At 44.4% G+C, this 71,502-nt stretch overlaps 3 protein-coding genes across 9 annotated transcripts; 2 read left to right on the forward strand and 1 right to left on the reverse strand.

Annotated features, from left to right (window-relative positions):
• Positions 1-3,670: 3,670 nt before the first annotated feature.
• On the reverse strand, positions 3,671-8,691 carry kbtbd4 (kelch repeat and BTB domain containing 4). 2 transcript variants are annotated; one of them, XM_021578896.3, is made up of 7 exons: positions 8,614-8,691; positions 8,033-8,207; positions 7,601-7,755; positions 7,298-7,469; positions 6,918-7,059; positions 6,674-6,780; positions 3,671-6,440 (listed from the first exon to the last, which is right to left on the reverse strand). In XM_021578896.3, the coding sequence occupies exons 2-7, from the start codon at positions 8,183-8,185 to the stop codon at positions 5,580-5,582; spliced, it is 1,590 nt and encodes a 529-aa protein (XP_021434571.1). In that variant the 5' UTR covers positions 8,186-8,207; positions 8,614-8,691; the 3' UTR covers positions 3,671-5,579. The 2 variants fall into 2 exon arrangements, with proteins under 2 accessions (XP_021434571.1, XP_036817287.1); XM_036961392.2 differs by having other exon boundaries at positions 8,503-8,670.
• Positions 8,692-8,732: 41 nt separating this feature from the next.
• On the forward strand, positions 8,733-13,926 carry LOC110501379 (protein FAM180A). Its single transcript, XM_021578910.3, has 3 exons — positions 8,733-9,226; positions 9,459-9,538; positions 11,676-13,926. The coding sequence occupies exons 1-3, from the start codon at positions 9,118-9,120 to the stop codon at positions 12,027-12,029; spliced, it is 543 nt and encodes a 180-aa protein (XP_021434585.3). The 5' UTR covers positions 8,733-9,117; the 3' UTR covers positions 12,030-13,926.
• A 2,013-nt stretch (positions 13,927-15,939) lies between these two features.
• On the forward strand, positions 15,940-55,949 carry LOC110501386 (kinesin-like protein KIF23). Of its 6 annotated transcripts, XR_016490335.1 has the most exons (24): positions 16,237-16,359; positions 16,573-16,639; positions 17,289-17,417; positions 18,414-18,519; positions 19,925-20,061; positions 20,230-20,342; positions 22,608-22,778; positions 25,009-25,056; positions 25,415-25,527; positions 26,429-26,550; positions 28,273-28,375; positions 28,639-28,718; positions 31,300-31,419; positions 32,043-32,202; positions 34,323-34,487; positions 34,965-35,131; positions 37,439-37,612; positions 43,838-44,038; positions 45,733-45,969; positions 48,530-48,618; positions 50,567-50,648; positions 51,888-51,958; positions 55,233-55,302; positions 55,347-55,479. XR_016490335.1 is itself a non-coding variant. In XM_090214651.1 (23 exons), exons 1-23 carry the CDS (start codon positions 16,346-16,348, stop codon positions 55,246-55,248), a joined length of 2,685 nt encoding a protein of 894 aa, XP_090070777.1. In that variant the 5' UTR covers positions 15,940-16,345; the 3' UTR covers positions 55,249-55,949. The 6 variants fall into 6 exon arrangements, 5 of the variants coding, with proteins under 5 accessions (XP_090070777.1, XP_090070781.1, XP_090070782.1 ...); XM_090214651.1 differs by having other exon boundaries at positions 15,940-16,359; positions 55,233-55,949; XM_090214655.1 differs by lacking the exon at positions 25,009-25,056 and having other exon boundaries at positions 55,233-55,926.
• The last annotated feature ends 15,553 nt before the right edge of the window (positions 55,950-71,502 follow it).

Consider the following 71,502-nt stretch of genomic DNA (forward strand, 5'->3'; position numbering starts at 1 on the left):
TGAAATAATACCATGCTATTGTTTGAGGAGAGTGCACAGTTATGAACTTGAAAAGTTATTAATAAACCAATTAGGCATATTTGGGCAGTCTTGATACGGGGCGGGGCGGCAGGGTAGCCTAGTGGTTAGAGCGTTGGACTAGTAACCGGAAGGTTGCAAGTTCAACAAACCCCCGAGCTGACAAGGTACAAATCTGTCGTTCTGCCCCTGAACAGGCAGTTAACCCACTGTTCCTAGGCTGTCACTGACTTGCCTAGTCAAATAAAGGTTAAATAAAATAAAATACAACATTTTGGTTCTTTGGATCAGTGTAAAAATTTGCACATACACTGCTGTCATCTAGTGACCAAAATCGCACCTGGGCTGGAATAATACTTTATGGCCTTTCTCTTGCATTTCAAAGATGATTGAACAATTTTATTTTTTTTAAACCCATGTTTTTTTCTTGGTATTATCTTTTTACCAGATCTAATGTGTTATATTCTCCTACATTCATTTCACATTTCCACAAACCTCAAAGTGTTTCCTTTCAAATGGTATCAAGAATATGCATATCCTTGCTTCAGGTCTTGAGTTACAGGCAGTTAGATTCGGGGATGTCATTTTAGGTGAACATTTTGAAAAAAAGGGTCCGATCCTTAAGAGCTTGTAAGAAAGCAAAGTCTACCTGTTGTATTCAGCATTTCACGGTAAGGTCTGCCTGTTGTATTCAGCATTTCACAGTAAGGTCTACCTGTTGTAATCAGCATTTCACGGTAAGGTCTACCTGTTGTATTCAGCATTTCACGGTAAGGTCTACCTGTTGTATTCAGCATTTCACGGTAAGGTCTACCTGTTGTAATCAGCATTTCACAGTAAGGTCTACCTGTTGTATTCAGCATTTCACGGTAAGGTCTGCCTGTTGTATTCAGCATTTCACAGTAAGGTCTACCTGTTGTATTCAGCATTTCACGGTAAGGTCTGCCTGTTGTATTCAGCATTTCACAGTAAGGTCGACCTGTTGTAATCAGCATTTCACGGTAAGGTCTGCCTGTTGTATTCAGCATTTCACAGTAAGGTCTACCTGTTGTATTCAGCATTTCATGGTAAGGTCTACCTGTTGTATTCAGCATTTCACAGTAAGGTCTGCCTGTTGTATTCAGCATTTCACAGTAAGGTCTACCTGTTGTAATCAGCATTTCACGGTAAGGTCTACCTGTTGTATTCAGCATTTCACGGTAAGGTCTACCTGTTGTATTCAGCATTTCACGGTAAGGTCTACCTGTTGTAATCAGCATTTCACAGTAAGGTCTACCTGTTGTATTCAGCATTTCACGGTAAGGTCTGCCTGTTGTATTCAGCATTTCACAGTAAGGTCTACCTGTTGTATTCAGCATTTCACGGTAAGGTCTGCCTGTTGTATTCAGCATTTCACAGTAAGGTCGACCTGTTGTAATCAGCATTTCACGGTAAGGTCTGCCTGTTGTATTCAGCATTTCACAGTAAGGTCTACCTGTTGTATTCAGCATTTCATGGAAAGGTCTACCTGTTGTAATCAGCATTTCACAGTAAGGTCTACCTGTTGTATTCAGCATTTCACGGTAAGGTCTGCCTGTTTTATTCAGCATTTCACAGTAAGGTCTACCTGTTGTAATCAGCATTTCACAGTAAGGTCTACCTGTTGTATTCAGCATTTCACGGTAAGGTCTACCTGTTGTATTCAGCATTTCACAGTAAGGTCTACCTGTTGTATTCAGCATTTCACAGTAAGGTCTGCCTGTTGTATTCAGCATTTCACAGTAAGGTCTGCCTGTTGTATTCAGCATTTCACAGTAAGGTCTGCCTGTTGTATTCAGCATTTCACAGTAAGGTCTACCTGTTGTATTCAGCATTTCACAGTAAGGTCTACCTGTTGTATTCAGCATTTCACAGTAAGGTCTGCCTGTTGTATTCAGCATTTCACAGTAAGGTCTACCTGTTGTAGTCAGCATTTCACAGTAAGGTCTACCTGTTGTAATCAGCATTTCACAGTAAGGTCTACCTGTTGTATTCAGCATTTCACGGTAAGGTCTACCTGTTGTATTCAGCATTTCACAGTAAGGTCTACCTGTTGTATTCAGCATTTCACAGTAAGGTCTACCTGTTGTATTCAGCATTTCACAGTAAGGTCTACCTGTTGTATTCAGCATTTCACGGTAAGGTCTACCTGTTGTATTCAGCATTTCACAGTAAGGTCTACCTGTTGTATTCAGCATTTCACAGTAAGGTCTACCTGTTGTATTCAGCATTTCACAGTAAGGTCTACCTGTTGTATTCAGCATTTCACGGTAAGGTCTACCTGTTGTATTCAGCATTTCACAGTAAGGTCTACCTGTTGTATTCAGCATTTCACAGTAAGGTCTACCTGTTGTATTCAGCATTTCACAGTAAGGTCTGCCTGTTGTATTCAGCATTTCACAGTAAGGTCTACCTGTTGTATTCAGCATTTCACAGTAAGGTCTACCTGTTGTATTCAGCATTTCACAGTAAGGTCTACCTGTTGTATTCAGCATTTCACGGTAAGGTCTACCTGTTGTATTCAGCATTTCACGGTAAGGTCTACCTGTTGTATTCAGCATTTCACAGTAAGGTCTACCTGTTGTATTCAGCATTTCACAGTAAGGTCTACCTGTTGTATTCAGCATTTCACAGTAAGGTCTACCTGTTGTATTCAGCATTTCACGGTAAGGTCTACCTGTTGTATTCAGCATTTCACGGTAAGGTCTACCTGTTGTATTCAGCATTTCACGGTAAGGTCTACCTGTTGTATTCAGCATTTCACAGTAAGGTCTACCTGTTGTATTCAGCAGACATAAGGAAGCAATTTGTGAGTGTTTTTGTTACTTGGTGTAATGCTGCTAAAGGCATTTGAAGGCTGAATGTGACATTCCAGTAGTTGTTGGTTTGTTACTGTATCTACTTCACCCCACGTTGACTGTAGTGAGTTCTCGTAAACCATTTCTCTGACGTCAGAACACTCAAGAGACAAAGCACAGACCCAAAACATTGGGAGTGGCACCGGCCCAAAACATTAGGAGTGGAACAGGCCCAAAACATTAGGAGTGGAACAGGCCCAAAACATTGGGAGTGGAACAGGCCCAAAACATTGGGAGTGGAACAGGCCCAAAACATTAGGAGTGGCACAGGCCCAAAATATTGGGAGTGGAACAGGCCCAAAACATTGGGGTTAGAACAAGGCCCAAAACATTAGGAGTGGCACAGGCCCAAAACATTAGGAGTGGAACAGGCCCAAAACATGGGAGTGGCACAGGCCCAAAACATTAGGAGTGGAACAGGCCCAAAACATGGGAGTGGCACAGGCCCAAAACATGGGAGTGGCACAGGCCCAAAACATTAGGAGTGGCACAGGCCCAAAACATGGGAGTGGCACAGGCCCAAAACATTAGGAGTGGCACAGGCCCAAAACATGGGAGTGGCACAGGCCCAAAACATTAGGAGTGGAACAGGCCCAAAACATGGGAGTGGCACAGGCCCAAAACATTAGGAGTGGAACAGGCCCAAAACATGGGAGTGGCACAGGCCCAAAACATTGGAGTGGCACAGGCCCAAAACATTAGGAGTGGCTAACAAGCTGTTGGTTTGAAAGCCAGGCATTGCTTGCAGGTCATCCAACATGGAACAGAAAAACAGCTGGATTTCTAACATTTTTATTAGATAATATTAACATTTCTCACCACCACACAAGGCGGAACAGAGTGCTTTGTGCTGCAAAAATATCACATATTCAAAAAGATTAGCTGGCTAGCCAGATCAACAAGTCATGATTTTAAAACTAAGCGGTGCTTCATAATTGACACATTGCTGAATAAACTAGTTCATTTAACTTTGTCTAAACAGCTGACGAGATTGCCTAGTGCGTTGCATGCCCCAATGATTGAATTGAACATTCATATGAAAAGTCATTTGGTTAACATTTGAACATTTAATAAATAAAACGTTATACTCACATTTCATGAGGTTGTCATTTATCTAGCTAGAAAGTATTCTCCCAGGAAATGGCGAATGAGAATGCGGTGACCTCATAACGCTACGCGCCTCAAAGATAATCCCAATGAATGGAGATAGTCGACTCATCTGAAGTCACATTCGCTGACTGTAATACTTCGACAGGCATAACTTGCTAAAAATTATTTTAAGCACAGAATACAGATCCACAAGCACTTTTTTCTGAATACGGAAATCCACGTTCCACAGTTGTAAATGTTAGGGATGTCTGAACAGCCTGTTTGTTCACATTGTAGTTTTATTTGTGAGCTTTGTTGAATATATTTACAGATAATGGGATGTATTGGTGACATTGGCAAGAAAATATGATCTCTGAATTCTCCGATCGTGTGGTTTCATCCCATCACTTATTGCTGTACAATGAACATGATTTACAGCTGTGAGGATGACTGCATCAGAGACCATAAGAGACAGAAAGATCAGCTTATGTAATGTAACACCTTACAGAGTATTCAGACCCCTTGACTTTTTACACATTTTCTTACGTTACAACCTTATTTTAAAATAGATTTTTTTTTCAAAACGGGAAAAAAAAATCCATATCAATCTACGCACAATACCCAATAATGACATCACAATACCCAATAATGACATCACAATACCCAATAATGACATCACAATACCCAATAATGACATCACAATACCCAATCATGACAAAGCTAAAAAAAAATAATATTTTTTTGCAAATTTATTACAAATAATACAAACGGAAATATCACATTTACATAAGTATTCAGACCCTTCACTCAGTACTTTGGCAGCGATTACAGCCTTGAGTCTTCTTGGGTATGACGCCACAAGCTTGGCACACCTGTATTTGGGGAGTTTCTCCCATTCATCTCTGCAGATCCTCTCAAGCTCTGTCAGGTTGGGTGAGGAGTGTCGCTGCACAGCTATTTCCAGGTCTCTCCAGCGATGTTTGATCAGGTTCTGGCTGACCAAGACCCTTCTCCCCCGATTTCTCAGTTTGGTCGGGCGTCCAGCTCTAGGAAGAGTATTGATGGTTCCAAACTTCTTCCATTTAAGAATAATGGAGGCCACTGTGTTCTTGGGGACCTTCAATGCTGCAGACATTTTTTGGTACCCTTCCCCAGATCTCTGCCTCGACACAATCCTGTCTCGGAGCTCTATGGACAATTATTTAGATGGTTTGGTTTTTGCTCTGACATGCACCTGTCAACTGTGGGACCTTATATAGACAGGTGTGTGCCTTTCCAAATCATGTTCAATCAATTTGAATTTACCACAGGTGAACTCCAATCAAGTTGTAGAAACATTTCAAAGATGATCAATGGAAACAGGATGCACCTGAGCTCAATTTAGAGTCTCATAGCAAAGGTTCTTATATAAATAAGATAGGGGGGGGTTCTATAAATTTGCTAAAATATCGAAAAACCTGCTTTTGCTTGGTCATTATGGGGTTTGGTGTGTAGATTGAGAGAATAAGACTTTAACGGTCAAAGTAAAAAGGATCTGAATATTTTTCATTCTATATTCTCAAATACCTCATGCCCTCACCGTAGTGAGTTTAAACTTTAGGCTAGGACAAACTGCCAGTTGGTCAGCAGTATCTTAATCCCCTTGATAACAGTCACGGCTGACGTAGCGGGGTTAAACTTCAACGTGTGAGCGTCTCCTTTTGTACACCTCTCTCTGAACACGTAGACGGAGCCGTTACAGCTGGCCACCTTCCAGAAGGACGGCACACAGCTCCACACCTCTGGGAAGCGTAGCCTGGTGAAGCTCTCCAACAGTGGGTTGTAACACACCAGGGAGTCCCCCTCTGCTACGATGAACAGCAGATCCATGTGGGCGGCGGCGTGCATCACTCCCGCCAACGGCAGAACGTAAGGCTTCAATTGGCACTTCTGAGTCTTCGTGTCGAAGCACTGGATGAGTCGTGACGGCTTGGTGAAGAAGTCCATGTCATTCTCTTCCCCCCCCAGTATGTAGATGGTTCCTCCCAGGTTAACCCCCGCCGCCCCGGACACCGCCGTATCCAGCTGGCTAGTCTCCGTCCACACGTTGTCCTTCACCGTGTAGTAAATCACGGCGTTGGACAGTGTGTCCTGGAGCGTCTTACCTCCCAGACTATAGACGGCATCCTGGAGCGAGACTGAGACCATGGTGTGGCTGAGACGATCTCGGGGCAGCGGGGCACAGCGCTCCCAGTCCATGGTCTGCATGTTACACTTCCACATGCGGCGAGGGATGGACCCCCCTACCACGTAGAGGTCCGGCCCGTGTTTACAGGCTGCTGTGATCTGGTGACACAGGCTGTTCTGGCCGCTGACGCTGATGGCATCGTCCTCGTCACAGTGCAGGGAAATGGCCAGGGAGTGGGTCCTCGTCTCCTCCTTACCTATCAGGTAGATGTGCACCTTCTCACCGATCTCCTGCAAAGACACAGTGAGGGAATCAATAGTCACTACATGTATAACTAGAATGATATATACTAAAATTGTAGGGGAAAAAAAACAAACATTTGTGTCGGTGAACATGTTTTAGCTACGACCTCCGTAAAACTGGGTGCATCTCAAAAAAACTCCCCCCAAAAAGTCCCCCTAATCTGATAGAAATATTACAGACGTGCAGTGGAGTTCAGGGTTCTAGAATGAGAACACTGTACCTTGAGGTTCTCCTGGAGAACAGTGGAGAACTCTTCTCTCTCCACCTTGTTGTGGTTGATCCAGGATTGGATGGCGACCGTGGGGTTCTGAGAGGTTGGAACACCGTCTGGACAACAGAAACACGGGTAAGGGCCTGACAAAATGGCCGCCGTGGCATTACCCAGGTGGGTGATGAATATGGTGGTGGGGTAAGTTTCCCCCCATTACTATGTAAATCAAATCAAACAAGAAATCCATAAGTACCTTTGATAATGTCCATGAGGAGACAGAGTGGCAGGTTGAGGAACTCATCAGTCTGGTGAAGTTGGACCAGGTGGATCTTAGCACAATGTTTGGCTGCAGTATACAACTCCTGGTCACTGTGCCTGTCTGCCAGCCACATCACCTACAGCAGGAAGAAGTCAATCAACTGACAGTACTTCAAAAAGCTACCGTGTGGAACAAGATGACAAGATGGTCAGATTGACAGCAGCTACACAGATCCAGTACCTTGACGAATACAATTCACATTTCTATCTGAGTCCTTCCTATCTACAAACGGAACACACATGTGCTCATTAATTCAGACACCAATGATTGGCTGTATCAGGTCCAGGAAATAGAAACGCAGCCAATCAGCTCACCTGTAGGCAATTCTTGACATCTACGGTGCGTGACAGGAAGCGGGAGCATTCTTCAAACAGAGCAGTCAGCTGGTACATGTCAGCCATCTCATAGGTGTCCTGCAGCTCCTCCACTGTCAGCTTCACTGTCCCGTGGTAGATGTAGTCAACCAGCAGCTGGAAGACTGATGCGCTGTATAGAAAATAGACTTCATTGTCCAATTGGTGAGAAACAACTCATTGAGCAGTTTATGGGTCAAGTGCCATGTGCAAAGGGCACAACGGCAGGCGATGGCACCAGGGATTAGAGACCAGCAGCCCTACCTGACGTCCTTCAGTTGGATGCTACGTGTGTGAGCCTCTCTCAGGTTGGATGTGAACATGGATCTAAAGAAGCTGCTCTGGGCTGACAGTACCAGGCGGTGCAGGTTAAAATCCCTCCCTTCCACCTTCACCGTCACGTCAGCGAACAGGCCGTCCTGAAGACACAGGGATATAAGATGGAGGAACCGTCAATGTCATCATACCTCCGAAACTAATGCTGCACTGGGAGACAGACTTCAAATGAATGGAGCATATATGATTCCTTGGTCCTTTCTCAATTAATCTTTCCTTGATTACTCACATCCTCTCTCCTTGCCTCCTCTTCAAACCCCATTGGAGATGAATGCCTGAGGGGAGGGAACCTTCACCTCTTATAAGTTTTGAGGAGATAGGATGCGAGGAATCAGAGAAAGTTGAATTGAGATTCCTTACCTGCAGACATAGGTCCATGATGCTCTGCACCACACGGCTGGAGTGGGAGCGGTCTGTAAAGGTGTAACCTAGAAAGTAGTTCTCCTCTGCCACCAAGGAGCCTGCTCCTACACTCTGTCCCCCGAACCTGGCCCTGTCCCCACTGGACTCCATCTCACCAGCTAGCAGGGTTAGGCTACATGAGAACCATCGAGAAACACAATAGTTAGTGTGTATAGTTAAAAACACTGCCGGTTAAGACAACTACAAATTAACTAAAAAGCAGACTATAGACTACGAATGTGCAGAGATTTAAAAACCTGCTGGTTCGTGTTTCTATGCGAACTGAAATCACACTGGTTTTAACTGGACTAACGTTATGTATTATTTCGGTTTACGAAACCAGAAAAATAGATAATGCTCATTCATTGGCTGTCAGTAAAAGTTAGTTACTGTAGCAAGCGAAGCAACCAAACGGTACAAATCCTTACCGCGCCACTATTCTGACACCAAACACGCCGAGTTGTTTAACTAACAGTTTAATCAATATCAGATTCTGGTTTAAGATATCATTTATTGGCTAGTAAACCTTTTCAGCCTACCTTTGCTCCACTATCTGATCTATTTCATCATACGGAAGACGGCGTAATATTCACCGGAAGTAAACAAACCTTTTTCCTGGCCAGCTCAGCTGATGCTGATGCCAGAGATAGGTGCTGCCACTGTGTGGTGGAGATATGTTACAACAGTCTACTTCATTTTTTGTGTGTGTAAATCGCAGGTCTCCAATCCTGGTCCTGGGGCACACAGGGTGTACCGAACTTTGTTTAACTACTACACATTCAGTCATAGGCTTTAGTGATGACCGTAGTTGAATCGTTGAATTGGGTGTGTAGGCCTACTAACGTGATGGAACATAAGCCTGCACACCCAGTAGGTCCCTTAGGACCAGGAAGGAACAACTATGCTGTAAACGTATGAGCCAACTGGCCCTCATGCCTTTTTCCTAGGTGGAAGAATGTATGGCATTCTAGCCTAGACTCGTGGCTATCGGACTGAGTTTTATTGAAGAGTAGCAAAGGATAGAAGGAGACAGTGAAATCATCATGCAATCAGAGGTATACAGTCATAAAAGAGAGATGGTGGCAAAACCTCGACCAAGAGTTCTCATATGGGTCACCGTAGCGATGGTGTGGTGTCAAGATCTTTTAGAAGGTGAGTTATAATTGTTTTTAAACTATCTTTGAATGAAAGATATGTTGTGTTTTGAATGCAATGCATTCATAAATGGATATAAAATAGATGGATTGAATATCAAGATTTACATTCGCATGTAATTGAATACCGCAACAGGTTCTAAGTGGAAGTTGAGTTAAATTAAGTCCTACATTTCTGAGAGTAACATTATTCATTTTTATCATGAAAAGACCAACTTTCTCTCTCTCAGATGTGTCTGGTGCCGTACATGGCGGTCTTCCTTCCCAGGGCTTGGGCCAATCCATCACCGATTCAAACCTGATGTTTGAGGTTGGAGTTACACTTCTATTAGCCTGGTCCCAGATCAGTTAGTCAGTCTGGTCTTGTTGACAACTACCATCAAAGTCAGCAAGAAAGAACAAACAGATCTGGGAACAGGCTTAATTTATATGAGCATATTGTATTTTCTCTTTTGTAGTTTCTGTTTTGCCCCACCATCTGTTTCCTCAACTTCTTTCTTGTACATATGTTATTACACTACCTGACCAAAAGTATGTGGACACCTGCTCATCTACACTACCTGACCAAAAGTATGTGGACACCTGCTCATCTACACTACCTGATCAAAAGTATGTGGACACCTGCTCATCTACACTACCTGACCAAAAGTATGTGGACACCTGCTCATCTACACTACCTGACCAAAGGTATGTGGACACCTGCTCATCTACACTACATGACCAAAAGTATGTGGACACCTGCTCATCTACACTACCTGATCAAAAGTATGTGGACACCTGCTCATCTACACTACATGACCAAAAGTATGTGGACACCTGCTCATCTACACTACCTGACCAAAAGTATGTGGACACCTGCTCATCTACACTACATGACCAAAAGTATGTGGACACCTGCTCATCTACACTACCTGATCAAAAGTATATGGACACCTGCTCATCCATTAATATGAAGTTGGTCCCCCCTTTGCTTCTATAACAGCCTCCACTCTTCTGGGAAGGCTTTCCACTAGATGTTGGAACATTGCTGCAGGGACTTGCTTCCATTCAGCAAGAAGAGCATTAGTTGGGCACTGATGTTGGGCGATGAGGCCTGGCTCGCAGTCGGCGTTCCAATTTATCCCAAAGGTGTTCGGTGGGGTTGAGGTCAGGGCTCTGCACTGGCCAGTCAAGTTCTTCCACACCGATCTTGACAAACCATTTTTGTGTGGACTTCGCTTTGTGCATAGGGGCATTGTCATGCAGAGAGAGGAAAGGGCCTTCCCCAAACTGTTGCCACAAAGTTGGAAGCACAGAATCATCTAGAATGTAATTGTATGCTGTCGCGTTATGATTTCCCTTCACTGGAACTAAGAGGCCGGAACTATGAAAAACAGCCCCAGACCATTATTCCTCATCCACCAAACTTTACAGTTGGCACTATGCATTGGGGTAGGTAGTGTTCCCCGGCATCCACAAACCCAGATTCGTCCGTCGGACTGTCAGATGGTGAAGCGTGATACATCACTCCAGACAACGCATTTCCACTGCTCTAGAGTCCAATGGCGGCGAGCTTTACACCACTCCAGCTGACGATTGGCATTGCGCATGGTGATCTTAGGCTTGTGCGTGGCTGCTCAGCCATGGAAACCCATTTCATGAAGCTCCCGACGAACAGTTATTGTGCTGACGTTGCTTCCAGAGGCAGTTTGGAACTCGGTAGTGAGTGTTGCAACCGAGGAAAGGCGATTTTACGCGCTTCAGTACTCAGCGTTCCCGTTCTGTGAGCTTGTGTTGCCTACCACTTCGCGGCTGAGCCGTTGTTGCTCCTAGACGTTTCCACTTCACAATAACAATACTTACAGTTGACCGGGGCAGCTCTAGCAGGCCAGAAATTTGACAAACTAACTTGTTGTAAAGGTGGCATCATATAACGGTGCCACGTTGAAAGTCGCTGAACTCTTCAGTAAGGCCATTCTACTACCAATGTTTGTCTATGGAGATTGCATGGCGGTGTACTCGATTTTGTACACCTGTCCGTAACGGATTTGGCTGAAAAAGCCGAATCCACTAATTTGAAGGGGTGTCCACATACTTTTGTATATATTGTGTATCAAATCAAATGTATTTATATAGCCCTTCTTACATCAGCTGATATCTCAAGGTGCTGTACAGAAACCCAGCCTAAAACCCCAAACAGCAAGCAATGCAGGTGTAGAAGCACGGTGGCTAGGACAAACTCCCTAGAAAGGCCAAAACCTAGGAAGAAACCTAGAGAGGAACCAGGCTATGAGGGGTGGCCAGTCCTCTTCTGGTTGTGCCGGGTGGAGATTATAACAGAACATGGTCAAGATGTTCAAATGTTCATAAATGACCAGCATGGTAAAATAATAATAATCACAGTAGTTGTCGAGGGTGCAGCAAATCATGTGTATCTTCCCACATTTGATTCTTACCTCTCCATACAGTTCTTGTTGGGTGGAGTAGAGATCGACAAAGACAACAACATCGCTCTGCTGGACCTGGAGATGGCATCTATGAGGCAGGGACGAGCTTTCCTGGCTCACATCAACGACAACATCCCCAAGACGCTCTCTTCTATGGAGCAGATGGTGAAGGACCTGGAGGACAAGAGAGGGCCTCTCCCTCTCGCCCAACCCCGCTTTGAGAGCCTCATCCTGGGCATGGTCTACTCTGCTCACCAGGCCAAGCTCCAGGAGAGAGAGAAGGACCAGGAGAAATGGGGAGAGGTGCTGATACGTCTGGCTAATATTACAGTCAACGAGCTGCGTAGACTGGAGACCATCACAATATTCACTTAGATTAAGATACAGACTGTTCATTAGCCTGGTCCCAAGCTTGTAATTATCTTTTTTAATACAGTATACAAAAGGATATATACAGTAGCAGTCAAAAGTTTAGACACACCTACTGATTCAAGGGTTTTTCTTTATTTTTTACTATTTTCTACATTATAGAATAATAGTGAAGATATCAAAACTATGAAATAACACATATGGACCAAAAGTAACCAAAAAAAGTGTTAAACAAATCAAAATATATTTTCAATTCTTCAAAGTAGCCACCGTTTGCCTTGATGACAGCTTTGCACACTCTTGGCATTCTCTCAACCAGCTTCATGAGGTCGTCACCTGGAATGCATTTCAATTAACAGGTGTGCCTTGTTAAAAGTTCATTTGTGGAATTTCTTTCCTTCTTAAAGCAGTTGAGCCAGTCAGTTGTACTGTGATAAGGTAGGGGTGGTATACAGAAGATAGCTCTATTTGGTAAAAGACCAAGTCCATATTATGGCAAGAACAGCTCAAATAAGCAAAGAGAAACGACAGTCCATCATTACTTTAAGACATGAAGGTCAGTCAATACGGAAAATTTCAAGAAATGTGAAAGTTTCTTCAAGTGCAGTCGCAAAAACCATCAAGCGCTATGATGAAACTGGCTCTCATGAGGACTGCCACAGGAAAGGAAGACCCAGAGTTACCTCTGCTGCAGAGGATAAGTTCATTAGAGCTACCAGCCTCAGGTAATCGGCAATCAACTGCACCTCAGATTGCAGCCCAAATAAATGCTTCACAGAGTTCAAGTAACAGACACATCTCAACATCAACTGTTCAGAGGAGACTGCTTGAATCAGGCCTTCATGGTCAAATTGCTGCAAAGAAACCACTACTAAAGGACACCAATAATAAGAAGAGACTTGCTTGGGCCAAGAAACACGAGCAATGGACAATAGACTGGTGGAAATCTGTCCTTTGGTTTGATGAGTCCAAATTTGAGATCTTTGGTTCCAACCGCCGTGTCTTTGTGAGACACCGAGTAAGTGAACGGATGATCTCCACATGTGTGGTTCACACCCTGAAGCATGGAGGAGATGGTGTGATGGTGTGGGGGTGCTTTGCTGGTGACACTGTCCGTGATTTAGTTAGAATTCAAGGCATCCCATCTTGGTTGAGCTTAGTGGGACTATCATTTGTTTTTTAACAGGATTTAACAATGACCCAAAACACACTTCCAGGCTGTGTAAGGGCTATCTTATCAAGAAGGAGAATGATGGAGTGCTGCATCAGATGACTTGGCCTCCACAATCATCCGACCTCAACCCAATTGAGATGGTTTGGGATAAGTTGGACTGGAGAGTGAAGGAAAAGCAGCCAACAACTGCTCAGCATATGTGGGAACTCCTTCAAGACTGTTGGAGAAGCATTCCAGGTCATTCCAGGTCACCTCATGATGCTGGTTGAATGCCAAGAGTGTGCAAAGCTGTCATCAAGGCAAAGGGTGGCTACTTTGAAGAATATAAAATTGATTTTGATTTGTTTAACACTTTTTTGGTTACTACATGATTCCATATGTGTTATTTCATAGTTGTGATGTCTTCACTATTATTCTACAATGTATAAAACATGAAAAATAAAGAAAAACCTTTGAAGAAGTAGGTGTGTCCAAACTTTTGGCTGGTTCTGTATTACAGTAATTGTACTGTATATATTTGTTTAAACAAATTATCATCAGCAACAGAGGTATACAGAACACCTGAAACACAATTAATACTTTGAAACACAGTGGAACATTGTAAGACATATTTCAAACATTTGTGGATTTCTATCATGTGGTGTCAATCATGATTGTCCATGTTTATATCCTTTCCAGCATTTGCTTTGTTTGTCAATGGAAGTTTTGAATAAAAGAACATGGTTCGAACAACTAAAATATAATAAATCATATCAAATCAAACTTTATTTGTCACATGCGCCGAATACAACAAGTGTAGACCTGTTTCCTCCAGCATCTTCACACGGTCCTTTGCTGCTGTTCTGGGATTGATTTGCACTTTTCGCACCAAATTAAGTTAATCTCTAGAAGACAGAACGCGTCTCCTTCCTGAGCGGTATGAAGGCTGCGTGGTCCCACTCTTCCTTAACCATGTCTCAGTAATGACCAACACATCTGGATTGGAGCTGTGAATCCACACTTTCAATTGATCCATTTTAGGAATTAAGCTTCTAGTATTAACGTGCAGAGAACCCAGGCTTTTACGAGAGCAGAAATCAGTGAAGCAGATATCATATCAGAGCACAAGTCAGAATTGGGGCTAGCAACAGTAGATGGGCCAGGGTGTACATGCACATTTCCAGATATCATCAACAGTAAAACAATCAGGGCACGGCAGAGGACAAGGAGAGCTCTGCAGTGCTGATTTGTGACATTTGAATGTGCATCAGATGGCAACAAGATCAGGTGTTGGAACAAACAGTCTCTCCCACGGCTGGCTAAAAAAGCAAGTTCATAGTCAACAAAGCACGCAGGAGTCATGAGGCAAATAGCATCAAGCACAAGAAAAATATATAACGACTTGGGGCTAGCCATTGTAAGTTCAGAGTCACTCGCCCCAAGTGCTGGAGTGCTGGAGGCGAGAGCGAAAGCTCCAGAGAGAGGGGGGAGTGTGGCGGGGGTACCTGTACCATACAGGGGGAGACAGACCAGGGCAGACGGTGAACAGATCGCAAGGTAGAACCCAAGCAGCAGTGTGGCAGGCAACGGGAGGCTTCGCCATTCCTCTACCTTGACTTCTGCTTTGATTGTGATGCCTCAGTAGGAGCCTTCTTAGCCGGTTTCCTTTCTGACTGTGTATGCTGGGTGCAGAAATGAAACAATCAGCAATGAAAAACAAATCACTCTTATTCAACACAAAACAGATTGTCAACATACAGATATGATATCCGATGCCTCAACTCTAAATGAATGGAAAATACAGGCACAGAATAATTCCTCGTTATATGTACATATCTACCTCATTAACTCGTACCCCTGCACATCAACTCGGTACTGGTACACCGTATATACAGCCAAGTTATCATTCGTTACTCTTATTATTACGTGTTTTACTTTTCTCTATTTTATTTATCTCTGCATTGTTGTGAAGGGCTCGTAAGCATTTCACTGTTACACCTGTTGTTTACGAAGCATGTGACGAATAAACATTTATTTGACATTATTTATGGAAATTAGCAGTTATGGAAAAAGTACCCAGTTGTCATACATGAGTAAAAGTAAAGATACTTTAATAGAAAATTACTCAGGTAAAAGTGAAAGTCACCCAGTAAAATACCCAGTAAAATACTACTTGAGTAAAAGTCTAAAAGTATTTGGTTTTAAGTATACTTCAGTATTAAAAGTAAAATTATTTGCAAAAATATACTTAATTAAGTAGACAATCCAAACAGCACAATTGTCTTGTTTTTTTTATTTATGGGTAGTCAAGGTCACACCAACACTCAGACCTAATTTACAAATGAAGCATGTGTGTTTAGGGATTCTGCCGCATCAGAGGCAGTAGGGATGAATTCAACCATTTTGCTGTCCTGTTAAGCATTCCAAATGTAATGAGTACTTTTGGGTGTCAGGGAAAATGTACGAAGTAAAAAGTGCAATATTTTCTTTAGGAATGTAGTGAAGTAAAAGTAAAAGTTGTCAAATATGTAAATAGTAAAATAAAGTACAGATACCCAGAAAAACGACTTAAGTAATACTTTAAAGTATTTGTACTTAAGCACTTTACACCACTGGAAATGAGACCTTTCCAATTCATTTACGACTGATGAAATGGACTCTTCTCAACACGAATACAAACATACACACTTTTTGGTAACTATCACTTTAATTTAGGAACAAAATTGGAATCAACCACACTGATCGACATAGCTTATTAAACTCACATTTACTGTAGCTAGATGGTTGCACAAGAACAAACGAAAACGGTAGGGGGCAAGGTCAGACAGCCAGACTGCATGTAATGCATGTTCTTCAAATTACTTGATGCACGAGTTCAACATATGTGTTGAGCTCCTTGTTCTTCGTTTTATTGCAATTTCCATGCATACGCCACACGTGTTGTGTACCTACTCTGTAAATTACAGCTTCTACCCAGTAGGTGGCAGTGTTGTATAAATGGCTTTTATGGCTTTGGAAGTTCCGGACCTTTTTCGTTTACCAGAAATAGTTGGGAGGAACTTCCGTTGTTTCAGTCTCCGCTGATTGGTTAAATTTGAAAAATATTTAGTCCGCGAGGTAGAGGGAACGTTGGAGCTGGAAGCAAGAAATCAAACCATAACAATTCACCATGATACGACCTACGTGAGTAGAAAAATTACAATTTCAATAAAGAAAACATGATTTATTATTAAAGTTATTTGCAAATAACCAATATCTTTAGACCGCTATTTTCGTAATGTAAACCACGTCAAGTTGTCGTTAGCTGGCTAACGCTAGCCGACCAGGTCAACTAAGGCTAAATTGGTCGAGTCGCTAACTTGGTTACCTGTTGGGTTTTTCATTTGATTTGCTTAGGAAGCATAAAACCCCCCGTAGACCTGCTCCAAAGAAGCCATCCAGCAACCAGAAAGATCCAGTTGGTGTAAGTAAACGACAAAAACATTCCTTACTAACTAGTCAGCACTTTTGGAAAAAATGTATCTGCCACTGAGTTGGTTACTGTGATGGTTTAATGATTTCCTCAATTCTCCTGCATGGCAAGAATAACTTAACTAAATCCATTTGCAAACCATTTGCAGTTATATATATATATATATATATATATAAGTTACTCAAGTTCTATGATAAAGCTACAGCAGAGCCACATGTATTGAATGTCTGGAGACAAGTGGGTTGGGATGTATTGAATGTCTGGAGACAGGTGGGTTGGGGACCTGATCGAGCGTCATCACATTGAACTTGTGCCCATGGAATGAATCTAATTGGCTAACTATATGATCCAGCCACTTTAAGCCAATGAAAACCATGTTTGTAAGTGTTTGATAAAGTGTCCCCCAAATTTCCTATGTAGTACACTCCTTTTGACCAGAACCCTACGCCCCCCGGTCAAAACTAGTGTTCCTATATAGGTCAAAATTAGTGCACTAAATAGGGAATGTGTTATTTGGAGCTCAGACTACTAGAGAAAGAGTTGGGGGACGTCAGGCCACTCCTACAGGACTACTCTGAGGTGCATCACGTTGTAATTGTTTTAGCTGTAGTTATTGTATTGTTTTGGTGCCGTCTCTCAGGTTTACTGTCGTGTGAGACCTCTTGGAGTGGAGGATGAGGAGTGTTGTATTGAGGTGATCAGCAACACCACCATCCAGCTACACGCTCCTGACGGACTCAAAGCCAACAGGAATGGAGAGTTCAAGGAGGTATGTTTGTCTGAAACCTCTGTGTGACATGTATTTGTGACATCGTAGCTATTTCCGCTGCTGCTGAAGAAGAAACTGAAAAGCATGAGTTGACAGACACCCTAAGAATGTAGGAGTGCATGTACGACCCATATACGGGTTGTACATGGCATATTTGGGCACTGATTAATGCTTAAATTGGAATGCAGTGGCTGTACAGTAAAATGCTATACACGACGGCAGAGCTCTGGCTCTGCGCTTCAGGTCGCTGTCACTTTAATAATGTTTACATACTGCTTTACTCATCTCATATGTAATGTGTTCTATTCTGCTGTATTTCACTCAATCATACTCTGACATTGCTCATCCTCTTATTTTTTTATTTCTTAATTTCATTTTACTTCTAGATTTGTGTGCATTGTTGTGAATTGTTAAATACTTCTGCACTGTTGGAGCTAGTAACAAGCATTTCGCTACACCCGCATTAACATCTGCTAAATATGTGTATGTTGCCAAAATAATTTGTTTTGTTTGACAGCTGTCCCATCCCTCCTGCTAATTTGGCAACTTTTGCACAAAAAAAATGTGGTCTGAGGGAAATGCTGGATACGACTTGATGTATTTTGAAAGGTCAGATGTTGAGGAACGTAATAAACACTACTTTGATGTCAAACAGCCGCCGCGGCCAAAACACTGAAGGACTCCATTCTATGCACACCACAATTATCGTTTTCCTTGAACTGCATTGTGAAAGACTAAGATCATATTTCATCATTTAGCTAGTCATATTGGCAATATAACATGCTTTCAAATGATGCCCACTGGACCCATAATTGTGTAAAAAAAAAAAATGTAATAGTGATGGTGGTGGTAAGTCAAGGGGTATGAATACTTTCTGCAACCACTGTTAACCTGTGTTTCATGTCTGTCATTAAAGCTAAACAAGGTGCTGTATGTGTCCTGGCATCAGACAGACGGCCAGAGCGATTTGGGCTAACAGACGCTTTGCTTTGACAGACGCAGTACTCCTTCAAGAAGGTGTTCTGCATTAAGACGTCCCAGATGGAATTGTTTCAGGATGTTGCCAAGCCCCTCGTGGATGACCTCATTCACAGTAAAAATGGTAAGGGGAAAAACCGGTTCATAACCCTTTCATCTTCTGTTCTGTTGCCCAACAGCTGGTCATCTGTGATCAGAGGTTCGACACTCTTCAGCTGCTGTTTGACAGGAAGATGAACAGGCCCCTGCAGTTTTATACAGTGGGATGTTATTACAAGGTCCGGTCAATTAAACCCTCATGACCTGTACCCTGTATTGGTATGTTAATAGGGGTGAACTGCATACATGAGTTCTAGATGGGTTGCTTAGCAACAACCTCAACTATGGTATGTTAATGGAGGTGAACTGCATACATGAGTTCTAGATGGGTTGCTTAGCAACAACCTCAACTATGGTATGTTAATGGGGGTGAACTGCATACATGAGTTCTAGATGGGTTGCTTAGCAACAATCTCAACTATGGTATGTTAATGGGGGTGAACTGCATACATGAGTTCTAGATGGGTTGCTTAGCAACAACCTCAACTATGGTATGTTAATGGGGGTGAACTGCATACATGAGTTCTAGATGGGTTGCTTAGCAACAACCTTAACTGGTTAAAAAAAACAGATGGGGTTGGCTGAGATTGTTGACAACGTATCTATAATTGGTCTCCAATGTTTATTGAAAACAAGATGCAATGAGCACTTGTCTCAATACATCGTTATAGTTGATGGTTACCTAGATAGCTAATTTGAACCATATTAGCATAGACATGACATCAGTCAACACCTCAAAACAAGACATGCTATCTACAACGAGATGAAACGAGCCACCTAGGATTCTCCACATGGCAGCTTGCTAGCTGTCTGGCCATCCCGAACCATAACAACACATAGCAGCTTCTTGTCATTGTAGCTAGCTGTCTGGCCATCCATAACAACACATGGCAGCTTCTTGTCATTGTAGCTAGCTGTCTGGCCATCCAGAACCATAACAACACATGGCAGCTTGTTGTCATCGTAGCTAGCTGTCTGGCCATCCAGAACCATAACAACACATGGCAGCTTCTTGTCATTGCTGCTAGCTGTCTGGCCATCCAGAACCATAACAACACATGGCAGCTTCTTGTCATTGCTGCTAGCTGTCTGGCCATCCAGAACCATAACAACACATAGCAGCTTCTTGTCATTGCTGCTAGCTGTCTGGCCATCCAGAACCATAACAACACATAGCAGCTTCTTGTCATTGCTGCTAGCTGTCTGGCCATCCAGAACCATAACAATATTTTTAAAGCGTGCGCGTTGTTTTTGTGACGTTGTCAGCTAACCTGTCTATCCACTTGGAACTATCTGAACTTTGAGTAACTTGTTTTCCATTGCAAAATGTTTTGCTACGGTGTGCACTAATGCATGTACGACCCTGGAATGTCTTACCATCTCGTGTTGTATGTCTATTAATCAGGATGTCTGTTCTTTCCCTTCTCCAGGTCTGCTGTTTACCTATGGGGTGACGGGCAGTGGGAAGACTTTCACTATGACTGGGTCTCCAGGACAGGGGGGGCTCCTGCCCCGCTCCCTAGACATGATCTTCAACAGCGTCGGCCCTTACCAGGCCAAACGATTCGTAAGAGAAATAACAAAGTTTTTGTTTTTCTGTTTTCTTCTTCAAAGCTGGTCTAATGTCCATAATACATACCATGTGTTATAATGATGTTGAGACTTGGTTAGAGAAATCTCCCAGCTTCGATCCATATTAAATGGGACAGTCTGGTAATTCCACTGTGATGTGCAGGTGTTAAAGACGGATGATAAGAATGGTATGGAGGTCCAGAATCAGGTGGATGCTCTGTTGGAGCGCCAGAAGAGGGAAAACCAGCCAACTGTTGTCCCTAAAACACCCTCCAGGTGAGTGTTTTTATAATGAGGAAGCCTGGAACTCAATCTCTCTAATATATTTTCCCGGTGTGATTGTAATACTGTATGTCAATGGAATATGTTTTATTTCTTTAAAAGTTGCGATGTGGAGAATGTGGACAACAGAATCACGGAATCAAGACATTAAAACATAATTAAACAATATTCAAATGTATTGAACTTAGTAGGGAATCAACTAAATGTATTGAACTTAGTAGGGAATCAACTAAATGTATTGAACTTAGTAGGGAATCAACTAAATGTATTGAACTTAGTAGGGAATCAACTAAATGTATTGAACTTAGTAGGGAATCAACTAAATGTATTGAACTTAGTAGGGAATCAACTAAATGTATTGAACTTAGTAGGGAATCAACTAAATGTATTGAACTTAGTAGGGAATCAACTAAATGTATTGAAAATGAATTAATTTGTCCACGTTGATCATAAGACATGAATAGAATGCATCAGTGATTCGTATTTCCTGTAACTGTGTAGCCGTTAGCGATCATGCTAATGAAAAGTCTTCTGGTAGATGGAAAAGCTTTTCCTAAAAACATAAAATGGCCACAAATGTATTTTATAAGAATCGCAATTGAATCATATACTGTAGAATCGCCATACGTATGGTGTCGGCACCTCAGTACGGTGATAATATTGTATTGTGAGGTCCCTGGCAGTTCTCAGCCCTATGTAATACTAATAATAATACTAATAATATTTGGGCTGCCAAATGTGGGTAGATTTAGGTATTGGCAGGTGAGACGGTCTATTCCACCAGCCACGTTGGCGGGTGGTCAATTTGCATGGCTCTACAGTGTGAGCATTTTGTAAAATGTTTATTTAACTAGGCATGTCAGTTAACAGATCTTATTCACAATGACGGCCAAACCCGGGAGACGCTGGGCCAATTGTGCGCCGCCCTATGTGATTCGCTATCATGGTTGGATGTGATACAGCCTAGATTCGAACCAGGGACTGTAGTGCACTGCCTTAGACCGCTGCGCCACTCGGGAACCCAATATTAAGCATTACATTTGCATATTATAAACTGGGTAGTTCAAGCCATTGTCATGTCTTTACTATCATTAAATTGAAGACATAGTTTTATCAAAGATTCCCTGTAATTAGTATAACGCGATCAAAGTAATTAATCGTGTACCTGTAATTAACTAGGAAATAAGGGCACCAAGGAAAGTATTCAGATTACTAAGTAATCATTTCCCAATATAACCATAGCCCCTCCCTCTGTCACTCAGGAACTTGTTCCAGTGTCTCCCTGCCCCTCCCCCTCTGCAGCACAGCCCACTGTAGCCCCTCCCTCTGTCACTCAGGAACTTGTTCCAGTGTCTGCCTGCCCCTCCCCCTCTGCAGCACAGCCCACTGTAGCCCCTCCCTCTGTCACTCAGGAACTTGTTCCAGTGTCTGCCTGCCCCTCCCCCTCCGCATCACAGCCCACTGTAGCCCCTCCCTCTGTCACTCAGGAACTTGTTCCAGTGTCTGCCTGTCAGCTAGAAATCTTTACCAAGGGGTGTGTAGGCTACCTGCGCCTCCCCCTCGGGAGCACGGCCCACTGTGCTGACGTTACAAGCGCGGTTCAGAAATTAGGGGGAAACTATTTATTAGAGAAGAATGGAATAACTTTTTCAACGCTATTTAAGGATATTATATTTATCATGTTTCACGTTGGATTTATTAACTACAAAAAGGTTAAGATGTGTGTTTTAATCCTGGTGCTGCTCTGCACACACGCTTGTTAGCTAGCTAGCTCTGGTCCATCATTAAGTCAACTCCAGGAAGTTCAGACATTCACGGTTCCTCCACAGAAGCCGCTCCTCTTAGGTATAATTCTGTGAACCTAATTCAGATAATGATATCATAACAAGATGCCCAGTGCTTCAAGCCTCCTCCGCTACCCTCGCTTGCTCTCTCCCGACACGCAAAATGTCAGTCGCATCTCACTCCCTACACGTGTCTGTCGCCCATGTAAACAAATATAGCTTGGCACGCGCCATAGCAAGCTGCTCTATCCGCACTGATTGGTGAAGTCATTTAATGTTGAACTGAAGGTGAATAATTGATTCTTTCAGAGGTTTAAAATGGAACAGAAAGGCACAATATTACCCGGTATTTTGTGTTTTGTTCCCGATTCAGAACTTTATTTTGTGGGTTTGAACGGTTGAACAAAAATAAATATGGTTTTGTTCAGAACGGAACGATTCAAAATGAATTTTGGTTCCAACCCCTGGTTTCCAGGCAGAGGCTGGACCCAGAGTTTGCAGACATGATCAACCCAGAGGAGGCCTGCAGGGCGGACGGGGTGGACGAGGACAGTAGCTACAGTGTGTTTGTGTCCTACATCGAGATATACAACAACTACATCTATGATCTGCTGGAAGAAGCCCCCTACGACCCCATCAAACCCAAGTAAGACAGTTACAGCAGCTGGAACGGAAATGGATATCGCTTTTTATTTTTCATGTTTCGGTCAGTCTATAGATATGGCAAGTATAACTAGTGAAGTTATGGATTAAAATCCTAACCCAGTATATTATAATTTCTCAGCATAACCCTAGATGAGGCTAATTCCTAAAATACAGAGCATTTAGAAAGTATTCAGACCCCTTCCCTTTTTCCACATTTTATTACATTACAGCCTTATTCTGAAATGGATTTTTAAAATCCTTATCAATCTACACACAATACCCCATAATGACAAAGCAAAAACAAGTTTTTAGAAATGTTTGCTAATTTATTAAATAAAAAAACAGCTATCACAATTACATAAGTATTCAGACTCTTTACTCAGAACTTTGTTGAAGGACCTTTGGCAGCGATTACATCCTAGAGTCTTCTTGATTATGACGCTGCAAGCTTGGCACACCTGTATTTGGGGAATTTCTCCCATTCTTCTCTGCAGAGCTTCTCAAGCTGTCAGGTTGGATGGGGAGCGTCGCTGCACAGCTATTTTCGGGTCTATCCAGCAACATTAGATCGGGTTCAAGTCTGGGCTCTGGCTGGGCCACTCAAGGACATTTAGAGACTTGTACCGAAGCCACACCTGCGTTATCCTGTTGAAAGGTGAACCTTCACCCCAGTCTGAGGACCTGAATTCTGGAGCAGGTTTTCATCAAGAATCTCTGTACTTTGCTCCATTCATCTTTCCCTCTCCTGACTAGTCACCCAGTCCCTGCTGCTGAAAAACATTCCCACAGCATGATGTTGCCACCACCATGCTCCACCGTAGGGATGGTATTGGCCAGGTGATGAGTGGTGCCTGGTTTCCTCCAGACATGACATTTGGCATTCATGTCGAATAGTTCAATAATCAGACCAGAGAATCTTGTTTCTCATGGTCTGAGAGTCCTTTAGGTGCATTTTGGCAAACTCCAAGCTTCATTTACCTTTTACTGAGGAGTGGCTTCAGTCTGGCCACTACCATAAAGGCCTGATTGGTGGTGTGCTGCGGAGATGGTTGTCCTTCTGGAAGATTCTCTTATCACCACAGAGGAACTCCGGAGTTTTGTCAGAGTGATCATCGGCTTCTTGTTTTGGTATCAGTCCCCAGATCTGTGCCTCAACATAGTCTCGGAACTCTATGGATAATTCCTTCGATCTCATGGCTTGGTTTTTCCTCCGATATGCACTGTCAACTGTTGGACCTTATATAGACAGGTGAGTGCCTTTCCAAATCATGTCCAATCAATTGAATTTGGAAAGTCCTTGAGTGGCCCAACCAAAGAACAGACTTGAATCTCATTGAAAATATGTGGATAGACTTGAAGAATGCTGTTCACCACAGCTTCCCATCTGACTTAATAGAGCTTGAGAAATCTGCAAGGAATAATGGGAGGAAATCCCCAAATCCAGACGACTCGGAGCTGATACAGACCTGCCCCGAGACGACTCGGAGCTGATGCAGACCTGCCCCGAGACGACTCGGAGCTGATGCAGACCTGCCCCGAGACGACTCGGAGCTGATGCAGACCTGCCCCGAGACGACTCGGAGCTGATGCAGACCTGCCCCGAGACGACTCGGAGCTGATGCAGACCTGCCTCGAGACGACTCGGAGCTGTAATCGCCACCAAAGGTGCTTCTACAAAGTATTGACACGGGTGTGAATACTTATGCAAATTGGATTTCTGTATTTCATTTTTTTTTTTTATGCAAACATTTCTAAAAACTTGTTTTCACTTTGTCATTATGGGGTATTGTGATGTCATTATGGGGTATTGTGTGTAGATGGGTGAGAGAACAATTCTTTCATCCACTTGGAATTCAGGCTACAGCACAACAAAATGTGCAATAAGTCAAGGGGTATGAACACTTTCTGAAGGCACTGTATGATGTTTCAAATCAGCGTAGTAGCTATCTCCTGGTCCTACTGGAAGGTATAGTTTCATATCAGAGTAGTAGCTATCTCCTGGTCCTACTGGAAGGTATAGTTTCATATCAGAGTAGTAGCTATCTCCTGGTCCTACTGGAAGGTATAGTTTCATATCAGAGTAGTAGCTATCTCCTGGTCCTACTGGAAGGTATAGTTTCATATCAGAGTAGTAGCTATCTCCTGGTCCTACTGGCTACTGGAAGGTATAGTTTCATATCAGAGTAGTTATTGCAGTCAGATAAATGTTTGTGTGTTCCTTACTTTGTTAGGTGGAATGGAGGAGGTACTCCTCAGAGGCAGCCCAACCAAGAGTTCATGTATGTCACATATAGAGCATACTCATTTAGCTACATGTATAATATACCCTAATACTGAATGTTGCAACCAGGAAGTGTTCATGGAATTGTCTGTTGTGCTTTGTAGTGGCAGAAGTGCTTCATTTAATCATGTTGAATGCTCTCTTGCTTTGTTTGGAATGTTGCTTGTCTTTCTATGTTGCTTTAGTCTTGACTGTAGCTTTCTGTGGCTGCCATCATAATACAAGGCATTAGCCTGGTTCCACATCTGTTTGGAATGTTACGAATGACCATTGTTGTTGGCCAGACGACACAAACAGAGCATGGACCAGGCTAGCTCAGCATTATCAGTCAGTTGACACTCGGTCCCTCTCTGTAGACCGCCCCAGTCTAAGCTCCTAAGAGAGGACCAGAACCACAACATGTACGTGGCCGGCTGCACCGAGGTAGAAGTTAAGTCTACAGAAGAGGCCTTTGAAGTGTTCTGGAGAGGTAAGATCGTCTCAAACCTTCACTACGTAATCAATTACATTTTATTCAAGGGCGCAGCCCGATTTCCACCGTTTGCACAGTTATTGGGGGGCGATTGGTCTGTCTGTAAATGCAGACTTATTATTATTATATATATTTTTTTTAACAGCAATAATGTTTTCTTAAAGTGCTTTACTCGTCCTAGCCACCCAGAGACCAAGCAACATTTTCATACTATCACAGCCCGTCCATTCTGTGTTTGACCTGGGCCCTATCATGTTCTTGAGTAGGTAATTGAGGTTGGTTGGGTGATTTGGTCGAGCTTGATCTCCTGTTCCTTGTTTATAAGTCGGAAGAAGAGGCGTATAGCCAACACTCAGCTCAACAGTCCAGTCTCCCACACAGTGTGATGTTGTATAGCCAACACTCAGCTCTACAGAGTCCAGTCTCCCACAGTGTGATGTTGTATAGCCAACACTCAGCTCTACAGAGTCCAGTCTCCCACACAGTGTGATGTTGTATAGCCAACACTCAGCTCAACAGTCTAGTCTCCCACACAGTGTGATGTTGTATAGCCAACACTCAGCTCTACAGAGTCCAGTCTCCCACACAGTGTGATGTTGTATAGCCAACACTCAGCTCAACAGTCCAGTCTCCCCCACAGTGTGATGTTGTATAGCCAACACTCGGCTCTACAGAGTCCAGTCTCCCCCACAGTGTGACGTTGTATAGCCAACACTCAGCTCAACAGTCCAGTCTCCCCCACAGTGTGATGTTGTATAGCCAACACTCGGCTCTACAGAGTCCAGTCTCCCCCACAGTGTGATGTTGTATAGCCAACACTCAGCTCAACAGTCCAGTCTCCCCCACAGTGTGATGTTGTAAAGGTGTATTGATGGTAGGCTGACTGTCTATGTTACAGGACAGAAGAAGAGGCGTATAGCCAACACTCAGCTCAACAGAGAGTCCAGTCGCTCCCACAGTGTCTTCATCATCAAACTGGCCCAGGCCCCTCTAGATGCAGATGGGGACAACATCTTACAGGTAATATCATATATAGTAAATGTCCCTTTTGTCTGATTCCATTGCAGAGAATGAGATAATCTCGCTGCTTAACCAATCGGAATCCATGTTTCAAGATGATGGTGCTTATGTGGCCTGGGAAATGTTCTGTGTTGACTCTGAAAATAACATTGACATATGCAATGACTCAGTGACTGGGTTCGTCGGGAAGTGGATAGAGGATGTTGTTCCTACAGTGACTGGGTTCATCAGGAAGTGGATAGAGGATGTTGTTCCCACTGTGACTGGGTTCATCAGGAAGTGGATAGAGGATGTTGTTCCTACAGTGACTGGGTTCATCAGGAAGTGGATAGAGGATGTTGTTCCTACTGTGATGATTAGAACCTATCCAAACCAGAAACCCTGGATAGATGGCAGCATTTAACCACAGAAAGGTAACTGGTGAGACATTTTAAGCATCTTAACTCTCGGGTCAGACGACATGTGCAGACCAGCGGGCTGGAGTCTTTACTGGCAGTTTCAATCTCTCCCTATCCCAGTCTGCTGTCCCCACTTTCTTCAAGATGTCAACCATTGTTCCTGTGAGTAAAGTTAACTGAACCGTGCTATGTACATAATCATTGGACACTGGTCACTTTAATAATGTTTACATCAGGCATTCCCAAACTTTCTTGTCCCATGACCTCATTTTGATATCTGAAAATTCTGTGACCCCAACCATGTGAAAGCAATTAACAGCAGCCAATGTTTACTTTTTAATTTTTTGGCTATAGCAGTCAATTGTAAAATGAACAGTATTTTTGATTGACTTCTCAACTCACCACCACTAATGAGATAGGTGTGGCTTGATGCATGTTGCATCAGAGCTTCTCAAAGTCAGGGGGCGTGGTCGACAGTGAGCACCTCATCTCTGCTGTCACATCCAACCTGGATCGATTTTTGGTTTTAATGCAGACGAGAGCACTGAATCCAGCCTCACATCGATATCAGCTGGCGACGGGTACTCTCAGTTTAATGGAGTTGGAAGTCTAAGGATTCCCAGGTCTGGGTTCCCAGTGGTTTTGAACGCAGCATTAATGCTCAGAGGGAGACGGCAGGGTGTTCCCTTTTTGATTCAGGACCCAAAACTCCTCCTTAGTGACCCGGGAATGTGTTGTCTGCAGCATTCGGTCACATGACCGCTCAATCAGCTGTTCGATTTCACTCACTGGCATGTCAACTGAGCCAAACGGCTTGGGAAGTAGGCCCCAAAGAGCTCTTTCGAGTGTTGGAGGTGAGCAATCATATCTCGGGTGGGACACTGATGCTGTTTTCTGTTAGAAACATACACAGCCTAGGGAAGGGGGTAAGAATGATTTCCTCTGAATCCACTGATTGGATCACTCATCTGCAGAACGTTTTTGTATTTCCCGTGCATGCTTGCTAAGCTGTGGATATTTATTTTTAAAGATGGTCACACGCAGGATCATTTAGCGATCTGTTGGCAGATCGGTGGTACCGACTTCAGACGAGTCCCGTCACGTTTCCGTGTGGGGACTCGGGATGTCTCCTGGTCTGCCAAACACTGCTGTAGCTTTGCCATCTTCCACTGCAGATGTGAAAGGCTGACATCGACATATCTTTAGCCTAAACATAATCATTTCTTCCCCCTATGGGGGTGTGGACATCGACTATAGGGGGGGTAAAAATAACTGTCTAGTTGAAGAGTAAATATGTATAAATGTTTTGACTTTGTGTGCTCAGGATAAGAACCAGGTGAGCGTCAGTCAGCTGTGCCTGGTTGACTTGGCGGGGAGTGAGCGCACAAGCAGGACCCGGGCTGAGGGCAACCGCCTCAGAGAAGCAGGTGGGTTCTAGTCACTTTCCGTTCAACAATGTCAGGGTTCTCCCCAGGAGGTTTTAACAAGGTGGGGCTTCTGAGTACGATGGGGGGCATCTGCCATCTAGAGCCTTCAATGGTATTAAACCAAAGGGAGTTCTTTGGGGAGAACCCTGAGTATAAATGTTACCCACTACCAGAAAACAGTCTTTACTTGGACTGCTGAAGATAGCTCACATTTTCTTCAGGAATTATGTCTTGTAAGTTGAAATGTATATTTCTGATTTCAGGTAACATCAACCAGTCACTCATGACTTTGAGGACGTGTATCGAAGTGCTTCGGGAGAATCAAATGTGTGGTACAAACAAGGTTCGGACTGTAATACATTCTGGAGCATTTATGTATTCCATACTATCCTTGTGTATATGATGCTGTAGGCAGTGGAGCCAACTAGGTACAGCTGGGGATATGCATCTGTACTACACCACATTATCTGGCTGTACCGCTCTGTAAATGGCCATGCTGCATCACAGGCTCTGTATTTGGTAGAGTAGACGGGCCATGCTGCATCGCAGGGTCTGTATTTGGCAGGGTAGACGGGCCACGCTGCATCGCAGGGTCTGTATTTGGCAGGGTAGACGGGCCACGCTGCATCGCAGGGTCTGTATTTGGCAGGGTAGACGGGCCACGCTGCATCGCAGGGTCTGTATTTGGCAGGGTAGACGGGCCACGCTGCATCGCAGGGTCTGTATTTGGCAGGGTAGACGGGCCACGCTGCATCGCAGGGTCTGTATTTGGCAGGGTAGACGGGCCACGCTGCATCGCAGGGTCTGTATTTGGCAGGGTAGACGGGCCACGCTGCATCGCAGGGTCTGTATTTGGCAGGGTAGACGGGCCACGCTGCATCGCAGGGTCTGTATTTGGCAGGGTAGACGGGCCACGCTGCATCGCAGGGTCTGTATTTGGCAGGGTAGACGGGCCACGCTGCATCGCAGGGTCTGTATTTGGCAGGGTAGACGGGCCACGCTGCATCACAGGGTCTGTATTTGGCAGGGTAGACGGGCCAGGCTGCATCATCATATGCTTGTGATGCCTGTAATACCTTCTGCACATTATGTTGATAAGTATCTTAATTCATAGTAAATCATCCGAGGACAAAAACCAAACTACTTTAATCTGTGTAGAAACCTTGGTTGCTCTCGCTGGGTTTCCATCCACTTTGGTGACAGGTTTTCTTGTGACTTTTCTAGGATCTGCGTAAAGTAAATGGGTCCATTTTCCCACCAAATGTACTTGAGGATAACAATCAGTGATGACGTAGTGCATAAAATGTTCCATACGTTTGCATCACATTTTCAACTCTACCGTTAGTTTAGTCACAACTGTTGCATTAAATAGTCTGGTCTTGACATGCTCTCTAGCCAACAGCTGGCAGATACAGTGCTGGTAGCCTATTCTACATGATGCCATTGTGGATGAGAGTGAGAATATTTATTTTATTAGTCAAACTGCAGTCAAGCGTCCGTCGTCATGTCACCAGAATTAGACCCTGGATATTTATTGACAGGAGCATGAAGCTCGTCACCGTGCAATTCCACCACCCTGTGAAGTTCATCACTTCTAGCATCTGTAGCTTAATAAACGGCATGCTTTCCTAAATCAGGGGGAGGACTCCAGTTTACTTCCATAAGATGGTTATTATATCCACCGTCATTTCTCGCCTAATTAATTTTAGACACACAGAGGTCCCACCGCGTTGAACACATTTTTGGCCTTTATTAAAGTGGTTCCCGACAGTTCCAGTTTCCATCACAACTGTCTTGACTTTACACTCAACTGTGGATGGAAACGTGGTTAGTGCCTAACAAAAATGGTTGCTATGCAGGTTAGTGCCTAACAAAAATGGTTGCTATGCAGGTTAGTGCCTAACAAAAATGGTTGCTATGCAGGTTAGTGCCTAACAAAAATGGTTGCTATGCAGGTTAGTGCCTAACAAAAATGGTTGCTATGCAGGTCAGTGCCTAACAAAAATGGTTGCTATGCAGGTCAGTGCCTAACAAAAATGGTTGCTATGCAGGTCAGTGCCTAACCAAAAATGGTTGCTATGCAGGTCAGTGCCCAACAAAAAATGGTTGCTATGCAGGTCAGTGCCCAACAAAAAATGGTTGCTATGCAGGTCAGTGCCCAACAAAAAATGGTTGCTATGCAGGTCAGTGCCCAACAAAAAATGGTTGCTATGCAGGTCAGTGCCCAACAAAAATGGTTGCTATGCAGGTCAGTGCCCAACAAAAATGGTTGCTATGCAGGTCAGTGCCCAACAAAAAATGGTTGCTATGCAGGTCAGTGCCCAACAAAAAATGGTTGCTATGCAGGTCAGTGCCCAACAACAAATGGTTGCTATGCAGGTCAGTGCCCAACAACAAATGGTTGCTATGCAGGTCAGTGCCTAATGTCTGAAACTACAAAAGTCTACAGTAGGAAGGGCAGCAAATGCATAGAATTAGTAATTTAATAGGGTCTTTATGAGCAAACTCTCCATTTGTCTAGTTTCATAGCTCTTTATTTACTTTGATAAATCCATGATAATGTTGAATGATTTCTCCTGGATCAGGAAACGTACACAGCATTCTCTGTACAGGCCAGATTGAATTTCAAAAGTTAAACCTTGTTTTCCGAGGTCAGGCGGGGAGCAAGGTTTATCCAAACCTTAACTGTTGGAAATCAAATGCTAGGCTAGAAGCTGTGTTAATACATGTCGTATTGCTTGTAATAACATTGGTCGCGTGTCAGAGAGAATGTTGGTCTGTGTGAATCGTTAGGCCTCAAGTTTAAAGTTGAGCCCCGGGTTAACCTACATGCTAATCCAGCCCAGAGCGAGTCTAGCCTGGGGCTAAGAACAAGGCACTGTGAACAGGCCTAATGGAAGTCTTTCTCTCTCTTCCACACACAGATGGTTCCATACCGTGACTCCAAGGTGACTCACTTGTTCAAGAACTACTTTGACGGAGAGGGTAAAGTACGGATGGTTGTATGTGTCAATCCTAAAGCCGACGACTACGAAGAAACCATGGTGAGTCCATTATCCCCTACGTGGAATAATTCTCCCACCGTTTATTGTTTTAAGGAATGTATGTGTCTTTGGCCTGACATTCTTCTATGGTGACAAAATGACTGCTTGATTGAACCCTCAACTTGGCTTTGTGAGTTCCTTGCTTTTACTTACTGAGCCACACCGGTGCATGGGTGATCTGTCTGATCTGTGTGTTTCTATAGCTGGGGGTCTGTCTGATCTGTGTGTGTTTCTATAGCTGGGGGTCTGTCTGATCTGTGTGTGTTTCTATAGCTGGGGGTCTGTCTGATCTGTGTGTGTTTCTATAGCTGGGGGTCTGTCTGATCTGTGTGTGTTTCTATAGCTGGGGGTCTGTCTGATCTGTGTGTGTTTCTATAGCTGGGGGTCTGTCTGATCTGTGTGTGTTTCTATAGCTGGGGGTCTGTCTGATCTGTGTGTGTTTCTATAGCTGGGGGTCTGTCTGATCTGTGTGTGTTTCTATAGCTGGGGGTCTGTCTGATCTGTGTGTGTTTCTATAGCTGGGGGTCTGTCTGATCTGTGTGTGTTTCTATAGCTGGGGGTCTGTCTGATCTGTGTGTGTTTCTATAGCTGGGGGTCTGTCTGATCTGTGTGGGTTTCTACAGCTGGTGATGCGTTTTGCTGAGATGACCCAGGAGGTGGAGGTAGCCAGGCCCGTGGACAGGCCCATCTGTGGCTTAGCTGCTGGGCGCCGGCAGAAAAACCAAGCCTTTAAAGACGAGTTGTCGCGACGCCTGGAGGAACGAGGAGGTCCTGTCAATACAGGTAGAGAGGATGACTGTTTCACTTTGAGTAATATATAGCATGCCACTTGCCAGAAGCTTTTATTCAAAGTCACTCACGGTACAGTGAGGGTATACAGTGCCTTCAGAAAGCATTCCTACCCCTTGACTAATTCCACGATTTGTTACAGCCTGAATTCAAAATGGATTCCATTGTTTTTCTCACCCGTCTACACACACTACCCCATAACGACAAAATTATAACATATTTTTATAAATGTATTGAAAATAAAATACATATCTAATTTTCACAAGTATTCACACCTCTGAGTCAATACATGTTAGAATCACCTTTGGAAGTGATTTGTGTCTTTCTGGGTGAGTCTCAGAGCTTTGCACACCTGGATTGTACAATATTTGCCCATTATTCTTTTCAAAATGATTTAAACTCTGTCAAATTGGTTCTTGATCGTTGCTAGACGACCATTTTCAAGTCTTACCATAGATTTTCAACTTGGCCACTGGAGGACAGTAACTGTCTTCTTGGTAAGCAACTCCAGGGTAGGTTTGGCCTTGTGTTTTAGGTTATTGTCCTGCTGAACGGAGATTTGATCTCCCATTGTCTGGTGGAAAGCAGGCTGAACCAGGTTGTCCTCTAGGATTTTGTCTGTGCTTAGCTCCATTCTGTTTCTTTTTAATCCTGGAAAACCCCCCTAGTCCTTAATTATTACAAGCATACCCATAACATGATGCAGCCACAACTGTTTGAAAATATGGAGAGTGGTTCTCAGTAATGTATTGGATTTGCCCCAAACATAACACTTTGTATTGAGGACAAAAAGTTATTTTCTTTGCCACATTTTGTTGCCGTATTACTTTAGTGCCTTGTTGCAAACAGGAAGCATGTTTTTCTTCTTTTCACTCTGTCAATTAGGTTACGGAGTCACTACAATGTTGTTGATCCATCCTCTACTATCACAGCCATTCAACTCTGACTGTTTTTAAAGTCACCATTGGTTTCATGGGGAAATCCCCAAGGAGTTTCCTTCCTCTCCGGTAACTGAGTTAGGAAGGAAGCCTGTATCTTTGTAGTGACTGGGTGTATTGATACACCATCCAAAGTGTAATTAATAACGTCACCATGCTCAAAGGGATATTCAGTGTCTGCTTTTATTTTTTTTTACCCATCTACCAATAGGTGCCCTTCTTTACAAGGCAGTGGAAAACCTCCCTGGTCTTTGAATCTGTTTGAAATTCACTGCTCGACTGAGGGACCTTACAATTATCTGTATGTGTGGGGTACAGAGATGAGGTAGACGTTCAAAAATCATGTTGAACACTTATTGCACACAGTGAGTCCATGCAACTTATTATGTGACTTAAGCACATATTAAGGCTTGCTATAACAAAGGAGTTGAATACTTATTGACCGAAGACATCATTTTCTGGGGAAAACATTATTCCACTTTGACATTATGGAGTATTGTGTGTCGGCCAGTGACCATGTTAAATTCAGGCTGTAACAACAATGTGTAAGTAGTTGTTCGGTTCTTATTTTTCAGAGTAAATCACTCACGGACACTAGAGAAGCTTTAACCAAGTTTTATTCTTCCCAAAGGTTCTGATATATATCCCACTTAAGACCCTCCTTCTTCCCAATGGTTGCATCTTATGGTTTCACAGGAAGAGAGTAAAAGGATACCAAATGTTTATTACTTCCTGATGACTCTGTCCTCACCTCCTGACCTCAACCCCTCCTTCACCTAATCCACAGATGTCCACCTGTCTCCCCTGTATCAACACATCTCTGTCCTGACCTCAACCCCTCCTTCACCTAATCCACAGATGTCCACCTGTATCAAGACGTTGCTCTCCTCTTGTCCACCCAACACATTCCACAGCTATCTGTCTTTCTACAGAGACCCAGTCTCTTTCACTCCTTAATATACTATGCGTCTGATCTATCATGTCTTTTAATGTCTCAATGTTCAAACTGTCGAACCCAACTAAGTCCAGGTGTGAATACTTACTGAAGACACTACATGTTGTTTCTCGTAGGAGTGTGTTATCTGAAGGTGGTGTAAATGATGGGCCGCTGGTGCCACGGTCTTATCCAATGGGTTGTACTTATGAACTGTGGTCTGTGTTCCCCTCTGGGTCTAGAATCCACCCAGTCAGTGATGCACCAACTGCTCCAGAACCTTCCCCCTCTGCCTGCCAGCGAGATCACGGACCCCCATGATGACATCACTCTGCCCCGCCTCATAGAGGTGCTGGAGAAGAGACACAAGATCAGGCAGATGATGACCCAGGAGTACAACAGGGCTGGTAAGATGGTGACCCAGGAGTACAACTGGGCTGGTAGGATGGTGACCCAGGAGTACAACGGGGCTGGTAGGATGGTGACCCAGGAGTACAACGGGGCTGGTAGGATGGTGACCCAGGAGTACAACGGGGCTGGTAGGATGGTGACCCAGCAGTACAACGGGGCTGGTAGGATGGTGACCCAGGAGTACAACGGGGCTGGTAGGATGGTGACCCAGGAGTACAACGGGGCTGGTAGGATGGTGACCCAGGAGTACAACGGGGCTGGTAGGATGGTGACCCAGGAGTACAACGGGGCTGGTAGGATGGTGACCCAGGAGTACAACGGGGCTGGTAGGATGGTGACCCAGGAGTACAACGGGGCTGGTAGGATGGTGACCCAGGAGTACAACGGGGCTGGTAGGATGGCGACCACAAACTCGTGAAGCTGTGATGGGGCTTTTTGATCATGTCTTAATTAGTTTTCCTTTCCTCCTCCAGCCGACATGTTGAAGTCCATGCTCCAGGAGCTGGACAGTAGCCTGGTCTCCAAGGAGAACTTGATCCAGGACCAGAGAGGTCAACTGGGGGAGAAGGACAAGACCCTTCATAGCCAGAAGACTGAGATAGACCGTCTGGAGAAGAAGTCCAAGATGCTGGAGTACAAGGTAAACACAATGAAATAGTACCCAATATACTGCTGGCCTTCACCATTCACTACAAGGTAAACACAATGAAATAGTACCCAATACACTGCTGGCCTTCACCATTCACTACAAGGTAAACACAATGAAATAGTACCCAATATACTGCTGGCCTTCACCATTCACTACAAGGTAAACACAATGAAATAGTACCCAATACACTGCTGGCCTTCACCATTCACTACAAGGTAAACACAATGAAATAGTACCCAATACACTGCTGGCCTTCACCATTCACTACAAGGTAAACACAATGAAATAGTACCCAATACACTGCTGGCCTTCACCATTCACTACAAGGTAAACACAATGAAATAGTACCCAATACACTGCTGGCCTTCACCATTCACTACAAGGTAAACACAATGAAATAGTACCCAATACACTGCTGGCCTTCACCATTCACTACAAGGTAAACACAATGAAATAGTACCCAATACACTGCTGGCCTTCACCATTCACTACAAGGTAAACACAATGAAATAGTACCCAATACACTGCTGGCCTTCACCATTCACTACAAGGTAAACACAATGAAATAGTACCCAATACACTGCTGGCCTTCACCATTCACTACAAGGTAAACACAATGAAATAGTACCCAATACACTGCTGGCCTTCACCATTCACTACAAGGTAAACACAATGAAATAGTACCCAATATACTGCTGGCCTTCACCATTCACTACAAGGTATGACGGAGAACAAGTTCCAAAGGCAGGTAGGTGACAGGCGGACATATTGAGTGTACCAGGCAGGCAGGTAGGTGACAGGCGGACCATATTGAGTGTACCAGGCAGGCAGGTAGGTGACAGGCAGACAGCCATTTCGATGCAGAGCCTGGGGCACTTTTTACCATGACAAACTGAGTTTACCCCACCACTGCAGCTCGGGACACACAGCTGTAGGCTATTTGCGCAAGGAATAAGATGTAATGAGGTAGACAGGCCTATTTCATGAAGTTGCCCCTAACATGCATTCCCTTTCACATTGAGTGGTTATTGAAAGGAAGAGGGCTTGAAAGATTTTTCTAATACATTGAAGAACTATTGTCATTTTCAATAAATGTAAAAACAGACTTTGTTTACTTGCTGTTTTGAGCTGAAAACATTACTTTGAGATGGTGGTGGCAGCATTAAGCCAATCAGAAATGCTATCAGATCCCCAAATGGGCACATTGATATGCCCACATTTGCCCGCAGTTCAGGTAGTCTATAGGCCTACTTCTATGTGTAATCGGGTGCACATCCTTACTCAACATTGACGAGCTCTCAAGACCAGGACTAAATTGACAACTTGTAGATGGAATGAAATAAACCAAAACTTGTTTCTCACAAGTGTAGCTTGTTGTTTGCAGAGCGCAAAACCTGTGTCCACTCTGACAATGAGAACAGTAACATGCTGACCAGACACGTCACGTGTCCATGTTATTCAATTATTGCACCCACACTGCCCGCGCGCGCCAACGACCGTCTGCTACGCCAAGGGCTAAAATAGAAGTCACTCCTATTTCTGACGCAGTTCGAGCTGCAAGTCCTGCCTCTCCCATCTCCTCATTGGTTTATAGAAGCAGGTACACACTTGCCATCTCCTCATTTGGTTATACCCACGTGGGTGATTTGAAAGATGAACTGTTGCTGGTTGTCGTGGTAATACAATGAAAGTTTAGATGCCAATCACCATATAAGTTCAAAGATGAAAAAGCCTGGAAGGAGGAGAGATGACTAGAAACGATTCGGTTGACCGTTTTATGTGTGGATTAATTGTCAGAGTAGAGGACCTTGTGCATTTCAGGTAAAATAACAACTCAATGTTTATATCCCAGGACAAATTAGCTTGCAATAGCAAGCTAGGTAGCTAAATTGCCATACATGTTCAATGCTTTTCGACTTGTCCCCAAATTAATGCAATTGGTTCAGAGTTTGTTTTTGATATTTTTACGACCTGCGTGTCGTGATTGCGTTTGGTGTGGGGGGACAAAATAAATGTATGCATGATGGCTGAAATAATAATATATTAAATGCATTAACATAAATTACCATAACCAAATAAATATTAGGAATTAAAAGATAGTGTACTGCTGGTGATGTAATGGAGAATTGATTGACACTCAAACGCAAACAATTCACACGATGCAGTTAATATCTTTGTCGACCAAACAATCGACCCAGTCGACTAAATGGGGTCAGCCCTAGTGTACCAGTCAGGTATTTCCTGGTCTGTAGTGCCATGTACTGTCACTTAACATCTCTCTCTCTCTCTCTCCGTCAGATTGAGATCCTGCAGAAGACCACCAACATCTATGAGGATGACAAGCGTACGCTGCAGCAGGAGCTGGAGAGCAGAGAGCAGCGTCTGCAGAGAGAGCAGACGGAGAAGAGACGCATGGAGCAACGCATGCAGGGCATGGTCCAGGACACCAAGCACAAGTGGGAGAAGGAGTGTGTGAGTAGACTAGAGGAGGAGGGTCTCTCTCTGTGGTCCAGGACACCAAGCACAAGTGGGAGAAGGAGTGTGTGAGTAGCCTAGAGGAGGGTCTCTCTGTGGTCCAGGACACCAAGCACAAGTGGGAGAAGGAGTGTGTGAGTAGCCTAGAGGAGGGTCTCTCTGTGGTCCAGGACACCAAGCACAAGGGGGAGAAGGAGTGTGTGTGTGAGTAGCCTAGAGGAGAAGGGTCTATCTCTGTGCCGCAGCAGGAGGGGGGGGGATCTCTGCCCTGGGGCTTTGGGATATTTTTTTTAGACTAGAGGAAAGAGTGCCTCCTACTGTCCCATCAAAGACGGGCCTTGTAAACAAAAATTGAGAGATCTACAGGGCTTTATCCAAGTCCAGCCAAACCTTTCAGACAGGATACAGTGATCAGGATCAAAGCTGGCCTGTAACAAAACGAAGGGCACTATGGTAGATGGCAGCCAAAGGTGTCAGAGTTTTAGCAGCTGCACTTTGATAAATAACATCATCATGAACAACAACAGATAAAAGGGTTGACTGAATAATCTGATTCCTACTGCTCAGAGAAAGACGCCATCTGTTTCTGTAGAAAAAGGTTGACTGAATAACCTGCTTCCTACTGCTCAGAGAAAGACACCATCTGTTTCCTACTGCTCAGAGAAAGACACCATCTGTTTCTGTAGAAAAAGGTTGACTGAATAATCTGCTTCCTACTGCTCAGAGAAAGACACCATCTGTTTCTGTAGAAAAAGGTTGACTGAATAACCTGCTTCCTACTGCTCAGAGAAAGACACCATCTGTTTCTGTAGAAAAAGGTTGACTGAATAATCTGCTTCCTACTGCTCAGAGAAAGACACCATCTGCTTCCTACTGCTCAGAGAAAGACACCATCTGCTTCCTACTGCTCAGAGAAAGACACCATCTGTTTCTGTAGAAAAAGGTTGACTGAATAATCTGCTTCCTACTGCTCAGAGAAAGACACCATCTGCTTCCTACTGCTCAGAGAAAGACACCATCTGTTTCTGTAGAAAAAGGTTGACTGAATAATCTGCTTCCTACTGCTCAGAGAAAGACACCATCTGCTTCCTACTGCTCAGAGAAAGACACCATCTGTTTCTGTAGAAAAAGGTTGACTGAATAATCTGCTTCCTACTGCTCAGAGAAAGACACCATCTGCTTCCTACTGCTCAGAGAAAGACACCATCTGTTTCTGTAGAAAAAGGTTGACTGAATAATCTGCTTCCTACTGCTTAGAGAAAGACACCATCTGTTTCTGTAGAAAAAGGTTGACTGAATAATCTGCTTCCTACTGCTCAGAGAAAGACACCATCTGCTTCCTACTGCTCAGAGAAAGACACCATCTGCTTCCTACTGCTCAGAGAAAGACACCATCTGCTTCCTACTGCTCAGAGAAAGACACCATCTGTTTCTGTAGAAAAAGGTTGACTGAATAATCTGCTTCCTACTGCTCAGAGAAAGACACCATCTGCTTCCTACTGCTCAGAGAAAGACACCATCTGTTTCTGTAGAAAAAGGTTGACTGAATAATCTGCTTCCTACTGCTTAGAGAAAGACACCATCTGTTTCTGTAGAAAAAGGTTGACTGAATAATCTGCTTCCTACTGCTCAGAGAAAGACACCATCTGTTTCTGTAGAAAAAGGTTGACTGAATAACCTGCTTCCTACTGCTCAGAGAAAGACACCATCTGTTTCCTACTGCTCAGAGAAAGACGCCGTCTGTTTCTGTAGAAAAAGGTTGACTGAATAATCTGCTTCCTACTGCTCAGAGAAAGACACCATCTGTTTCCTACTGCTCAGAGAAAGACACCATCTGTTTCCTACTGCTCAGAGAAAGACACCATCTGCTTCCTACTGCTCAGAGAAAGACACCATCTGCTTCCTACTGCTCAGAGAAAGACACCATCTGTTTCTGTAGAAAAAGGTTGACTGAATAATCTGCTTCCTACTGCTCAGAGAAAGACACCATCTGTTTCTGTAGAAAAATACTACTTTAAATCTTATCTTAACCAGATCATCTCTATGTTTTATAAACGTCAACCCATATAAATCCAAATGCCTCAGTATTTATCTGCAGGAACATGTTCCATTTGGAGAACCATCTGATGACTGAACATGCAGTTAATCTGGAACATTCTTACCAAACTTTAAAAACAATGTATTTAGTTTTGCCCATATTAAGCTCAAGTTTTAAATCGGCAAAGAGATTCCTGCATACACTGCATTCGGGAAGTATTCAGGCCCCTCGACTCTTTCCACATTCTGTCACGTTACAGCCTTATTCTAAAATGGATTAAATAATGTTCCTCATCAATCTACACACAATACCCCATAATGACATGTTTGCTAATTTATATATACACACGTTCTATCTCCTAGAGATGAACGTACTTTGGTGCGAAAAGTGCAAATCAATCCCAGAACAACAGCAAAGGACCTTGTGAAGATACTGGAGGAAACAGGTACAAAAGTATCTATACCCACAGTAAAAACGAGTCCTATATCAACACAACCTGAAACGCCCCTCAGCAAGGAAGAAGCCACTGCTCCAAAACCGCCATAAAAAGCCAGACTACGGTTTGCCACTGCACATGGGGACAAAGATCGTACTTTTTGGAGAAATGTCCTCTGTTCTGATGAAACAAAATAGAACTGTTTGGCCATAATGACCATTTATGTTTGGAGGAGAAAGGGGGATGCTTGCAAGCCGAAGCACACCATCCCAACTGTGAAGCACGGGGGTGGCAGCATCATGTTGTGAGGGTGCTTTGCTGCAGGGGGGACTGGTGCACTTCACAAAATAGATGGCATCATGAGGGAGGAAAATGATGTGGAAGCAACATCTCAAGACGTCAGTCAGGAAGTTAAAACTTGGTCGCAAATGGGTCTTCCAAATGGACAATGACCCTAAGCATACTTCCAAAGTTGTGGCAAAATGGCTTAAGGACAACAAAGTCAAGGTACTTGAGTGGCCATCACAAAGCCCTGACCTCAAACCTATAGAAAATGTGGGGGCAGAACTGAATTTAAAATAAACAGCCTAATTTACATTAGTATTCAGACCCTTTGCTATAAGATTTGAAATTAAGTTCCGGTGCATCCTGTTTCCATTGGTCATCCCTGATGTTTCTACAACTTGATTGGAGGTCCACCTGTGGTAAATTCAATTGATTGGACAGGCAAACACCTGTCTATATAAGGTCCCACAGTTGACAGTACATGTCAGAGCAAAAACCAAACCATGAGGTGGAAGGAAGTGTCGGTAGAGCTCCGAGACAGTATTGTGTTGAGGCACAGATCTAGGGAAGGGTACCAAAACATTTCTGTAGCATTGAAGGTCCCCAAGAACACAATGGCCTCCATCATTCTTAAATGGAAGAAGTTTGGAACCACCAAGACTCTTCCTGGAGCTGGCTGTCCAGCCAAACTGAGCAATCGGGGGAGAAGGGCCTTGGTCAGGGAGGTGACCAAGAACCCGATGGTCACTCTGACAGAGCTCCAGAGTTCCTCTGTGGAGATGGGAGAACCTTCCAGAAGGACAACCATCTCTGCAGCACTCCACCAATCAGGCCTTTTTATGGTAGAGTGGTCAGACAGAAACCACTCCTCAGTAAAAGGTAAATGACATCCCGCTTGGAGTTTGCCAAAAACCACCTAAAGGACTCTCAGACCATGAGAAACAAGATTCTCTGGTCTGATGAAACCAAGACTGAATTCCTTGGCCTGAATGCCAAGCGTCACGTCTGGAGGAAACCTGGCACCCTCCCTAAGTTGAAGCATGGTGGTGGCGGCATCATGCTGTGGGGATGTTTTTCAGTGGCAGCGACTGGGAGACTAGTCAGGATTTGAGGGAAAGATGAACGGAGCAAAGTACTAAGAGATCATTGATGAAAACCTGCTCCAGAGCGCTCAGGAGCTCAGACTGGGGTGAAGGTTCATCTTCCAACAGGACAATGACCCTAAGCACACAGCCAAGACAACGCAGGAGTGGCTTCGGGACAAGTCTCAATGTCCTTGAGTGGCCCAGCCAGAGCCTGGACTTGAACCTGATCTAACATCTCTGGAGAGACCTGAAAATAGCTGTGCAGCAACACTCCCCATCCAACCTGACAGAGCTTGAGAGGATCTGAAAAGAAGAATGGGAGAAACTCCCCAAATACAGGTGTGCCAAGCTTGTAGCATCATACCCAAGAAGACTCAGGCCTGTAATTGCTGCCAAAGGTGCTTCAACAAAGTACTGAGTAAAGAGTCTGAATACTAATGTAAAATGGCAGTTCTAAGGTTCAGATGTAGTTTTTGCTTTGTCATTATGGGATATTGTGTGTAGACTGAGGGAAAATAACAAGGCTGTTACGGAACATTTGGAAAAGAGGTCTGAACTTTCTGAATGCACAGTACATATGTACAGTATCTAACCACTAACATAAATCGACTCTAGGGGGCTAGCCGATCTACAAACGTCTGTCTGTAGTATCCGAACAGTTTGGGCTACACAATAATATGACCCTCTATGGAAATGTTAGACTCACGCACACGTTGGTGGTTTTGCTCTACGACACCCACAGGCCTCACAAGACTCGTCTGAAGGTCCCCCGGTTGAAAAATGAATGGAAGTCTATATGGAGACCCCCCTCCCCCAGTGTAGACGGGGCTTAGTCTGTAGACGGTTGTGACCAGTGTTCCATGACCATCTACATAGGGCAGCAGTACCGGAGGATAGCCGGCTAGTGACTGAAGGGGCTGAATACATATGTAAATAAGTTACTTACATTTCTAAACCTGTTTTGCCTTTGTCGTTATGGGTTGGTGTGTGTCGATTGAAGGGGGGGGGATTATTTAATAAATTTTAGAGTAAAGCTGTAACGTAACTAATTGTGGAAGAAGGGAAGGGGTCTGGTTTACTTTCCGATTGCACTGTCTGTTAGAAATACTGTCAGTGATACGTTCATTTAGAAGTACCGCGTTCGGACAGAGATCTAATAATCAATATGCCAAGTCTGAGATTGTTTAGGGCCTGTAGCTGAGATGTGATGTAGGGTTGCACAATTTGGACTCAATATCTCATATTTGGCTAAGGTAAACTTCCGACATACTGTCAGGGTAAGGAACATCACTTCTAAAATGAGGTCAGATGAATTAATACATACTGTGCTAACTGAATACAAATCAGTTCCCAGGAGGCCAAAGCATCTCTCAACCCGATCACATGTTCCGGACTCGGGCACCGGGGTGACGGAGGACTTTAGTGGGACCACATACTTCCAACGGTATATGTAATTCCCTCACCATGGAGTTTACCACAATGGTGGAAGTTGTCAAATGGGAGGGGGGGTGGGGGCGGCTGGAAGTGGTTAAACAGCCGCAGATCCGCGTCTGATGGAATCGTTAGTAACCGCTGTGAGTAACCGCTGTGAGTAACCGCTGTGAGTAACCGCTGTGAGTTACCGTGGGAACCTTCCTCCAACGATGCTCCGCTGGATGAGGGGTAGCGCGTGTGAAGGCCCCACCCTAAGCACTCCCTCCCCTGCCACTATAGCTGAGGAACCCCGTCTAATTGGTGCTTGGCCTGGTCGTTTAGGGTGGCGCTATCAAATGCCTCCTATTGGGTAGCATCCTTCAGTAAGGCCGGTCGTTCCTGGAGCTCCTTGTTCTTCCAAGTGAGGCCAAATCATCCCACCTGTTAATAAGTCACAAATGTCTTTTACATTTTTCACAATGGAAGGCGGCAAGTTACACTAAAACAAACATTTAGAGTTCTCACATTTCTTGGCTTTTGTGGAGTTTAACTGGCTCCCATCTTCAGTCATAGCTAGCTTGTATATGCACAGATGGTGTGCACTCGGGTCTGGAAATACAGTCCCAGCACTAAGGCCAACCGCGGCGTGAGGTTTTTTAATTTTTTTTTAAATGAAGCAGGGTGGCTCCAATTTAATTAAAAATAAACAGAGTTGGATTCTGTGTTTAAACTTCACTCTAGTTGGTCAGAGCAGCTGGCTAACAGCTGGTGGCAAGCACTTTGAAGAACACAAGAAACGTAGACTAGACTTCATCAGGGTGCTTGATCTTTACATCTGTTTTCCTACTCGTTAGTGAACTTACTCCATTAAGCTCTCGCATTAACACGTGTCCTGAGTTCTTGGTTTTTAACTGACAACCATCTGGGCACGTGTTGTGTTAACCCTGGTTCTGGTGTGTTTCCAGGAGCGTCGTGTGTGCGCCAAGCAGCTGGAGATGCAGAACAAGCTGTGGGTGAAAGACGAGAAGCTGAAGCAGTTGAAGGCCATCGTGACGGAGAGCAAGACCCCCTCAGACTTGCGCCCCGCCCCCGACAAGCCCCAGCGCCCCTCCCGGGAGAGGGACCGCGTTCCCGCCAAGAGATCGGCCTCGCCGTCGCCCGTTCCCGTACGTTACCACGACATGCGCTTCTAGGGCACTGACTCATCCAGCTAATATACCCTACTGAAGTGTTTTCCTTTCCTAATCAAACTACTGTTTCCCCCTTTACTGCTAACAGGTTGACCAGCCTCTGTTGACTGGCAGGTCTGTTAATCATGATGTGAAAACACATCTGACTGACTGACTGACTGGCAGGTCTGTTAATCATGATGTGAAAACACATCTGACTGACTGACTGGCAGGTCTGTTAATCATGATGTGAAAACACATCTGACTGACTGGCAGGTCTGGTTAATCATGATGTGAAAACACATCTGACTGACTGACTGGCAGGTCTGTTAATCATGATGTGAAAACACATCTGACTGGCAGGTCTGGTTAATCATGATGTGAAAACACATCTGACTGACTGGCAGGTCTGGTTAATCATGATGTGAAAACACATCTGACTGACTGGCAGGTCTGGTTAATCATGATGTGAAAACACATCTGACTGACTGGCAGGTCTGGTTAATCATGATGTGAAAACACATCTGACTGACTGGCAGGTCTGGTTAATCATGATGTGAAAACACATCTGACTGACTGGCAGGTCTGGTTAATCATGATGTGAAAACACATCTGCTTGTTATTTTACGTGTTACAATGTGGACTTAATGAGTTGAATTTACTGACCCTGACCTTTTTGTAGAAGGTTTAACTGAAATCCACCGTTCTATCCCATACTTTGTCAGACTTTGATTGAATCTAACATTTATGTAATTGTGTGTTGTCTATCTGGTGTTCATGCAGCCTGTGTGTGCTTGTTAGTGTGTGCAGCCAGCCATGTATGTAATGGATGGATGCTATGTATCCCAACTAGCTGGTTGACTTGTCTATCTGCACCACCACCATACTCTGTACTCTGCCCTGCAGCCCGTCCACTCCAGGTCCAGCCAGGCCCTAGACCCAGTGTACGCCCCTCCCCATCCCCAGCAGGTCAGACAGTGGCCAGGCTCCCACCCCACCTCCCCTCCTCAGAGCGCTAGCACCGGCACCAGTTCCCTCTCTGTCACCTCCTGCATCTCAGAGTGGGAGCAGAGAGTCCCTCAGGACAGACATGCTGACCCGGCCCAGTACGGGACCCCTAAGACTAGAACCCTAGCTCAGACCCAGGGTCTGCCCAGCAGCCTTAGCAGGAGGAGAGGCAGGTGTTGGGAGAGGGCCAGAGAAAGAGAGGAAGAGAGAGAGGTTCCTGACCAGACCTGTGATCTAGACCTAGAGGAACAGGAAGGAGCATACAGGGTCAGTGAGTCTCATCAGACTAAGGTGGTAAGGTCATCTGGTAGGTAGCAGAGCTGCAGGTAAAGTAGATTCCTCCAACCAGCTCATCAGCTGACCTTTAGGTTTGTGGGCTAATGTTTTTATAAACACTCCCTCTATATAACTGGTACTATGTTCTTGTTTACACTTTAGACTGAAATAAAATGATTTTCTAACTTAACAGGATTGGTTCTTCTAAAACAACATGTCCACTACCAAGCCATGTTTGTCGTTTTCTACCACCATGATGACTGATCCCTGATTGAATCAGATTGAGTTAGTAGATTGTACTTCCTGTAGAGTTGATCTATTATTGTCACTAACTCCAGGAATGGTTTTATTGTTAGCAACACATGATTCTCTGACTTTCACTCTGCTTCGTTCCCGTCGACGACCAGACGGGTCCCCCGGTGCGTGCAGTCCACAGGCGCTCCCACTCTGCGGGCGGGGAGAGGTGGGTGGACCACAAGCCGTCGTCTAACGTGGAGCTGGACACGGTGATGCAGCCCATCCTGGGTTCCAACGCCATTAAGGTCTCGGCCCCCAGCGAGAAGGCCCTAGCCAAATGTGACAAGTACATGCTCACTCACCAAGACGTGGCCTCTGATGGAGAGATACAGACCAAACTCATTAAGGTATGTACCAGCCAGACTTGCAGAAATCTCTCTGAATTGATCTACTGTCAAATTTCAATGAATAGCCTGGCTGTTTATTTGCTTTAATCACTGAACACAACCAGCGCTTATTAGAGAGGGGCTTCTACTTGGGCCGGGCTTCTACTTGGGCCGGGCTTCTACTTGGGCCGGGCTTCTATTTGGGCCGGGCTTCTATTTGGGCTGGGCTTCTATTTCCTTACTAAACCCCACACCCCCCCACCTTGCAGTCTCGCCCTCTTCTGATTTTTTTTCTACTTTTTGACTTCGCCGTTCTAACTTTTGGATCGATCCCAGATTGCCTGGCTATTCCTTCACCCAAATTTTGTTCTGCCAATTTGATCATTGCTAGCTTGAATTTGATGTAATTTTCTTTTAGGTGGCTGGCAACGATGACAGAATATTTTGTCAATGACCTTAATGACCGTGGGAATATCAGTTGTCCATTGTAAACCTTGAAATCTGTTCATTTAGACACGCTGTTTATTTGCTGACATGTGTGCCGGGAGTCGTAGTGTTTGCTGTCATTACATGTGAAGACTGTTATCAAATCAATTCTCTGTGTAATTATTCCTTACGTGATTAAACTAATCATGTAACTTTAACTAGGAAGTTGGGGCACCACAGGAAAATGTTTATAGTTTATTTCCCAAATTAACTTATCGATTACAGTCTTCTATTAATGTGTTATGACCTCATCAGTCGCATTCCTGAATGTTGCAAACCCTTGGAGATCTGCACCAACCCTAACATCATGAATCAGCGATATACAAACTGGCTTAGTTATTTATTTACTAACTAATCAATCACAGAATTGATTAATCAGTTGTAGATTGTTACAATGGATACGTCAGAGTACCATTCGGTCGTTCAACCGGTTGTGTTTACCAGACTATAGAATTAAAACAGCTGCAGTCTGAATAATTGTTATTTTAGTTTGTAGATTTCTTAGCCATTTTCAACGTGGGAATGATCTCCACGTTCCCATTTCAACATGTAGCGACAGCTTCCATGTTTTCTGGTCTATTATACATTTTGTCGGAAGTGGGTTTTATACTTTTAGCAGAACAGGAGCAGGTTCAATGACACGTGTAATGTCTGTGCTCACTGGGGCGTTCCGTGTAATGTCTGTGCTCACGGGGGCGACAACCAGCTAGTTGTCTGACGACCTCCCTATAGGCTCTCGTCGTCGATCGGACCAGCAAACTTAATAATGTTGTTGGAGTTGTCCACGGCCACGCAGTTGTGGGTGAACAGGGAGTACAGGAGGGGACTGAGCACACACCCGAGTGGCCCACGTGTTGAGGGTCATCATGGCGGATGTGTTGCCTACACTCGGGACCTGGGGGTGGCTTGTCAGGAAGTCCAGGATCCAGTTGCAGAGGGAACTGTTCAGTCCCAGGGTCCTTAGCTTAGTGATGAGCTTTGAGGACACTGTAGTGTTGAATGCTGAGCTGTAGTCAATGATCAGCGTTCTCACGTCGGTGTTCCTCTTGTCCAGGTGGGAGAGGGCAGTGTGGCGTGCATTAGAGATTGCGTCATCTGTGGATCTGTTGGGGCGGTATACGAATTGGAGTGGGCCGAGGGTGTCTGGGATGATGGATTTGATGTGAGCCATGTCAGCCTTTCAAATAAATAATTTCAGGGCTACATGTGTAAGCGTTACGGGGTGGTAATAATTTACAGGTTACCTTGGTGTTCTTGGGCACAGGGACAATGGTGGTCTGCTTGAAACATGTAGGTATTACAGACGGGGTCAGAAAGAGGTTGTCACTTTAGACCCTTGTCAGCTGGTCAGCGCATGCTCTGGGTATGAGTCCTGTTAATCCGTCTGGCCATTCGGCCTTGTGAATGTTACCCTGTTTTAAAGATCCTCTACGGTGAGCGAGATCAGTCATCCGGAACAGCTGCTGCTCTCATGCATGGTACAGTGTTGCTTGCCTCGAAGCGAGCATAATAGGATTTTAGATTGTCTGGTAGGCTCGCGTCACTGGGCAGCTCGTGGCTGTTTCCCTTTGTAATCCATGATGGTTTGCAAAACCGGACACATCTGACGAGCATCAGAAACGGCGTAGTAGGATTCGATCTTAGTCCTGCAGTGATGTTTTGACTGTTTGATGGCTTGTCGGATGTCGTAACATGATTTTTTATTAGTGTCCTGCTCCTTGAAAGCGGCAGCTCTATCCTTCAGCTCAGTGCGGATGTTGCCTGTAATCCATGGCTTCTACTAACTTACTAGTACTACTACTGCTACTTTTACTAATTTACCAGTACTACTACCACCACCATGCAGAATTGGTCAGGAGCTCATAAAGGCGCCAGCTGTCCATCTTTACAGTGCCATCTTTAATGCTTGTGTTCTCATGCCTGTATTCCTGTGGGGATCAGTTGATGGCGCTGGAAACGTCTGGTTGCGGGTTCGATTCCCACGGGGGACCAGTATTGAAAATGTATGCACTCACTACTGTGGTGGCTCTGGATATGAGTCTGCTCAATGACTAAAATGTGAATGTGTTCTGATGCCTGTGTTGTGAACTTTTAGGGTGAAGTGTTCAAGACACGAGGGGGAGGACAGGCGGTCCAGTTCACTGATATAGAAACTCTGAGACAGGAGCTCCCCACTGGACCAAGGTAGGTGTCCTGTCTACTGCTAACTTAGTACTGCTACTAGTACTACTACTACTACTGCTAACTTATTAGACTGAGCCAGGAGCTCCCCACTGGACCAAGGTAGGTGTCTTGTCTACTGCTTACTTAGTACTGCTACTAGTACTACTGCTAACGTACTCCATACATTCATGTAAACATATACATTCATACATCCCATGTTTCACGAGTTGAATTAAAATACTCCAGAAATGTTCCATACGCACAAAAGCTTATTTCTCTCAGATTTTGTGCCAAAATGTGTTTTACATCCCAGTTAGTGAGCATTTCTCCTTCACCAAGATAATCCATCCATCTGACAGGTGTGGCATATCAAGAAGCTGATTAAACAGCATGATCATTACACAGCTGCACCTTGTGCTGGGGACAATAGAAAGCCACTCTAAAATGTGCAGTTGTCACACAACACCATGCCACATGTCTTGAGGGAGCGTGTAATTGGCATGCTGACTGCAGGAATGTCCACCAGAGCTGTTGCCAGAGAATTTAATGTTAATTTCTCTACCATAAGCCGCCGCCAACGTCATTTTAGAGAATTTGGCAGTACGTCCTACCGGCCTTACAACCTCAGACCACGTGTAACCACGGCAGCCCAGGACCTCCACATCCGTCTTCTTCACCTGCGGGATCGTCTGAGACCAGCCACCCGGACAGCTGATGAAACTGGGTTTGCACAACCAAAGAATTTCTGCACAAACTGTCAAACCTTTTCAGTGAAGTTCATCTATATGTGCATCGTCCTCACCAGGGTCTTGACTTGCTCCTCACGGATCAATCCCACTTTTAACTGCACCGGGCAGACGGCGTGTATGGAGTCATGTGGGCAAGCGGTTTGCTGATGTCAACATTGTGAACAGAATGCCCCATGGTGGGGTTATGGTATGGGCAGGCATAAGCTACAGACAATGAACACAATTACATTTTATTAATTTGAATGCAGAGATACCGTGATGAGATCCTGAGGCCGATTGTCGTGCCATTCATCCGCCTCATCACCTCATGTTTCAGCATGATAATGCACGGCCCCATGTCACAAGTTCTTCCATGGCCTGCATATACTCACCAGGCATGTCACCCGTTGAGCATGTTTGGGATGCTCTGGATCGACGTGTACGACAGCGTGTTCCAGTTCCCGCCAACATCCAGCTACTTCACACAGCCATTGAAGAGGAACAACATCCCACAATCAACAGCCTGATCAGCTCTATGAAAGAGATGTGTTGACTGCATGAGACTAATGGTGGTCACACCAAATACTGACTGGTTTGCTCAACCTTTTTTTTTTTTTTTTAAAGGTATCTGTGACCAACAGATCTGTATTCCCAGTCATGTTAAATCCATAGATTAGGGCCTAATTAATTTAACTGATTTCCTTATATGAACTGTAACTCAGTTAAATATTTTAAATTGTTCCATGTTGCGTTTATATTTTTGTTCATTGTACTTTCATGCGTACAGTGCATTCGGAAAGTATTCAGACCCCTTTTGATAGGTTGCAGCCTTATTCTAAAATGGATTAAATATTTTTCCCCCTCATCAATTTACACACAATACCACATGACAAAGCAAAAACAGGTTTATTAAAAATAAAAAACTGAAATCACGTTTACATAAGTATTCAGACGCTCCCCATCCAACCTGACAGAGCTTGAGAGGATCTGCAGAGAATAAACTCCCCAAATACAGGTGTTGCCAAGCTTGTAGCTTCATACCTAAGACATGCGGCTGTAGGCGCTGCCCAAGGCACTTCAACATAGTACTGAGTAAAGAGTCTGAATACTTAGGTTATTTCACTTCTAAAAATGTCTAATCTTGGATCACATAGTCTTAGATCAGAACGATAAGGTGAAGATCATTTGCTTTTGTATCGTCTGATGTTGATGTCAAACACTCACTGTGTTCCTCCGTTCAGCCGTAAGAGGAGGTCGTCAGAGGGCAACACTGCCCAGGGGGGCGACCGTATGGAGGGAGACTGGACAGATGTGGAGACCAGGGTAAGAGACAGGACTCCCTCCCTACACTGGCTATTGTACTGTTTTTGTCTGGTCCCGGGTCAGTTTTTGCAGTACAAGCCCTAGTGTTACGAAACCCATAACAAGCCTACTGATTTTGCTGCACTCACTGGTCTGGAACCTGAATCATTGTGTCTAGGGTCCTAGGTTTTGTTGACTGGTCTGGAACCTGAATCATTATGTCTAGGGGCCCTAGGCCTTGTTGACTGATCTGGAACCTGAATCATTATGTCTAGGGGTCCTAGGCCTTGCTGACTGGTCTGGAACCTGAATTAATGTGTGCATTTATGTAAGAAATCAGTGTATGTGCCTAGGTGTCGAATATATATTTACTCAGGGAGATGGCAACATTACCTTGGTCCAGGGCCAGCTTTGTCTCTGACCTCTTGGTCTTCCAAGCAAATGAGTATTTGTAAAGATGGTGAAGATATGTTACGCCCAACATGTACAAAAATGAAAAATGCCAAAGGCATCCCCAAACTAAAGACTGAACCAAAGGAAAAGCCTCACTGCTTACCAGCTGGGACCCTGAGCTGTGGTCATCAACCAGGCTCAGCAACTGGACAAGGTTTCTGCTGCCCCTGGGGGATGGGAGTGTGGAACTGTATCCTGGCCTAACTGTGTGCTAACACCACTGCTATTCATTGTCACGCATTGGCCTGTGACTGACCATAGGACAATGACCAAGACCGTCCACTCATATCTGGTACCAGGCTGTCATGGCTGTAGGGTATACAGTAAGGTACAGGTAACTGCCAAAACAATGGATGCACTTGAGTCAATTAGGGATACAAAGTATATCGAAAGCAGGTGCTTCCACACAGGTGTGGTGCCTGAGTTAAGCAATTAACATCCCGTCATGCTTAGGGTCATGTATAAAATGCTGGGAGGCCATTATTTTGACTACCATGGCTATAGCGTGACAAAGCCCCCATCCACAGGGCAGTCTGTCACCAGATCTCAACCCAATAGAACACATTATTGGAGATTCTGGAGCGGCTCCCAAGACCAGTTTTCCACCAGCAAAACACCAAATGATGTGGAAGAATGGTGTCGCATCCCTCCAACAGAGTTTCAGACACTTGTAGAATCTATGCCAAGGTGCATTGAAGCTGTGGTGGCTCAACGCCCCCCCCCGCCCATTTAAGACACTAGATGTTATAACATTTCTGATCAGTTAACCATTCTAGAAGCTTCCACACTGTGTGTTCTGTGTTCCAGTGTTCTATGGCTGTGGAGATGAGGGCTGGATCTAACCTGGGTCCAGGCTACCAGCACCATGGACATCAGAAGTAAGTATAATGTCTTCCATAGGTTTTGTTCTACAAAATGCGTCTGAACTTTCGGGGGGACACTTTTCGAGGTTTCTAAATTAATACACAAGTGTACAAAACATTAAGAACACCTGCTCTTTACATGACAGACTGACCAGGTGAAAGCTATGATCCCTTATTGATGTCACCTGTTAAATCCACTTCAATCAGTGTAGATGAAGGGGAGGAGACGGGTTAAAGAAGGATTATTCAGCCTTGAGACAATTGAGACATGGATTGTGTATTTGTGCCATTCAGAGGGTGAATGGGCAAGACTAGATATTTCAGTGCCTTTGAACGGGGTACGGTAGTAGGTGTCTGAACGGGGTATGGTAGTAGGTGTCTTTGAACAGGGGTATGGTAGTAGGTGCCTTTGAACGGGGTATGGTAGTAGGTGTCTTTGAACGGGGTATGGTAGTAGGTACCTTTGAACGGGGTATGGTAGTAGGTGTCTTTGAACAGGGGTATGGTGGTAGGTGCCTTTGAACGGGGTATGGTAGTAGGTGCCTTTGAACGGGGTATGGTAGTAGGTGCCTTTGAACAGGGTATGGTAGTAGGTGTCTTTGAACAGGGTATGGTAGTAGGTACCTTTGAACGGGGTATGGTAGTAGGTGCCTTTGAACAGGGTATGGTGGTAGGTGTCTTTGAACAGGGTATGGTAGTAGGTACCTTTGAACGGGGTATGGTAGTAGGTGCCTTTGAACGGGGTATGGTAGTAGGTGCCTTTGAACAGGGTATGGTAGTAGGTGCCTTTGAACGGGGTATGGTAGTAGGTGCCTTTGAACGGGGTATGGTAGTAGGTGCCTTTGAACGGGGTATGGTAGTAGGTGCCTTTGAACGGGGTATGGTAGTAGGTGCCTTTGAACGGGGTATGGTAGTAGGTGTCTGAACGGGGTATGGTAGTAGGTGCCTTTGAACGGGGTATGGTAGTAGGTGCCTTTGAACGGGGTATGGTAGTAGGTGCCTTTGAACGGGGTATGGTAGTAGGTGTCTGAACGGGGTATGGTAGTAGGTGCCTTTGAACGGGGTATGGTAGTAGGTGTCTGAACGGGGTATGGTAGTAGGTGTCTTTGAACGGGGTATGGTAGTAGGTACCTTTGAACGGGGTATGGTGGTAGGTGTCTTTGAACGGGGTATGGTAGTAGGTGTCTGAACGGGGTATGGTAGTAGGTGTCTGAACAGGGTATGGTAGTAGGTGTCTTTGAACGGGGTATGGTAGTAGGTGTCTTTGAACGGGGTATGGTAGTAGGTGTCTGAACAGGGTATGGTAGTAGGTGTCTTTGAACAGGGTATGGTAGTAGGTGTCTGAACGGGGTATGGTAGTAGGTGTCTGAACAGGGTATGGTAGTAGGTGTCTGAACGGGGTATGGTAGTAGGTGTCTGAACGGGGTATGGTAGTAGGTGTCTTTGAACAGGGTATGGTAGTAGGTGTCTGAACGGGGTATGGTAGTAGGTGTCTGAACAGGGTATGGTAGTAGGTGTCTTTGAACGGGGTATGGTAGTAGGTGTCTTTGAACGAGGTATGGTAGTAGGTGTCTGAACAGGGTATGGTAGTAGGTACCTTTGAACGGGGTATGGTAGTAGGTACCTTTGAACGGGGTATGGTAGTAGGTGTCTTTGAACGGGGTATGGTAGTAGGTACCTTTGAACAGGGTATGGTAGTAGGTACCTTTGAACAGGGTATGGTAGTAGGTACCTTTGAACGGGGTATGGTAGTAGGTGCCTTTGAACGGGGTATGGTAGTAGGTGCCTTTGAACGGGGTATGGTAGTAGGTGTCTTTGAACAGGGGTATGGTAGTAGGTGCCTTTGAACGGGGTATGGTAGTAGGTGTCTTTGAACAGGGTATGGTAGTAGGTGCCTTTGAACGGGGTATGGTAGTAGGTGCCTTTGAACAGGGTATGGTAGTAGGTGTCTTTGAATGGGGTATGGTAGTAGGTGTCTTTGAACAGGGTATGGTAGTAGGTACCTTTGAACGGGGTATGGTAGTAGGTGTCTTTGAACAGGGTATGGTAGTAGGTACCTTTGAACAGGGTATGGTAGTAGGTACCTTTGAACGGGGTATGGTAGTAGGTGTCTTTGAACAGGGTATGGTAGTAGGTGCCTTTGAACAGGGTATGGTAGTAGGTGCCTTTGAACGGGGTATGGTAGTAGGTGCCTTTGAACGGGGTATGGTAGTAGGTGCCTTTGAACGGGGTATGGTAGTAGGTGCCTTTGAACGGGGTATGGTAGTAGGTGTCTTTGAACAGGGTATGGTAGTAGGTACCTTTGAACGGGGTATGGTAGTAGGTGTCTTTGAACAGGGTATGGTAGTAGGTGCCTTTGAACGGGGTATGGTAGTAGGTGTCTTTGAACAGGGTATGGTAGTAGGTGCCAGGTGCACCGGGCTGGGTCAAGGACGGCAGCGCTGCTGGGTTTTTCACACTCCACAGTTTCATATGGATCAAGAATGGTCCACCACACAAAGGACCTCCAGCCAACTTGAAACAACTGTGGGAATCATTGGAGTCAACATGGGCCAGTGTCCCTGTGGAACACTTTCAACGCCGTGTAGAGTCCATGCCCCGAATAATTGAGGCTGTTCTGAGGGGGGAAAGGGTTGGAACTGTTTTGTACACCGGAAGCATTGGACTCAACATTGGCCAGTGGAACCTTGTAGAGGCCATGCTCTGACAAGTTGAGGTTGTTCTAAGGGAAAAGTGTGGAGGGGAGGTGAAACTCAATATTAGGAGATTGTTTGGTATGTTCAGCGTATTAGGAAGATGCTCCCATGCTTGGTATGTTCAGGTATTAGGAAGATGCTCCCATGTTTGGTATGTTCAGCGCATTAGGAAGATGCTCCCATGTTTGGTATGTTCAGCGCATTAGGAAGATGCTCCCATGCTTGGTATGTTCAGGTATTAGGAAGATGCTCCCATGTTTGGTATGTTCAGCGTATTAGGAAGATGCTCCCATGCTTGGTATGTTCAGCGTATTAGGAAGATGCTCCCATGCTTGGTATGTTCAGCGTATTAGGAAGATGCTCCCATGTTTTGGTATGTTCAGCGTATTAGGAAGATGCTCCCATGTTTTGGTATGTTCAGCGTATTAGGAAGATGCTCCCATGCTTGGTATGTTCAGCGTATTAGGAAGATGCTCCCATGCTTGGTATGTTCAGCGTATTAGGAAGATGCTCCCATGTTTTGGTATGTTCAGCGCATTAGGAAGATGTTTGTGTTTCTAAAGTGAGTAACTGTTATGTTTTTGTGTTTTTAGACGCAGAAAGCCCTGAAGATCCTGTCTGGGCTGCTCCATACACCCCCCCTGTCCTCATCCCTCCTCAGTCCTCTGTCCTCAGCCCTCACCCCTCCCTCTGTCCTCTGCCCTCACCCCTGTCCTCAGCCCTCACCCCTCCCTCTGTCCTCTGCCCTCACCCCTGTCCTCAGCCCCTCCCTCCCTCCCCCTTTGCCCCTCCCTCCTCACCTCCACGCGGCTGGTGTGCAATAGCTAACACTCTGGAAACGTTTTATTTTTAATCTTTAGCCTTAGTAACAACTATTTAAACATTTCCTTTTGCTTTTTATATATGAAAAACAGTGTGTATATACACTACCGTTAAAGTTCACGGTCACTTAGAAATGTCCTTGTTTTTGAAAGAAAAGCAACAAAAAAGTCCAGTAAAATAACATCAAATTGATCAGAAATACTGTGTAGACATTGTTAATGTTGTAAATGACTATTGTATTTGGAAACGGCAGGTTTTTTTAAATGGAATATCTACATAGGCGTACAGAGGCCCATTATCAGCAACCATCACTCCTGTGTTCCAAGGGCACGTTGTGTTGGCTAATCTAAGCTTATCATTTTAAAAGGCTATTGATCACCATTTTGCAATTATGTTAGCACAGCTGAAAACTGTTGTGCTGTTTAAAAGAATGAATAAAACTGGCCTTCTTTAGACTAGTTGAGTGTCTGGAGCATTAGCATTTGTGGGTTTGATTACAGGCTTAAAATGGCCAGAAACAAAGCAGTTTCTTCTGAAACTCGTCAGTCAATTCTTGTTCTGAGAAATGAAGGCTATTCCACGCGAGAAAGATTTCATACAACGCTGTGTACTACTCCTTTCACAGAACAGCGCAAACTGTCTCTAACCAGAATAGAAAGTAGGAGGCCCCGGTGCACAACTGAGTAAGAGGACAAGTACATTAGTGTCTAGTTTGAGAAACAGAAGCCTCTCAAGTCCTCAATTGGCAGCTTCATTAAATAGTACCAGCAGTTGCAAAGAAAAAGCCATATCTCAGATTGGCCAATGAAAAGATTAAGATGGGCAAAAGAACACACACTGGACAGAGGAACTCTGCCTAGAAGGCCTGCATCCCGGAGTCGCCTCTTCACTGTTGATGTCGAAACTGGTGTTTTGCAGGTGCTATTTGATAAAGCTGCTAGTTGAGGACTTGCGAGGCGTCTGTTTCTCAAACAAGCGCCACTAATGTACTCTTGCTCAGTTGTGCACCGGGGCCTCCCACTCTTTCTATTCTGGTTAGAGACAGTTTGCGCTATTCTGTGAAGGGAGTAATACACAGTTGTATGAAATCTTTCTTGCGTGGAATGGCCTTCATTTCTCAGAACAAGAATAGACTGATGAGTTTCAGAAGAAAGGTCTTTGTTTCTGGCCATTTTGAGCCTGTAATCAAACCCACAAATGCTAATGCTCCAGACACTCAACTAGTCTAAAGAAGGCCAGTTTTATTCATTATTTTAAACAGCACAACAGTTTTCAGCTGTGCTAACATAATTGCAAAATGGTGATCAATAGCCTTTTAAAATGATAAGCTTGGATTAGCCAACACAACGTGCCCTTGGAACACAGGAGGGATGGTTGCTGATAATGGGCCTCTGTACGCCTATGTAGATATTCCATTACAAATCAGATTTTTCAAGCTACAAAAGTCATTTACAACATTAACAATGTCTACACTGTATTTCTGATCAATATGATATTTTAATGGACATAAAAAGTGCTTTCCTTAAACAAAAAAAAAAAGAGGACATTTTAAAGTGACCCCCAGCTTTTGTACAGTAGTGTGTGTATATACATCAACTTATTTAGTAAAATATTTAATATTTTGGTGTGTGGTGTGGTCACATATAAAGCCAGTATTAACTGAATGCATCATGATTCAGCCAAAGATGGACTGCTGTGGTTCATAACGAACTGGGCCTGTTGACAATTTAAGAATATTTCAATGTTTTCAGATTGACTCATTTTTTTCTGTGATATTTTTACAAAAAAATTAAGGGGAGTTGTATTTTGTTAGGTGGCACATAGGCAAGTCAGTGAAGAGTAGCCTGGTTTCAGATCCGTTTGTACTGTGTTGCTAAATACTATAGTTATTGTGGCGTGACAATGAGCACAGGAGTTGACAAGACGACACAGATCTGAGACCAGGCTAATGTCGGGATACATTTTGTTCAGTGAAATATTTTCTGTCTGTTTGAAACTAAGTTCAAGCCTTCATTCATGTTCACTTTAGTTTTGAATCAGCTGGTATATTATATTTTTCATATTTCTCTGGTCGTTTTGTAAAGATATTTTATTCTGGTTTGAACTAAACTGATCTCCACAGCTTTCATTGTAAAAGTAGTTTAGGAATTAAATTCCTTTCAAAACACCTTTTTGTGTTATTATTTTTTATATGGAATGAGTTTTGCATGTGAAGTGTTAAAACAGCGGATAATCTAAGTTATGGTACACAATTCTAAAGCCCTTCTGGATAAGAGCATCTGTTAAGTGACTAAAATGTAAAAAGTATAAATGGCTGGACTGGATATTATAAGAATAACAACTTCCCCATCACCACAAGAGAAACCTCCCAGCCTCGCAGCCCTCTCTAAAATAACTAAGTTGTAACGCCATTGGCTTAGGCTAGCTGTAGATCCTTCTCTCCTTACGAACAATGCCTCCTATCGTCTCTGTCCTCCTCCTGCCCCTGCCTCGATTTACATGTAGTCTGAACATCTACTGTTTTTTCTCCTCATACTCAAAATAAACAGGGTGACCTGCGTTCAACACTATGCTACCCACGGGACATTAAAAACGGTAATATCTTGTGTTTCACCGAGTCGTGGCTGAACGACGACATGGATAACATACAGCTGGCTGGGTTTTCGGTGCATCTGGAAGAGAGAACAGCTGCCTCCGGTAAGATGAGGTGTGGTGGTGTGGGTCTATTTGATAGGTCACCGCTGGTGCGCCAAATCTAATATTAAGGAAGATCAAATCACATACACATATTTAGCAGATGTAGTGAAATGCTTGTGTTCCTAGCTCCAACAGTGCAGTAATACCTAATAATTCACAACAATACACACACCTAGAGTAAATGGTGGTAAGAAATATATAAATATTAGGGCGAACAATGTTGGCGTGTCATTGACTATTATACAGTAGAATAGAATACAGTGTGGGTGTGTGTAAAGCAGTATGTGAACATCCCAGATTTACCACAAGAATGTATCTATTTTTAGTTGTCTATTTACCACCACAAACCGATTCACTAAGAGGCCATAAGCAAACATGAAAATGCTCATCCAGAGGCGGCACTCCTAGTGGTCGGGGACTTTAATGCAGGGAAACTTAAATCTGTTTTACCTCATTTCTACCAGCATGTTACATGTGTAACCAGAGGGGGGAAAAACTCTAGACCACCTGTACTCCACACAGAGAAGCGTAGATGCCCTCCATTTGGCAAGTCTGACCACAATGCTATCCTGATTCCTGCTTACAAGTAAAAACTAAAGCAGGAAGTACCAGTGACTCACTCAATACGGAAGTGGTCAGATGACTGCTATGCTACAGGACGGTTTTGCAGCACAGACTGGAATGTTCTGAGATTCCTCCGATGGCATTGAGGAGTACACCACATCAGTCACTGGCTTCATCAATAAGTGCATCGAGGACTTCGTCCCCACAGTGACTGTACGTACATACCCCAACCAGAACCCACTGGATTACAGGCAACATCCGCTCTGAGCTAAAGGGAAGAGCTGCCGCTTTCAAGGAGCGGGACTTTAACCCGGACTCTTATAAGAAATCCTGCTATGCCCTCAGACGAACCATCAATACAGGACTAAGATTGCATCCTACTACATTGATGCTCATCAGATGTGGCAGGACTTGCAAACTATTACGGACTATAAAGGGAATCCCAGCCGTGAGCTGCCCAGTGACAAGCCTACCAGACGATCTAAATTACTTCCATGTGTGCTTCGAGACAAGCAACGCTGAAGCATGCATGAGAGCATCAGCTGTTCCTGATGACTAATCGCGCTCTCCATAGGTGATATAAGACCTTTAAACAGGTCAACATTCACAAGGCCGCTGGGCCAGACGGATTACCAGGACGTGTACTCAGTATGCGCTGGCCAACTGGCCAAGTGTCTTCACTGACATTTTCAACCTCTCCCTGTCTGAGTCTGTAATACCAACATGTTTCAAGCAGACCGCCCTAGTACTGTGCCCAAGAACACTAAGGTAACCTGCCTAAAATGACTACGGACCCGTAGCACTCACGTCTGTAGCCATGAAAAGCTTTGAAAGGCTGGTCGTGGCTCACATCTACAGAGGGTAGTGTGTACAGCCCAGAACATCACTGGGGCCAAGCTTCCTGCTATTCATGACCTCTACACCAGGTGGTGTCAGAGGAAGGCCCTAAAAAATGTCAAAGATTCCAGCCACCCAAGTCATAGACTGTTTTCCTCTGCTACCACACGTCAAGCAGTACCAGATTGCCAAGTCGAGGACAAAGACTTCTTAACAGCTTCTACCCCCAAGCCATAAGACTCCTGAACAGGTAATCAAATGGCCACCCAGACTGTTTGCATTAACCCCCACCACCTTTTTTTACGCTGCTGCTACTCTGTTTTAACCACGCACAGTCACTTTACCCCTACCTACATGCACATATTACCTCGGCTGACCTGTGCCCCCTGTATATAGCCTCCAGACTGACTCTACTGTAACGCCCTGTATATAGGGGGGCGGCAGGGTAGCCTAGTGGTTAGAGCGTTGGACTAGTGACCGGAAAGTTGCAAGATGGAATCCCCGAGCTGACATGATAAAAATCTGTCTTTCTGCCCCTGAACAGGCAGTTAACCCACTGTTCCCCTGAACAGGCAGTTAACCCACTGTTCCCGTCATTGAAAATAAGAATTTGTTCTTAACTGACTTGCCTAGTTAAATAAACTAAAATAAAAATAGCCTCCACATTTAATCGGTACCGTAACAGCCTGTATATAGCCTCATTACTGTTATTTTATTGTTGCTCTTTTCTTAATTGCATTGTTGGTTAAGGGCTCGTCAGTTAGCATTTCACTGTAATACAACACCTGTTGTATTCGGCACGTGTGACAATTTGAGTTGATAGACATGGCATCTTTGAACGTTATGTTGATGGGCCATACCAAGGAATGCCAGTAAAGAGTTGATCTTTATACCCATTACAAAGACATGACATCACTGAAGACCTACCATCAGCCTGAGTTCTCTAGTGGAGAGTTCTCTAGTGGAGAGTTCTCTAGTGGAGAGTTCTCTAGTGGAGAGTTCTCTAGTGGAGAGTTCTCTAGTGGAGAGTTCTCTAGTGGAGAGTTCTCTAGTGGAGAGTTCTCTAGTGGAGAGTTCTCTAGTGGAGAGTTCTCTAGTGGAGAGTTATGCCACTGAAATAATAGCTCTGAAAAGACTACCTGAATGCAGTGGCTATTTTAGCATGTAAATCTTGGTTGGGAAGACTCCCCCAAATTATTTTAGATGCATGCCAGCAAAGCCACTAACAATTCTAAACATTACATTAATTGCACTATAAAGGTGACAAATGGTGCCCACAAACTGTTAGGGCCGACAAAGCTGTCCCAACAGCAGAGTCCCAACAGCAGAGTCCCAACACCTTACTACTGCTACACCTGGTTTTCAGCGGAACCTTGTCTGGCAGTGAAACGATTAATTCCGCTTTAATTTACTGCCTTTTTAAAAAAACACGTTGAGCGGATAAGTGGCAATCTGTCATTTAGATTTAGACATGAGCGAGTGATAACAGACGTAGTCAATATAACTATATTTTTCAGCACTTTTGAAATGTACAACAGAATTCCGAAAATGGACCGTTAGTGGTCTCCCTGTACACCAAGTCAGAACCGTAGAATAAAGGGGCAGACAATGAAAGCTGTTTACAATATTCAATGAATACATTTCTCTAGAACAGATTATAGGCTATTTGTGCACCACCAAGTCAGAACAGTCGGTGAAATTAAGAGGTGAAAATAGACCAAATTATTAGTGGGAGGCACATGGGCACATGGTCTTACTACACAACATACACTTAGTATTACTTTCTTAGCTACAATATACATATATCCCTGGCATATTACATCATTCATGCAGCGGCATACAATACATTTTTGGACTCACCTTGTGCTCATTTGAACAGGAAGGTGGAGTGGCGGTCCTTAAGGGCAAATTTATTCATCAGTCTGTCATTCTCTGGCTTGATGGTGCTTTCAAGACAACTGGGAACCCTGAAAGAAACCAGGTTGAATCATGACATCAGTGATCTTCAGGACAGAGCTCCAGAAAGAGGACAGAGCTCCAGAAAGAGGACAGAGCTCCAGAAAGAGGACAGAGCTCCAGAAAGAGGACAGAGCTCCAGAAAGAGGACAGAGCTCCAGAAAGAGGACAGAGCTCCCGACTTGGATTTCCAGGTTGGATGAACGTTCAAAGCGTATTTCCACAGTCAGAGCTAGCTCTGTAACTCTATGGCAGCACCCAAGGGGCTTACATTTTCGAGCTCTACCTGTACATTTTCCAGTGACAGAACACTGAGCCAATCACAGCGCAACGAGAGAGCATTACCAACCGCTACGCTATGTATTTTCCGCTGGCTTCCCCACCACCACAGAAAGCACTGAGCTAGGCTGAAACACCTTGCTCAGCTAGGCTGAAACACCTTGCTCGGCTAGGCTGAAACACCTTGCTCGGCTAGGCTGAAACACCTTGCTAGGCTAGGCTGAAACACCTTGCTCGGCTAGGCTGAAACACCTTGCTCGGCTAGGCTGAAACACCTTGCTCGGCTAGGCTGAAACACCTTGCTCGGCTAGGCTGAAACACCTTGCTCGGCTAGGCTGAAACACCTTGCTCGGCTAGGCTGAAACACCTTGCTCGGCTAGGCTGAAACACCTTGCTCGGCTAGGCTGAAACACCTTGCTCGGCTAGGCTGAAACACCTTGCTCGGCTAGGCTGAAACACCTTGCTCTGAATGATGGGTCGCCTCTTTCTGAAGGAAATATATGGAACTGATCATGACTAGATTTAATCTAATTTCACTGCCATTGGTTAGTCAACATGCAATACTGTGTATTGTCAATCACTAAGATTGTGTTACTGGCTTCAATAAAAATTGTTAGGCCATGTTTCAAGTTAAATTTGCCCCCCCAAAATTTGAATATACACCACTTATAGTAGATGGCAAACCCCCCCCCCCCCAAAAGGATCATTGGATGCCACCTGCCCTCCACCGAGGTCCAGCACGACTCCAGGAAGGAAACGTGCAGGAAAGATCATCGCCGACCCCTTCACCCCCTCTTCCAAAGATTCCCCTCTGGCAAACTGTTCAGGTCAATCGCAACCGCGACCACCTGACCAGTTTCTTCCCCCACGCCATCGCCCTCACTAACGGACTTTGTGTAATTCATCAAATTTTATTTCATCCATATTAGATTAAGGCTGTAACGTAACAAAATGTGGAAAAGGTTAAGGGGTCTGAATACTTTCCAAATGCACTATGTGGATCTGTGGAAAAGGTTAAGGGGTCTGAATACTTTCCAAATGCACTTTGTGGATCTGTGGAAATTCTGCATCAATATATTTTATTTTCTATATATTCTGTTTATTGTTTACCATTTCAGTCAAATGCCTGTACATATAAATGTATCTGGTCAATGAATCTGATTCTGACATGGTTTATCATAAATTTACATTTAAATGATTTGGGAATGGTTATGTACTGGATGAACAGTAGCATGTAGAGGATTCTCCCCTTTGTGTCTTCATATTCTGAACAAACATATAAACCAACAAAGTGTTGGTTTCATGAGCTGAAATAAAAGTTCACAGAAATGTTCCTTATGCTTATGTTCCAAAAGCTTATTTCTCTCAATTTGTGCACAAATGTATTTATTTTTTACTTCCCTGTTAGTGATAATTTCTCCTTTGCCATAATAATCCATCCACGTGACAGGTGTGGCATATGAAGAAGCTGATTAAACAGTAATCATTACACAGGTGCACCTTGTGCTAGGGACAATAAAAGGCTACTCTACAATGTGAGGTTTTGTGTGACAACACAATGCCGCAGATTTGAGAGTGTGTAATTGGCATGCTGACTACAGGAATATCCACCCAGTGGTGGAAAAGGTACCCATTTGTCATACTTGTGGTACCCTGCGTACCACTGCTGGCTTGCTTCTGAAGCTAAGCAGGGTTGGTCCTGGTCAGTCCTTGGATGGGAGACCAGATGCTGCTGGAAGTGGTGTTGGAGGGCCAGTAGGAGGCACTCTTTCCACTGGTCTAAAAAATATCCCAATGCCCCAGGGCAGTGATTGGGGACACTGCCCTGTGTAGGGTGCCGTCTCTCGGATGGGACGTTAAACGGGTGTCCTGACTCTCTGAGGTCATTAAAGATCCCATGGCACTTATCGTAAGAGTAGGGGTGTTAACCCCGGTGTCCTGGCTAAATTCCCAATCTGACCCTCAACCCATCACGGTCACCTAATAATCCCCAGTTTACAATTGGCTCATTCATCCACCCTCCTCTCCCCTGTAACTATTCCCCAGGTCGTTGCTGCAAATGAGAACGTGTTCTCAGTCAACTTACCTGGTAAAATAACGGATAAATAAAACATTTTAAAAAAAAACTTGAGTAAAAGTAAAGATACCTTAATAGAAAAAGTGAGTCACCCAGTAAAATACTACTTGACTGAAAGTATTTGGTTTTAAATATACTGAAGTATCAAAAGTAAAAGTATACATCTTTTAAAATTCCTTTTTATAAAGAACCAGATGACACCACTTTCTTTTTTTCCTTTTTATTTACAGATAGCCAGGGGAACACTCCAACACTCAGACATCATTTACAGATCGCCAGGGGAACACTCCAACACTCAGACATCATTTACAGATCGCCAGGGGAACACTCCAACACTCAGACATCATTTACAGATAGCCAGGGGAACACTCCAACACTCAGACATCATTTACAGATCGCCAGGGGAACACTCCAACACTCAGACATCATTTACAGATAGCCAGGGGAACACTCCAACACTCAGACATCATTTACAGATCGCCAGGGGAACACTCCAACACTCAGACATCATTTACAGATCGCCAGGGGAACACTCCAACACTCAGACATCATTTACAGATAGCCAGGGGAACACTCCAACACTCAGACATCATTTACAGATAGCCAGGGGAACACTCCAACACTCAGACATCATTTACAGATAGCCAGGGGTACTCTCCAACACTCAGACATCATTTACAGATAGCCAGGGGAACACTCCAACACTCAGACATCATTTACAGATAGCCAGGGGAACACTCCAACACTCAGACATCATTTACAGATAGCCAGGGGAACACTCCATCACTGACATCATTTACAGATAGCCAGGGGAACACTCCAACACTCAGACATCATTACAGATAGCCAGGGGCACTCTGACCATGGATGTTCTCTGTTTAGTGAGTCCTCCAGATCAGAGGCAGTAGGGATGACCATGGATGTTCTCGTGATAAGTGAATTCGACAATGTTCCTGTCCTGCTAAGAATTCAAAATGTAATGAGTACTTTTGTGTGTAAGGAAAGATGTATGGAGTAAAAAGTACATTAAGTGAAAGTTGTCAAACCTACAAAAGTACAGATACCCCAAAAAACAAGTACTTTACACCATTGTGTCCGCCAGAGCTGTTGGCAGAGAAGTGAATGTTCATTTTTCTACCATAAGCCACCTCTGTCATTTTAGAGAATTTGGCAGTACGTCCAACAGGCCTCACAACCGCAGACCACAACCTCCACATCTGGCTTCTTCACCTGCGGGATCGTCTCAGATCAGCCACCCGGATAGCTGATGAAACTGAGTATTTCTGTCTGTAATAAAGCCCTTTTGTGGGGAAAACTCATTATGGCTGTCTGGGCCTGGCTCCCTAGTAGGTGGGCCTATGCATGGCTGTGGCCCTGCCCAGTCATGTGAAATCCATAGAATAGGGCCTAATGAATATATTTCAATTAACTGATTTCCTCATATGAACTATAACTTAGTAAAAATCGTAAATTGTTGCATGTTGTGTTCATATGTTTGTTCAGTATATAATCAAAAATCTCCCATGTGCTGTGTGTGTCCTTCCTTGGGCTTAATCTCCTAAATATTGTGTCCTGCCTGCAATTATTGGGCTCCTTCGATGGTGTTTGCTAGAGCTGACTTGTCTGCTTTTCGTTATGCTGACTAACAAGTAATAAGCTAGCTAAATTTAGCAAGTAGATTCCACTCTACACAAGGTCTAGTATACCTATTAGAATGTATTTCCCAAATTAATTTGGTTATCAAGCTGCTGGCCCTTACGAAAAAAGATTGCAGTTAAGAGTGTGACTATTGCGTCCAAAATAAAGCATTTAATGCACTTTTACTGCAGTTTTAAAACCGCAGTCTTTTTTTTTGTTGTAAGGGTCAACCCGGTTTGCTAACTAAACAGACGGCTCATCATAGCCCAGCTGGACTGGCCAACGGCAGGAAGCTTCTAGATGTACTCTTTCTCTGTGATCTGGGACAATGATGCCATGCTCAAAGTCACAATTGAAAACGCTCAAGTTTAATTTTGTGCTCTTGATGGTCGAGAGAGGAGCAGAAGCCGGTGTATGTCAAATGAAATGTTTATTGCTCACATGCACATGGATGGCAGATGTGATTGTGAGTGTAGACTGACTGCCGCTGTTAAAGACAAACTTCATGCCACCTGGTAGTGCCGGTCTTGACTGCACCACATCCTTGTAAAGAAGCTAGCTAGCTACATTAGCCAGCTTAGTTAGCCTAGCCATCTAGCTTGTTGATGTAGCAAGGCTAATTGAGGATATTTTGAGGCGTCCTTGTCTACAACAACTCTATTCACATGAAACAACAGCCTACCTGTTGGTTGGATCATTGTAGCCTACTCCTTCTCATTTAGCCAACCCAATTCAGTCATTTTAATTACATTTTGTATTGATTAGAAATCTAGAATAAAAAAAAAACTTGAATGAGTAGGTGTGTCCAAACTTTTGACTGGTTGGTTCAGAGTCGCCGTTATAATCATTGACCAGTAAGGAGAATTAAGTAAAAACACGAGTCCTATCTCCATCCACGGCTAATTTAGGAAAGGGACAACTAGAGCTAGCTAGCCACCGGAGGACAACAACACAACGAGATGCGACAATTCAAGTTGTTTCTTTCAATGACGTATTTAAAAATATATATATATATTTCACCTTTATTTAACCAGGTAGGCAAGTTGAGAACAAGTTCTCATTTACAATTGCGACCTGGCCAAGATAAAGCAAAGCAGTTCGACACATACAACGACACAGAGTTACACATGGAGTAAAACAAACATACAGTCAATAATACAGTATAAACAAGTCTATATACGATGTGAGCAAATGAGGTGAGATAAGGGAGGTAAAGGCAAAAAGGCCATGGTGGCAAAGTAGATACAATATAGCAAGTAAAACACTGGAATGGTAGATTTGCAATGGGAGAATGTGCAAAGTAGAAATAAAAATAATGGGGTGCAAAGGAGCAAAATAAATAAATAAATTAAATACAGTAGGGAAAGAGGTAGTTGTTTGGGCTAAATTATAGGTGGGCTATGTACAGGTGCAGTAATCTGTGAGCTGCTCTGACAGTTGGTGCTTTAAGCTAGTGAGGGAGATAAGTGTTTCCAGTTTCAGCGATTTTTGTAGTTCGTTCCAGTCATTGGCAGCAGAGAACTGGAAGGAGAGGCGGCCAAAGAAAGAATTGGTTTTGGGGGTGACTAGAGAGATATACCTGCTGGAGCGTGTGCTACAGGTGGGAGATGCAATGGTGACCAGCGAGCTGAGATAAGGGGGGACTTTACCTAGCAGGGTCTTGTAGATGACATGGAGCCAGTGGGTTTGGCGACGAGTATGAAGCGAGGGCCAGCCAACGAGAGCGTACAGGTCGCAATGGTGGGTAGTATATGGGGCTTTGGTGACAAAACGGATTGCACTGTGATAGACTGCATCCAATTTGTTGAGTAGGGTATTGGAGGCTATTTTGTAAATGACATCGCCAAAGTCGAGGATTGGTAGGATGGTCAGTTTTACAAGGGTATGTTTGGCAGCATGAGTGAAGGATGCTTTGTTGCGAAATAGGAAGCCAATTCTAGATTTAACTTTGGATTGGAGATGTTTGATATGGGTCTGGAAAGAGAGTTTACAGTCTAACCAGACACCTAAGTATTTGTAGTTGTCCACGTATTCTAAGTCAGAGCCGTCCAGAGTAGTAATGTTGGACAGGCGGGTAGGTACAGGTAGCGATCGGTTGAAGAGCATGCATTTAGTTTTACTTGTATTTAAGAGCAATTGGAGGCCACGGAAGGAGAGTTGAATGGCATTGAAGCTTGCCTGGAGGGTTGTTAACACAGTGTCCAAAGAAGGGCCAGAAGTATACAAAATGGTGTCGTCTGCGTAGAGGTGGATCAGAGACTCACCAGCAGCAAGAGCGACCTCATTGATGTATACAGAGAAGAGAGTCGGTCCAAGAATTGAACCCTGTGGCACCCCCATAGAGACTGACAGAGGTCCGGACAGCAGACCCTCCGATTTGACACACTGAACTCTATCAGAGAAGTAGTTGGTGAACCAGGCGAGGCAATCATTTGAGAAACCAAGGCTGTCGAGTCTGCCGATGAGGATGTGGTGATTGACAGAGTCGAAAGCCTTGGCCAGATCAATGAATACGGCTGCACAGTAATGTTTCTTATCGATGGCGGTTAAGATATCATTTAGGACCTTGAGCGTGGCTGAGGTGCACCCATGACCAGCTCTGAAACCAGATTGCATAGCAGAGAAGGTATGGTGAGATTCGAAATGGTCGGTAATCTGTTTGTTGACTTGGCTTTTGAAGACCTTAGAAAGGCATGGTAGGATAGATATAGGTCTGTAGCAGTTTGGGTCAAGAGTGTCACCCCCTTTGAAGAGGGGGATGACCGCAGCTGCTTTCCAATCTTTGGGAATCTCAGACGACACGAAAGAGAGGTTGAACAGGCTAGTAATAGGGGTGGCAACAATTTTGGCAGATAATTTTAGAAAGAAAGGGTCCAGATTGTCTAGCCCGGCTGATTTGTAGGGGTCCAGATTTTGCAGCTCATTCAGAACATCAGCTGAGCAGATTTGGGAGAAGGAGAAATGGGGAAGGCTTGGGCCAGTTGTTGTGGGGGGTGCAGTGCTGTTGACCGGGGTAGGAGTAGCCAGGTGGAAAGCATGGCCAGTCGTAGAAAAATGCTTATTGAAATTCTCAATTATGGTGGATTTATCAGTGGTGACAGTGTTTCCTATCTTCAGTGCAGTGGGCAGCTGGGAGGAGGTGTTCTTATTCTCCATGGACTTTACAGTGTCCCAGAACTTTTTTGAGTTAGTGTTGCAGGAAGCAAATTTCTGCTTGAAAAAGCTAGCCTTGGCTTTTCTAACTGCCTGTGTATAATGGTTTCTAGCTTCCCTGAACAGCTGCATATCACGGGGGCTGTTCGATGCTAATGCAGAACGCCATAGAATGTATGTATTGCTCTCAATGCGATTTGATTGGAGTGGCTTCTCTTGGCATTTTTTTTTTTGGTGTGCCAGGACCATTCACAGTTGAGCTTGCTCAGGTTAGCTCAATGCTGATTGGCTAATTTCTTCTACCTTTTTTTTTATCAAGGGAGGTCAAATGCTTGCTGGCTTCCCTTGCTTTCCATTCAAAGCTACTAGCAGCAACAACGTCATACCAAATCAAATCAAATTTGATTTGTCACATACACATGGTTAGCAGATGTTAATGCGAGTGTAGCGAAATGCTTGTGCTTCTAGTTCCGACAATGCAGTAATAACAAGTAATCTAACTAACAATTCCAAAGCTACTGTCTTGTACACAGTGTAAGGGGATAAAGAATATGTACATAAGGATATATGAATGAGTGATGGTACAGAGCAGCATAGGCAAGATACAGTAGATGGTATCGGGTACAGTATGTACAAATGAGATGAGTATGTAAACAAAGTGGCATAGTATAGTATAAAGTGGCTAGTGATACATGTATTACATAAGGATACCGTCGACGATATAGAGTACAGTATATACGTATGCATATGAGATGAATAATGTAGGGTAAGTAACATTTATATAAGGTAGCATTGTTTAAAGTGGCTAGTGATATATTTACATCATTTCCCATCAATTCCCATTATTAAAGTGGCTGGAGTTGAGTCAGTGTCAGTGTGTTGGCAGCAGCCACTCAGTGTTAGTGGTGGCTGTTTAACAGTCTGATGGCCTTGAGATAGAAGCTGTTTTTCAGTCTCTCGGTCCCAGCTTTGATGCACCTGTACTGACCTCGCCTTCTGGATGATAGCGGGGTGAACAGGCAGTGGCTCGGGTGGTTGATGTCCTTGATGATCTTTATGGCCTTCCTGTGACATCGGGTGGTGTAGGTGTCCTGGAGGGCAGGTAGTTTGCCCCCGGTGATGCGTTGTGCAGACCTCACTACCCTCTGGAGAGCCTTACGGTTGAGGGCGGTGCAGTTGCCATACCAGGCGGTGATACAGCCCGCCAGGATGCTCTCGATTGTGCATCTGTAGAAGTTTGTGAGTGCTTTTGGTGACAAGCCGCATTTCTTCAGCCTCCTGAGGTTGAAGAGGCGCTGCTGCGCCTTCTTCACGATGCTGTCTGTGTGAGTGGACCAATTCAGTTTGTCTGTGATGTGTATGCCGAGGAACTTAAAACTTGCTACCCTCTCCACTACTGTTCCATCGATGTGGATAGGGGGGTGTTCCCTCTGCTGTTTCCTGAAGTCCACAATCATCTCCTTAGTTTTGTTGACGTTGAGTGTGAGGTTATTTTCCTGACACCACACTCCGAGGGCCCTCACCTCCTCCCTGTAGGCCGTCTCATCGTTGTTGGTAATCAAGCCTACCACTGTTGTGTCGTCCGCAAACTTGATGATTGAGTTGGAGGCGTGCGTGGCCACGCAGTCGTGGGTGAACAGGGAGTACAGGAGAGGGCTCAGAACGCACCCTTGTGGGGCCCCAGTGTTGAGGATCAGCGGGGAGGAGATGTTGTTGCCTACCCTCACCACCTGGGGGCGGCCCGTCAGGAAGTCCAGTACCCAGTTGCACAGGGCGGGGTCGAGACCCAGGGTCTCGAGCTTGATGACGAGCTTGGAGGGTACTATGGTGTTGAATGCCGAGCTGTAGTCGATGAACAGCATTCTCACATAGGTATTCCTCTTGTCCAGATGGGTTAGGGCAGTGTGCAGTGTGGTTGAGATTGCATCGTCTGTGGACCTATTTGGGCGGTAAGCAAATTGGAGTGGGTCTAGGGTGTCAGGTAGGGTGGAGGTGATATGGTCCTTGACTAGTCTCTCAAAGCACTTCATGATGACGGATGTGAGTGCTACGGGGCGGTAGTCATTTAGCTCAGTTACCTTAGCTTTCTTGGGAACAGGAACAATGGTGGCCCTCTTGAAGCATGTGGGAACAGCAGACTGGTATAGGGATTGATTGAATATGTCCGTAAACACACCGGCCAGCTGGTCTGCGCATGCTCTGAGGGCGCGGCTGGGGATGCCGTCTGGGCCTGCGGCCTTGCGAGGGTTAACACGTTTAAATGTCTTACTCACCTCGGCTGCAGTGAAGGAGAGACCGCATGTTTTCGTTGCAGGCCGTGTCAGTGGCACTGTATTGTCCTCAAAGCGGGCAAAAAAGTTATTTAGTCTTTCTGGGAGCAAGACATCCTGGTCCGTGACTGGGCTGGATTTCTTCCTGTAGTCCGTGATTGACTGTAGACCCTGCCACATGCCTCTTGTGTCTGAGCCGTTGAATTGAGATTCTACTTTGTCTCTGTACTGGCGCTTAGCTTGTTTGATAGCCTTGCGGAGGGAATAGCTGCACTGTTTGTATTCGGTCATGTTACCAGACACCTTGCCCTTGGAGCAGATGGATGGTTGACACAGAGAGACAGAGGGGCACCGTTTCACAGAGGGGCACCGTTTCACAGAGGGGCTCCGTTTCACAGAGGGGCACCGTTTCACCTGCTCGGATGCTTTCTCCGATGCTTCTCTTGGCAACCATGAATACATGCAACTGCCTTTAGGAAACCATTTGTAAATGTTGAGTAAACATTTAATAATCCTTTAGTAAACCAAGAGACAATATAACAGTGAAGTAACTAAAGCTTCCTGTGTTTG

This window comes from Oncorhynchus mykiss, chromosome 2 (genome assembly GCF_057628025.1).
Source record: "Oncorhynchus mykiss isolate SJ-2025 chromosome 2, ASM5762802v1, whole genome shotgun sequence".
In the NCBI taxonomy this organism is placed as follows: Eukaryota; Metazoa; Chordata; class Actinopteri; order Salmoniformes; family Salmonidae; genus Oncorhynchus; species Oncorhynchus mykiss.

Coding starts and splice junctions, on each gene's coding strand:
- kbtbd4 (XM_021578896.3), bottom strand. CDS start 8,185: ATGGAGTCCAGTGGGGACAGGGCCAGGTTCGGGGGACAGAGTGTAGGA. Junction 7,756..8,032: donor TCATGGACCTATGTCTGCAG/GTAAGGAATCTC, acceptor CTGTGTCTTCAG/GACGGCCTGTTCGCTGACGT. Junction 7,470..7,600: donor ATCCAACTGAAGGACGTCAG/GTAGGGCTGCTG, acceptor TTTTCTATACAG/CGCATCAGTCTTCCAGCTGC.
- LOC110501379 (XM_021578910.3), top strand. CDS start 9,118: ATGCAATCAGAGGTATACAGTCATAAAAGAGAGATGGTGGCAAAACCT. Junction 9,227..9,458: donor GTGTCAAGATCTTTTAGAAG/GTGAGTTATAAT, acceptor TCTCTCTCTCAG/ATGTGTCTGGTGCCGTACAT. Junction 9,539..11,675: donor ATTCAAACCTGATGTTTGAG/GTTGGAGTTACA, acceptor CTCTCCATACAG/TTCTTGTTGGGTGGAGTAGA.
- LOC110501386 (XM_090214651.1), top strand. Junction 25,528..26,428: donor CTTTGAAGTGTTCTGGAGAG/GTAAGATCGTCT, acceptor TCTATGTTACAG/GACAGAAGAAGAGGCGTATA. Junction 37,613..43,837: donor ACAAGTGGGAGAAGGAGTGT/GTGAGTAGACTA, acceptor GTGTGTTTCCAG/GAGCGTCGTGTGTGCGCCAA.